The 72089-nt window shown below is 33.2% G+C and overlaps 2 protein-coding genes and 1 long non-coding RNA gene across 5 annotated transcripts; 2 read left to right on the top strand and 1 right to left on the bottom strand.

Moving 5' to 3' along the window:
- Positions 1-26773: 26773 nt before the first annotated feature.
- On the bottom strand, positions 26774-28785 carry LOC131634579 (uncharacterized). 2 transcript variants are annotated; one of them, XR_009293579.1, is made up of 3 exons: positions 28016-28785; positions 27268-27813; positions 26774-27161 (listed from the first exon to the last, which is right to left on the bottom strand). It is a non-coding gene; the product is annotated as an uncharacterized LOC131634579 (long non-coding RNA). The 2 variants fall into 2 exon arrangements; XR_009293578.1 differs by having other exon boundaries at positions 27268-28167; positions 28308-28785.
- Positions 28786-29273: 488 nt separating this feature from the next.
- On the top strand, positions 29274-30642 carry LOC131634583 (2-hydroxy-palmitic acid dioxygenase mpo1-like). Its single transcript, XM_058905249.1, has 4 exons — positions 29274-29736; positions 29870-29932; positions 30211-30282; positions 30379-30642. Exons 1-4 carry the CDS (start codon positions 29395-29397, stop codon positions 30493-30495), a joined length of 594 nt encoding a protein of 197 aa, XP_058761232.1. The 5' UTR covers positions 29274-29394; the 3' UTR covers positions 30496-30642.
- Positions 30643-35724: 5082 nt separating this feature from the next.
- Positions 35725-64055, top strand: LOC131634582 (2-hydroxy-palmitic acid dioxygenase mpo1-like). 2 transcript variants are annotated; one of them, XM_058905248.1, is made up of 4 exons: positions 35725-36240; positions 36341-36403; positions 36481-36552; positions 63794-64055. In XM_058905248.1, the coding sequence occupies exons 1-4, from the start codon at positions 35743-35745 to the stop codon at positions 63794-63796; spliced, it is 636 nt and encodes a 211-aa protein (XP_058761231.1). In that variant the 5' UTR covers positions 35725-35742; the 3' UTR covers positions 63797-64055. The 2 variants fall into 2 exon arrangements, with proteins under 2 accessions (XP_058761231.1, XP_058761230.1); XM_058905247.1 differs by lacking the exon at positions 63794-64055 and adding an exon at positions 36634-36907 and having other exon boundaries at positions 35734-36240.
- Positions 64056-72089: the final 8034 nt, after the last annotated feature.

Raw genomic sequence — 72089 nt, 5'->3', positions numbered from 1 at the left:
AGGACTCCCTAATCTGAAATTCAAATCAGATGCTCTTTGTGAAGCATGTCAGAAGGGCAAGTTCTCCAAACCTGCATTCAAGTCCAAGAATGTTGTTTCTACCTCAAGGCCATTAGAACTCTTGCACATTGATCTGTTTGGCCCAGTCAAAACAGCATCTGTCAGAGGGAAGAAATATGGATTAGTCATCGTAGATGATTATAGCCGCTGGACATGGGTAAAATTCTTGAAACACAAGGATGAGACTCATTCAGTGTTCTTTGATTTCTGCATTCAGATTCAATCTGAAAAAGAGTGTAAAATCATAAAGGTCAGAAGTGATCATGGTGGTGAATTTGAGAACAGATCCTTTGAAGAATTCTTCAAAGAAAATGGTATTGCCCATGATTTCTCTTGTCCTAGAACTCCACAGCAAAATGGAGTTGTAGAACGAAAGAATAGGACTCTACAAGAAATGGCCAGAACCATGATCAATGAAACCAATATGGCTAAGCATTTCTGGGCAGAAGCAATAAACACTGCATGCTATATTCAGAATAGAATCTCTATCAGACCTATTCTTAATAAGACTCCTTATGAATTGTGGAAGAATAAAAAGCCTAACATTTCATATTTCCATCCTTTTGGATGTGTATGCTTTATTCTGAACACTAAAGATCATCTTGGTAAGTTTGATTCCAAAGCTCAAAAGTGTTTCCTTCTTGGATATTCTGAACGCTCAAAAGGCTACAGGGTATACAATACTGAAACATTGACTGTAGAAGAATCAATCAATATCAGGTTTGATGATAAGCTTGGTTCTGAAAAACCAAAGCAGTTTGATAATTTTGCAGATTGTGATATTGATATATCAGAAGTTGTTGAGCCAAGAAGCAACGCATCAGTAGCAGAACCTCTCAGAAGCAAAGAATCGGAAGATCAAGTATCAGCTTCTCTGGAGAATCTAAGCATTTCTGAAGAACCATCTGTCAGAAGATCATCCAGACTCATCTCTGGTCATTCAGAAGATGTCATTCTTGGAAAGAAGGATGATCCAATTAGAACAAGAGCATTCCTTAAGAACAATGCAGATTGTCAATTAGGTCTTGTATCTTTAATCGAGCCAACTTCTGTTGATCATGCTCTAGAAGATCCAGACTGGATAATTGCTATGCAAGAAGAACTGAATCAGTTTACAAGGAATGATGTTTGGGATCTTGTTCCTAGACCAGATGGATTCAATATAATCGGTACAAAATGGGTCTTCAGAAACAAGCTCAGTGAGAAAGGTGAAGTGGTAAGGAACAAATCCAGACTGGTGGCTCAGGGTTATAGTCAGCAAGAAGGGATTGACTATACAGAAACCTTTGCACCAGTGGCCAGGTTAGAATCTATTCGTCTATTAATTTCATTTGCCACTCAACATAACATCACTCTCTATCAAATGGATGTTAAGAGTGCCTTCTTAAATGGTTATATAGATGAAGAAGTTTATGTCCATCAACCTCCCGGTTTTGAAGACTCTATGTCTCCTAATCATGTTTTTAAACTAAAGAAATCATTGTATGGATTGAAACAGGCTCCCAGAGCTTGGTATGAACGCTTAAGTTCTTTCCTTCTGGATAATGGTTTCACTAGAGGAAAAGTGGACACTACTCTCTTTTGTAAAACCTTTAAAAGGGATATTTTAATTTGTCAAATATATGTAGATGATATTATTTTTGGAACATCTAATGCTACACTTGGAAAGGAGTTTGCTGAGTCTATGCAGGCTGAGTTTGAAATGAGCATGATGGGAGAACTCAAGTATTTCCTTGGAATACAAATAAATCAAACATCAGAAGGAACGTATGTTCACCAAACCAAGTATGTGAAGGAACTTCTGAAGAAGTTTAATCTTCTGGACTGCAAAGAAGCCAAAACTCCTATGCATCCAACATGCATCCTAGGTAAGGATGAGGTAAGTAAGAAGGTAGATCAGAAGTTGTACAGAGGTATGATTGGATCTCTTCTATATCTGACTGCTTCTAGACCTGACATTCTGTTCAGTGTTTGTTTGTGTGCTAGATTCCAATCAGATCCTAGAGAATCTCATTTAACTGCTGTTAAGAGAATTCTAAGGTATCTGAAAGGTACTACTAATGTTGGCTTAGTTTACAGAAAATCTAAAGAATACAACTTAGTAGGATTCTGCGATGCTGACTATGCTGGAGACAGAATTGAAAGAAAGAGTACTTCAGGAAGTTGCCAATTTCTTGGAAGTCATTTGATCTCCTGGTACAGCAAGAAGCAAGCAACTATTGCTCTATCAACGACAGAAGCAGAATATGTCGCTGCTGCTGGTTGCAGTACACAGATGCTCTGGATGAAGAGTCAGTTAGAAGATTATCAGATATTTGAGAGTAACATTCCTATATTCTGTGATAATACTTCTGCTATATGTTTATCTAAGAATCCTATTCTTCACTCAAAAGCTAAACATATTGAGATTAAACATCATTTCATAAGGGACTATGTTCAGAAGGGTGTTATATCTTTAAACTTTGTTGATACAGACCATCAATGGGCTGATATCTTTACAAAACCCCTGGCTGAAGATAGGTTTAAGTTCATTCTGAAGAACATCAGTATGGATTTATGCCCAGAATGAGAAAATGAGAAGTTCTCATGTATGAGTATCTTCTGAAATAAAAATGGATCATTTTTTTTCAGAAGTTCTGTTAGAAATCTTTTAGAAATTATGATTCGGTTATTACTAACGTTTCATTATCTAAGTTGATTCAGAACCTCTTTTAAAGCAAAACAGCTGTAACGCTTTATCTCGGGATGGTAAACCTGTCGTTACTGTTCATGGATAAGCGCGCGTGCAGTTGAAGGGACGCTGACCATAGGTAACTGTGCTAGTCACCTCATTTGTCTTTATTATCTCTCCTCGCGTCACGCAACATTAAATGTTTGTTATCATTAACTCTCTTTCAGTTTTTCTTTATATTCTTCAATCATTTTTCCTTCCCTCTCATATTTTCTCTATTCACTCTATCTTTTTGCATTCATATCAAACCCTACCCGTTCATTATCTGCAAATCCATCATGAACTCCTCATCAAGCCCAGGAAACCGTGGTAAAGATCAAAACAACAAGAGGAAAGCTGTTGAAACATCTCCCTCCAAACCCAAAAAGATAAAGATCACCTATGACCCTCTCAAGGTGAATCCATTCGAAGCAATGCTTTCTGGAAACTATTCTAGACGTGTGTTTCATCCCCCTGGTGAAAGCCCTCCATCATCTCCATCTTCTTCCTCATCTTGTTTCCTTATAGACTCAACTTCCTCTTCATCTAACCTTTCCTCTCCCTCAACCCATTCCGAAGAAATCTCTTCATCTTCACCTGCTGAGAATGTTGTCTCTGATAAAGATTGTGGAAGATCTGCATCAGAACCAAGTCTCCCTGACCCCTCGCCTGGAAGTCCAAGAAGCAGTCAATGATGCGCTTCACTCCTTCATGGCATGCTGGCACAGATTTTGTCTTAGCTAGGGTCTTAGGCTTGGGTCTTAGTAGTTTTCTTTTCCTTGTTGCATCTGCTTGTTAAAAATATTCTCTTGTAATCTGTTTTGATTATCAATAAAAAGTTTTCTTGATTTACATTCCTGTGTTCTTTACTTGTCGTTTTATTCATCTGAATCTTTTGAAATATTCTTTTTGATGTTATGACAAAAAGGGGGAGAAGATAAATGATAAATGATTTGATTAATCTATCAGTTGCTGGGCAAAGCTCCCACACATTCACTAACAAGAACTGCAAGTTCTATATGGTTTAAGTGTTTTGCAGGTATAAAGAAATGAAGAGAATCTTCAAAGCAAACACAAGAAGCAAAACCATGGAAACTGAAGCAAGCTGAGTGCTGTCAAGCTTCAGGAATCAGAAGCACTGATAATAGAATTTGATCTATATTTGTCTATTTGATCTGACAAAATTCTATTTGCTCTGATACATTATTTTAGCCTATATGGCTCTGATACATATCATGTGTTCAAATATACATTTTATGTTCTAACTCGTTCATGCTGACTTTTGTCGTTTAGTTTTTGTTCTGTAACATTTCAGGATGTAGAGATGCTCAGATGATGCTCTGGTACATTCAACAATGTTCTGATACAAATCTAGCATGAAGTGATGTTGGTAGAAATTCAAAGCTCTGAAGCTATCCGAGGGAAGCAGAAATCAGTAGCTGCGAATGTTCTAAAGATCCAGAAAACTCAAGTTCTGAAGCTGTCCTAAATGGAAGCAGAAATCAGAAGCTGTGAATGTTCAGAAGATCAAAGAAATTCAAGTTCTGAAGCTGTCCTGGATGGAAGCAGAAGTCAGAAGCTGTGAATGTTCAAAAGATCAAAGAAATTCAAGTTCTGAAGCTGTCCTAGATGGAAGCAGGAATCAGAAGCTGTGAGTGTTCTAAGGATCTAAAGAAATTCTAGTTCTGAAGCTGTCCAATGGAAGCAGAAGTCAGAAGCTATGAATTCTCTAAAGACAGAAGCTTATATGATCGTCTCTACCGAAATAATCAGGGAAGTCTTTTATTAAAGTTCTTCGAGTATTTATTTCAGGGGGAGATTATTTATCTCAGGGGGAGATTGTTAATCTCAGGGGGAGACATATTCATATGCTTATGCTATAGCTGTGTAATTTGTCTTTTGCCGTCTATTCTTTCTGATCGCAAATTCATATCATTTATATATGTTTTTGTCATCATCAAAAAGGGGGAGATTGTTAGAACAAGATTTGTTCTGATCAATTATCTTAGTTTTGATGATAACAATAATATGAATTTTGCTTAAGATAATATGGTACTCTAATCCATTGCAATTTCCTTTTCAGGAAATATATAAAGAGTACGCATAATTCAGCGCTCAGAAGCTTTGTCTCAAAGGGTTCAGCATGCAACATCAGAACATGGTCTGGCAAGACATCAGAAGATGGTCGAAGCAGAATCAGAACATGAGTCTATGGAAGCATCAGAAGAACAAGAGAACAGAAGCACTGAAGTTCTGATGGTATCACGCTCAGAAGCACTTCAAGGTCAGAAGATCAGAAGATGCTATGCACCAAGCTGTTTGACTCTGATGATATTCAAACGTTGTATTCACAAACATCAGATCAGAAGGAAGTACAAGTGGCAAGCTACGCTGACTGACAAAAGGAACGTTAAAAGCTATTCTAGGCTACGTCAGTAGACACAGCGTGAACAAGGCTCGAGGTAGTTGACAAAAGCGTATAACATTAAATGCGATGCTGTACGGAACACGCAAAGCATTAAATGCATTCAACGGTCATCTTCTCCAACGCCTATAAAATATGAAGTTCTGATGAGAAGCAAGGTTAACGATTTCTGAACAAACAACTCAAAATTAACTTGTTGAAACGCTGTTCAATTCAAAGCTCAGAATCTTCATCTTCATCAAAGCTCACTACATTGCTGTTGTAATATATTAGTGAGATTAAGCTTAAACGTTAAGAGAAATATCACAGTTGTGATTATCGCTTTCAAGAAGCATTTGTAATACTCTTAGAATTGATTACATTAAGTTGTAAGTAACTAGAGTGATCGTGTGGATCAGAATACTCTAGGAAGTCTTAGAGGTTATCTAAGCAGTTGTAACTAGAGTGATCGTGTGGATCAGTAGACTCTAGAAAAGTCTTAGAGGGTATCTAAGCAGTTGTTCCTGGAGTGATCAGTGTGTGATCAGAAGACTCTGGAAGACTTAGTTGCTGACTAAGTGGAGAACCATTGTAATCCGTGCGATTAGTGGATTAAATCCTCAGTTGAGGTAAATCATCTCTGCGGGGGTGGACTGGAGTAGTTTAGTTAACAACGAACCAGGATAAAAATAACTGTGCAATTTATTTTTATCTGTCAAGTTTTTAAAGCTACACTTATTCAAACCCCCCCTTTCTAAGTGTTTTTCTATCCTTCAAAAAGTACTTCGCTTAAAGAAAAGCTCGCTAAGTTGAAAACCTGAAAGGGCAACTTAGGCAAAAATGAGCGTCTCGGTGGATTGAAAACCCGAAAGGGAGATCCAGGCAAAAATTAGAGACTAAATAATACTATCCCGGTAGGCTGAAAACCTGAAAAGGCAGCCTAGGTAAAAGTTAGGGAATAAAACGTACAACTATGTTCCGTTTATTTACCTACTCACTTTCAAGATTCAACACGTCAAAGACACCGATCAGTCCAATTACTTTCTTCCAACAAGTGAGGGATGAGATGCTCGAAGACAGATTGGCAATAGCAGAATTGAAACTCGACTGGATTGTTTTCACATAGCTATTTCTCTTTATAAATACTTTTCAAAACTTTACGACAATTTCCTACTACTAAGATTTTTGTCTCCTTGTACTAATCAGCCTATCATGGCTCTTTTTCAAAAATCAATTCATCTTATGCTCAAAATCAACATTTTCACTTTTTCTGTTTTGAATACGTAAACGTCCCAATGATAATTTTGAATGAACATGTGCATTTGAATATGATTGATGTTTACCAGGAAAAACAGGAATAGCATTCAGGTAATGTCCCAATCATTTGGACATCATCCCGAAACCAGCATCAGAAGAAAAATCTCCAACAGAGATGCATTTCTCAGCAAATTCCTCAATGAGATTTTTCTCTCCAACAAAGTGATTCGAGAAATCTTATTCCCCAGCAGGGCTGTTCCAGATTGCTATCCCCAGAAGGTGTGATCTCCACGCCAGGACTTGGTCAAATAGTGCATCGGAGGATTATGCATCTTCCTCATTCCCACTTTAAAGGGCATCAAAATCAGAACTTTCAAATTACTTTTCATCCCCGAGCGGTAATAAAAAATTCTTCAACAGAGCACCATGGTTCTCAAAAAAGGTTCCCAGCCGAGGGTACTCAAACAAAACGACAAAAGATCATCAACAATCACAATACCTTCATCTCCAGATGACTAGCTGGGATTTATTTTCCCAACCATACATCATGCATCATACATCATACATCATACATCATACATCATACATCATGCATCATACATCATACATCATACATCATACATCATACATCATACATCATACATCATACATCATACGTCATACACATATTCATACACAACATATAATGTTTCATGACAAACGCATACATAACATGCATATTTCTCCTTTAGTTAGAGAATCTCATACATTACATGCATCATGACATTGCATATCACTAACTTGATTTTGCAGGCAGACGAATGTCTTCAGCAAAGATGTTCTCAATCACATGCAGTGTTCCCCTTGAACTCTATTCAGATAAGCAGTCCTCTAAGATATAATCAAGCCGAAGATTCATTCTGAAGAGATCTCTCCTTCCAAATCACTTATCAACTCAAAAAACATACCAACACAGATCTAAAGTTGATACCTCAGACGGTTCCAGAATGATCTACCATCAAAGATCTAAAGCTGATACCTCAGACGGTTCTAGAACGATCTACCATCGAAGATCTAAAGCTGATACCTCAGACGGTTCCAGAACGATCTACCATCAAAGATCTAAAGCTGATACCTCAGACGGTTCCACAACGATCAACTTTCAAAATCCAAAGCGGAAAAACTTTGGACAGTTCCGTAACGATCATCCTCCTAGACTTAAAGTGGTAACCTGGGACGGTTCCGAAACGGTCGACGCAGAGGTTCTCAAATCCTTCATCAAGATATAATCAATGGATTCATTCTGGTGAACAAACCATCAACACAATTGCCAGATGGCATCTGAAAGCCCATCTCAGGTAATGTTTCAATCTTCCAACAACATTTCTCAGACAACATTCAAAGACAAATTCCAGCATCACTCCCGGTGGAGGTAAGTGCAAATTTTCAGGGCATCTAAAATATTCAATCATCTTCTACCTTCAGATTTCAAACAATCTCTTCAGGTTTAAGAAGATTGAATAGGGGCAACTGTTATACCCCAAAATTTGCCCGCATCTTTTTTCAAGTAAACTTCAAACTAAAAATTAAGAGTTTCATATAATCTTGGATTTTCACATCCTGATTTATGAATACTTGGTTTTTAGAATTTTTCTTATACGGTATTTTGGCTCGCTGGTGGATTTATTCTTACGCAAACGCCAACTACTGTTTATTACTTCACACACGCTATTTATTTGATATTTATTTACAGATAAGTAGTACTGACGCAATTGGTACAGAACTAAATCTTTTGCAGGCACAGAGTCCGGGGATCAGACTGTACTGGTAACAAGTAAATTATTACTAACTTTTGTTTCCCACTAACTTTTTGTACTATATTCCATTATTTTCAACATCTTTTCCTTTCTTTTCAAATCTCTTTTTCAAAAATCAAATCTTAACTTTATTCTACACATCTCTCTTTTTTCCAACACTATCATACACTTTCTTTCAAATCTTTCTTCCACTCAAATTTTCCTTTTGTACGGAATCACTTCATTCCCCAACGTCTCTATCCTTCTTTTCATTCTATAAATACCTCTCATTTTTTCCATAAAATCTCACATCAAATTCTAACTCATCTCTCAAATTTCTACTTCATATTCATTCTTTCTTCTTCCCCGGCAAAATGGCGAAGCGAATAGAAACGTGTTTTCTTATGGTCATCACCGTCGTGGTGGTAATCATGTCCTTCTTCTGTCTACATAGCCCGGAAAAATGTGGACCTGGGATGTTGACACTCCCAATCATCTACATGTTATTGTTTATAGCATGGGTTATTAATCGTCATTCTTAAAGTTTGTCGTATCTCTTATTTTCTTAAATGTACCGTTTACTCGTCGTACCGTTCATTATAGTATGTAATGTTTGTACTGTCAGTATTAAATGTTGTACTATTTGTCATACTTTTGCTTAATTATTCAGATAATATTTTGTGTGTTTTCTGCCAGTTAAATATTTATTTTTCTGTGCATTAAATGATTTTCAGGGTTATTACCGGTAATTTTGCTCGCGTACAGTACATATTAATTATTTATTATGTCTGTGTTTTTAACAAGTCATGTAAATAAACTTTCATCTTTCACATAAAACAAAAACAACAAAAATAAAATTAACTTTGACTGTTGAATTTTCACTCTAACTGTTACATGCCTGAACAGTCAGTTGGCAGTCAAACCGCTGACAATGCAATTCTCCGTGTTTTGTACCATCAATCAAATCAATCTTTTGCAATTCAAAACTCCAAGATTTTTGTTCTAGAAGTCTTCTGAATATCACATGATTAGGAGAGACTCAGCACTGCACAAAAATCAGGTACGCTCAACTGTCTCCTACACAAACAGTCCCTAATTAGGGTTTATTGTTTTTTCAGGAGAAACAAATTTTTGAGACTTCAAATGGATTTCATCGACCTCCATATATCTCAAAGTAGCATCATACAAATTTTCAAACTTCAATTCGCTCAGACGCACCGTCAGCAGCTCAAACAGTCAACAGACGACCCGTTTTACCAAAAAGTCAACAGACAGTCAAAAATGAAATTTTTTGTCAACATCCATATTTTGTCAAAGGATTAATCATTTGATCATTGGATGATCATAATTCATCAAGGAAAGATCAAAAATTAACAAAACCCTAAGATTCAAAATTAGGGTTTTCTCCTAAAAAGTCAACTGAACTTTGACTGGTCATAACTCTCTCATCCTTCATCCAAAAAATTCAAACCAAAGCTTATTGTGAAGGAAATTCAATTATATTTCAAATTCAATTGGTCCCATGATCATTTGATTCACCATTTGAAAAATATGAATCAAGACATTACAGGTCATTTTCAAAGTCAACAAAATGTAACTTTTTTGAAAAGGACACACAAGGAGCATGGAAAATCATTTTGACATGAGACCAAAGACATTGGTTAGAGGACTCTTTGAGGTTTCCAAAAAGTGCAAGATCTCCTTCATATGATAAAAATTGAGGGATTTACACCTTGTTTAAGTTGGCTAAATTTTGGGAAAATGCATAAAACCAACATTGATCAAAAATGTATTTTTTCCAAATTGGGCCAAGTTTTCATAGTTCAAACATGTCTACCATGATATAATGGGCCTCCCACGACCAAGGCAAAGCCCACATCATTTTTATTCCATTTTTGATTTAATTTTATCTCATTTAAGATTAAATTGAAAATGGAAAATGGAAGGATAATGCTTGGCTTAGTTTCTAAGCATGACTCATCAAGGAATCAATCAAAACTCTGCCCCAAGCCAAGTACAGCAGAAGGAGAGTGGAAAGTCAAGCCATGGTAGCTTAAATGCAAAGCCACATGTGTTGAAAAAGTCAAGAATTCAACAAAAGCACTTAATGCTTTTTAGCTTAGTTCTTAAGCACTTCAATGCTTATATAAGAGCTAACATACTTCAGTAATGAAGAGAGCACGAATTCAGAGCCAATAGAATGCTTATACCACTCTTGTAATCACTTGTAGTTTTGAAGAAAATTTGAAATTCGAATTTTAAATTCAAGCTCATTTCAATAGAAACTAAAAACTTAAACACGTTCCCTAACCTTCATTGAATATATCCCAATCACTTTCAACAAGCAAAGCACTCAGAATCAAGCTTCATAGCTCACGGTTTGCTCAAACAAAAACTAACCAAAATCTCATTATATGTGCATATTTAACACGATGTAATCGTATATTTGAACTAGGCGTGATGTTCTGATCGTTTCTGGACATTTAATTAAGGTTTGGTTAAGTATTCACGAAGATACCATTCTAGGGTTTGTGAACTTAAATTTAGGGCTTTCCATTAGAAGCAAAATTAGAAGAAATTAATGGCATATTCGAACTCAGTGAGCCAAGCCCAGTTGAATGGACATGTCGCGCCAAATTTCTTTTCCTGTTTACCCCTATTCGCTATTTTGCAGGTTTGGAACTCATCAATTACAGCGCTTTTCTCATAAAAGCGCTGTTAAAAGTGTGGCGAGAGGTTGAAGATGAAGTCGTGTCCCCTCCCCACTGGTAAGTCTGCGCGCGCGTGTTTTTTAAATAATCCTCAGATTCAGTGTCTGCATGTGTGTCACGTGTGGTGGTCCCTCACAATCTGAGCCATCTGATCTCATTAATTCACTCATCCAACGCATCAGAATGAAGCCCCATACCATGGACTTTATTTAATTACCACATCTGATTATTGTCTTTATATTTTCTATTTTATTTTAATTTCTTTATAAAATTAATTAAAAATAGTTTTAAATATCCAAAAAATACACAAAAAATATTTTTAGGCTTCTAAAATAATATTTTATTTTCTGATATAAAAATATTTTATTTTTCTTTATAATTTAAATATTTTGCATAATTAATTAGTTTATATTTATATATTTACTTTTTAATTATTTCAACCAATCAAAAAATCATAAAAAAATTTGTTCTTTATATAAAATATAGTTTATATATTTTAGGCTAATTTTGTACATATTTAGGATAATTTTCTCTTTAAGTTTTAATTATTTGTATAATTATGTGATTATTTAACTTAATGATTTCAAAATCAATTTCAAAAATTCCAAAAAATTAGTTTTGTTTTAAAATTAATTGACAAGTATTTTGAACCTATTTTAAAGTTTTTTTATTAGGTTTAAATTTTATTTCCATCTTTTTCTCATTTTAATTAAATTAATCATGCATTAATTATAATTAAAATCAATCATAAAAAATCCAAAAACACTTCTTTATTTTCTTGCAATTTAAATTCCTAGATAAATGTATAGGTTGTCAAATTCATGTAAATAGCGTAGTTTACATTTTCTGCACAATCGATGTAATAGCGTAGATTTACTTTCCGCATTTTACATTTCCGCATTTTTAATACCAGCACATACAAAAATTGCATGTATGCCAAAGATAAAAATTGAATCGTTACATCACTAACTTCAAAGATAAAATATCTGAATCAGAACACAATCACACTTGCACCTCTTAGGGTAATCCCTCTTTTCACTCTTTTCAAAATCAAAATCAAATTCAAATGCAAAATCGAACTTTCATTTATATCCGGTGAAAGGATAGTTTTTTAAAGGAAATAGGATAAAGACCTTATAACTTAGGGTAACCTCCTAATTTGCTTGCTCAAATCAAAACAAACAAAATCTCATATATCATTGTTTTTCAAAATAAAACTTTCAAAAAGACAATACTTTGTATATATCCAAACAAGGATCATTACGAGGTTAACGTTCTTTTTTCAAAACATCTTTTGAAAGATAAAAACACTTTGTATACATCCGCACAAGGATCATTACGAAGTCAATTTACAAAGGTATTTGAAACCACATACGAGCATTTCAAGGCAATAGAAAAGTAATTGAAAACAAGTGAGCTAAGCAAATTAAAGAGCCCATGGATAACCATGGATACAAAGGGTGCTAACACCTTCCCTTTGTATAACCTACCCCCTTACCCAGAATTTCTTAAAGGTCTTTTTTCTGTTTCTTTTATAAACCTTTCCTTAATTGGATAAAATAAAAGGTCGGTGGCGACTCTCTGATTTTCACAAAACACAAAAGCAGAAATAAAAAAGAGTCAGTTCGCGTATCTCTCCGCGAGAGGTGCGGTAAAAAACCGAGGGCGACACACATCGATAATGTTTTCATCTCCAAATCTACAGCAAATCAATGACGAAAATTAGTACAATCAATCGTAACCTAAAACAACAAACCAGCAAATCAGCATCAACAAATGACAACAACAGCAATCAAATAAATCAATTGACCAACAAAATAAGTAAACAGAAAAATAGCAGTTAGATCCCGCAGTGAGGACATTAGAAATTGAACAATTGTTAGTCGTAAACCAAAACACAAATTAAACGATGTAGTTAAATTAAAGTAACAATATATACCTCTTTCTTATAGCACGAGATGAACAATGAGAATCCAAGACAACAGGTTACGGCGGTGCGATGACCGGAGCCAGAAGCCTCGCCCTGTGAAAATCAAACAAAAGGAAAATCGTTAGATCGAACGAATAATGAAAAATCATCGATCTATTAGGAACGATGAAATTGCACGGGTAATTTCATGAATATTGGAGAATTGGGGAAACCAATTTTAATTGGTGCCAAGCTTCGCAGATCAAGATAGAGGCAATGAAACAGAGAGAGGAAAGGAAGACGTTGCTGAAATAGTGATTGTGAGAAAGGTGTAAAGATGAAGAAGTTTGGGAACAAATTGTAATGTGGTGTAACCGCAATCAACCAAAGTGGAGCAGTTGAAACAAAAGAGTCAACATGTGTAACGGGTAGAAAGTGGAAGGTTGAAGGAAGTAAATATCAGTAATTGATGGAAGGTGGAGGGAGAGAAGTTGAGAAATCAGTAGTGACATGGCGCCTCCAGGAACAAAGTTGAAGAATAGAATACTCTTCTCACAGGAAGCCACTTGGCGGCTGCAGATCGAAAGTTGAAAAATATAGGATTTTCTTATATTATAGATTTAAGAATTTCATCATTTTCCTCGTTAAATATAAATGTGAGAATGTTAAGATTTTTTTAAAAGAGTCACTCAATAAATGCAAACAATGATACTTATTACATTATTTTTTAAAGTATAACAACATTAGAAAAACAATTTCCTTCTACTATTAAAATACATCTAAGAATTATTAAATATTGTTCATAGCTCATTGTAATATTATTTTTCTGGGTTTGTTTTGCAAGCTTTAACAATGGAGTTTGTTTTGCTCATAGCTCATTTCATAACAATTGAACTGAATATGATTAGTATAAATGATTTAAAATAATAAACATCAATTGTGAAATAGTTTAGTGGTAAGTTGCTATTGCTTGCAAACCTAACTAGTAACAAACCCGTGCGTTCGCACGGGTTCTGGTACGGGACGCGCATTTGTTTCAGATATATATTTTTTAATAAAAAATGTCTGATTACTCGTGAAAAAATAATAATTGAATGTATAATTAATAAAAAATATTTTGATCAGTAACTTCATGTCCCGTTAATAATTAATATTTTGATTAATAACTTCATGTCCCGTTAATAATTAATATTTTGATCAATAACTTCATGTTCTCGTATACAAATATTAGTTTGATCAATAACTTCATGTCCTCGTGTACCTTAAAAAATATTTTGCTCAGTAACTTCAAGTCCCGTTAATAATCAATATTTTGATCAGTAACTTCATTTCCCGTAAATAATCAATATTTTGATCAATAACCTCATGTTCCCTTGAACAAAAGTTTTAGTAAAACATAATCTTATTTTTGTATCACATTTTATACACTAAAACTAACTTAAAAAATATTACAAATTGTGAAATTGATCTACGTTTTAAGTTCATTCACAAAATTATTGGCCTTAAAATCACTTACTACAAAATTCATTAAATGATTATTATGATAGTGAATGATAAAAAATTTAAAAACAATTATTAATTGTAGAAGGTAAAGTAAACCGTTTTAAGTATTAAAATCAATCTTTTAATTATTCCCCTCATAAATTGTAGAAGGTAAAGTAAAAGAAGTATTTGAGTATGGGTTTAGAGAAAGTTGTATAGGGAAGGTAAATGAAAGGTATAATATCCTTTTATATAATTTCCTTAAACTCGTGACTACGTCAGAGTATTGGTATAGTAGTTTCATTTAAACTCATAGATACCCGTGTATTCGCACGGGGTACTGATGTATTGCGCGTATTTGCTTCCAAATCTAATAAAAATGAAAAGAAAAAAAAATAAAATAGCTTAACCAAAATAATTTATTATTTAAAAAAAATACATATTTTTTACTTATAAATAATATATTATAATTTTAAAATAAAAAAAATCAAACTATATCATAGATATTATAAATTAATAAAATAGAATAAAATATAGATTATAAACTAATAACTATGATAAAAAGTTGAGACAAATGATTTTTATTTTTAAATCATGAATTTCTTATATATTATTTTCTTTTTAAAAGCAATAATTTTAGAAACTATTTGTTAAAAAAATCATAAAATCATAACTTTAAATTGTTCAAAAAATGTACACGTCTTTGAAAATAGCAGACGTACACTGTGTTGTGTAGACATCTTTGATTTGAAAATGTGAAATTGGAAAGTGATTTAGAAAAGTGATTGAGTACAAGTTAAAGGATATTGAGTAAAAGGTAGTATTAAGTATTTTAGATCAATAATAAATTTTATCCCGTATATAAATATTATTTTTATTTATGTGAGATGAAAGTTGAAGGTTGATGGGTGAGTTGAAAATTAGGTGTACTTTCAAATCAGACATGCAAAAAGATATTTGGTAGCAATATCAAGTTTATCAAGTTTTAACTAAATTCAAATCTTTATTTTAACTAAATTTTCGCAATATCAAATTTTAAAATTAAAAAAAAAAAACGGAGAGCACGTTCAAAGTAATGATTTATTACTTTTGTTACTTTTATCAATTCAATGTTATAGGGATTCACAACTAATATTAACATCTATTCACTCTTTTTTTTACTGTGTATTCACATTGTACAATATAATATCAATTATCAACATAATTTACATAGAGATTCACAAAAATCTAAGATATCACATGCCATATATTTTTTTCGTTTCACACAATTTATTCTATTAACTTATCTAACACTCATCTCCCTACAATTTGATACACTTTTCCATGAACCATAATTTATTTGTCACTTTGAATTATTCACTTTTCAATTTCACACACTTTAACATTAACAATTATTTAATTATTATTATTATATATAATAATAAGTTATCATTGAATATGTTTTGATATGTAATAATGTTTCTAAATTGTAAATGAGACCAATTTCATTGCTACAAATAATTATATCACTATTAAGAATCAACTAATATCGTTGAACCATTTTATATATCATACAATTCTGTAGACTATCATAAATAATTATAACATTCTTAATTATTGGTTAAATGCAACAATAATACAATTATAAAATATTAAATTTTAGAGTTTAATGCAATAATAAATTTTATAAATAACACTCTTAATTATTATTTATAAATAACACTTTAATTTAAGATAAGATAGAAAAAATTTGGCCATAAACAAATAAAGCGTGATAAGTTTCGTTTTTTTAATATAATTTTAATGAAGTAATTGACTTATTTTATTACTATGTAAAAATTGTGTTATTTGGACTCAGTTAACATTATTTTAATTTGATCCAAATATATTAAGCTGCTAGTATTCATATTCTCAATCACAATACAATTAATATCTCAATCACAATTTCCATCTCAGTAATCCTTGTTATGTTTGCAATTCTTGCATCCAAATTTTCTCAGTCACAAAACAATTTATATCTCAGTTACTCTTTTCATCTCGTCTTTGTTATGTTTGCAACTCCTCCTCCAATACGTGTTAAGCATCCCAAACATCAATACCTCCAAAACATGATCGATACAACAAAATTATAATAATCAAATAAATTAATCATTAGAAAAAATTTATGCTTAAATCTCTGTTTTTATTATAGCATTTATTATTGAAGACAAATTTAATGAAATTACAACCAGTAGAAGAAATCATTTATAAATAATTTAATGCAAAAATTTATAATTAAAAAATCTTAAATGTAAAGAAATAATTTTCAGTTCTATAGATAAATAAAAAGATCTATAATAAAAAATAAAACAAAAAATATAAGAAATAAAATAAAACAAAAAAATCTACAATAACAAAAATAAAAAATTTCGAATTTTGTATATATTAAATAAATCATTCATTATAATAAATAAAAGTAATGATAAAATTAATCCTTATTTTCATTTTAATTTAATGGTTATTTAATGACCAAGATTGAGTGGGAAAAAATGTCATGCTTGTTGAATATTGCAAGTAGAATTGTTACTTTTGAGGAGATGGAATGTGATGTCCTATCTTAGCATAAAAATAGAGTGGCTAAATAAAACTATTATATATTTTATAGCATAGGGAATAGAAAATGGCAAACAACCCTTAATCTAAAACTTTGATAAAATAAAATAAATATTTTAATATTAAGAAATATAATAATTTTCCAACATATAAATGATAGCAATGAAACTATCTTTTAATTAATATTCTTTCTTTTTTTATAAACATTAAGTATTTTTAATCCAACCAACGTGTCATAAAAATTTCAACCAGTAGCAAAAAAATATACATTTCACAAATATGTAAATTTTATTCAAGATCTCCATGAGTCTTATAACAACCATAACAATTAACTTAAATCAAAACAACATTAACTCACACCAATAATATAGATCAAACAATACCAAATATCAAATTCTCACCATTATTATAATTCAAGTTTTTTTTTTTTGCAAAAAATAAAAGATCAAGAACAAACAGAAGGAGGAAGCAGAAGATCTGATCCAAAACTCTTTCGTGCCGACATCGCTCACACACCTTCATCCGCACGAAACCACAGCCGCGGGTGTCCAGCTCCGAAACACAAACACGAAAAGAATCAGAAAAATGAACACATAGTAACAACTCACCTTCAATTTTATATGATATAATTTCATATCTGAAAATTTTTGTTCCATCTCAGCATAGTCCAGATCTACAAAAATTAGCACCCAAAATATTAATGAAATGCGAAAAAAAACTTTTTAAAAAAGTAATAAATATAATGGTTGAATCTTCAAAGTAAGAACACAACACAAAAAAGATAGTAACTTAAAAATCATAAAAGTGAATGGAAATATAGAGATTAGAAAGAGAAGGAGAGATATGGAGTAAAGATAAGAACATGTTTAAGATGAAACACAGCATAAAGATTGAATCTTTAAGCAAGAGGTTAGGGAAGAAAGAAGAGAGAATGTTGAGATAAAAAGAAAGATGAAGTAAACAAAGAGAGAGAAGAGAGAATAAAAAATGGATGGAAAAAAATGAGAATAAAATATTAATCTATGGTAAACATGCAAATGGTAGAAGTAACAAATGGTATTGGGAAAAGACAAGTTGTGTAAAGTTATGGAAAGAGAAAAGAAGGAAGTAGAGGGTGTCCACGTGGACAGCTTCATTGATGAGTATTGGAAAAAAGGACAAAAATGGTATTTCAAGAACATCTATCTTTCTTATATGATAGATGACTTGGGTTCAAATCCTAGTTAAACCAAAATTTTTGGAATGTTTTTTCAGAATTTTAATAACCTTGAAGATGAATGGGTGCCTAGTCGGACGTCGTTAGAGATAAATGGACGGAAAGGACTAACGTGGAATTTTTTGAACAATTAAAGGACCACTTTGACACTCTTTATATATTTAATCATAATCTTGTTCAAACCCGTGTGCGAAAAAACCCTTTTACGCAACCCAACGAAACAACCACATGACATACATCACCTCCCTCTCAATCTCGTTTTCCGGGTATCAAGCTATCACCTCTCTCGGTTCCGTTTCCATAATTCAAACTCTCTACTATAGATATAATCTCATATTCGGTTTCTACGTTTCTTATTCTCATGGTTTATAGTTATGAATCAAACAATACAAAAATAACAACAAGTAGAGCAACAATGATACAACAAGATTTCAACAAGTGAACAAAATCACAAAGCAATTAGTTTAACAACAAAGTAAAGAGAACTTGGATTTGCAGTTTGAAGAAGATAACTTCTAGAAAACCAGGGAGAAGATAATAACGTTGCTCCGTGCTGCGAAGATGCGATTTAAATGCTGTGAAATGAAGGTCCGAGCATTCTGAAACTGTGCCGGTGTTGAGCAATTAATGAAGATTGTTGCAGTCTCTCTGACGCGAGTTGATGATAGATGATGAGTGTCGAAGTTCCAATCTGTTATAGCGGTGTGATGAAGTTATGGTTGCGGATGAATTTGATGAAGGTATGAAGTGGTGATGGATCGGTTGTTGCTGTACGTTGCGCTGAAGTTGAGTATGTTGACATCGGTGTTGCGATTTGAATGGAGCTCGGTACTGATTGTTGTTGTTGCTCTGCATATCGGATTGGGGCGGATATTTCAAGTTCACTTGAATCCCGAGGAGATGTTGAAGATCAGCATGATATTGATGAACAAGAGGATGAGATGATGCGTGATGTTTGAAAGTTCTGGAACGGTGAATTGTTTCAAAGTAGGTTTATGGATCAGTGTTGTGAGGTTGATGAATTTTGTGAAGGTTTGATAAGGGTGATGAAGGTGATTCAAGCAAATTTTGGAAGAGAAATTCTAGAGTAAATTTGGCAGCATAACTGTACTTTTTTCTCCTTCACCCAATCTGTGAACAAAGGCAGCTATTTATAGGTGAAGATTGGTGAAACTTGTGTGAAAAAAGTGTGGAAAAATCGGTAACAGAATTTGAGTGAAGTGGAGGGAAAATTGGTTAGGAAACCGTGAGATTTTGGAGCTTGAAACGTGAACCCGCGTGAGTATGTGAGGAGAATTTTGAGCCTTTGAGAATTTGGAATGAATGGTGGAGATTCATTTGGATGAAAGCTCTGTTATCACTTTGTTGTGAAATTTGAATTTGACTCTTCTTGCTTTGAAACGTGAATGCACTCTCTTGGGGTCCCACTATTTTTGGCTTTATGGCTTGCATTTGGCCCAATTTTTGGCTTGGACCAACAATTGGCAATGGGCCTTGAAAACTTGAATAAACTTGGTCTAATGTAGATTATATTATGAACCTTACATGATGTGTTTACAATTTCTTCATACAAGTACTTAGGAAACTTTTTTTTATGGATCATGGTTCTGACCATTTCTTGTAAATATATGTTCTTTCTCTCTACAACTAGATTTTGTTGTGGAGTTCTAGGAGAAGAGAACTCATGGAGAATTCCATGTTTTTCACAAAAAACTTCAAATGACACACTTTCAAATTCTTCTCCATGATCACTTATGACTTTTAATTTTTTTTATTCTTTTATTCTTTTTATTCCTTGTTCTTAGTTTTAAAAGAAGTTTTGTTAACCTTCTGTGTCAGATCCACTTTTCATCACTCACTGATAGAAGGCAAAGTACCTTTTGATCAACCATTTCAGAGAAATTAATTTTATAAACATTTTCTTTTCTTCTACCTTTGAAAACTATGAACTTGTCAGACTCATTCGTGACAATACAATTATTCTTATTAAACACTACTTCATAACCATTATCACAAAGTTGACTAATGCTCAATAGGTTATATTTTAGTCCATCTACTAACCAAACATTATTAATAGAAATAAAGGAATTATCAATAGTACATGTACCAATTATCCTTCCTTTCTGGTTTCCTCCAAACCCCACAGTTCCTCCCTATTTTAGAGTTAGGGTTTGGAACATATGCTTTTCTTATGTCATATGTCGTGAGCGGCCACTGTCCAGGTACCATGACTGCTACTTTGCTTTTCCCTTGAATTATATCTTTGCAAAGATAGTTTCAGATTTAGGTACCCATAATCTTATGGGTCCTTTATGGTTAGTTTTGAAAGACTTCTTCTGACTTTGTACTTTAGCTTTTGTGAAATAAGGCTTGGGATCATTCAAGACTTTTGGTTCAAAAGTTTTGGGCCTTGAATTGATCTTAGCCTTAGTTTGTGAACCTTAGACTCTGTTGACTTAGGTTCTGGCCTGTTCAGAACCTTTGACTTCTGAGTCCTTGGTTCTGGTCTGCTTAGAACCTTTGACTTTTGAGTTCTTGGTTCTGAGTTGTTCAGAACCTTGGACTCTTCAGTTTTTGGTTCTAACTAGTTCAAAACAGTTGCCTTACCAGCAACCATACAAAATGAGAATATATCCCTTTCTCAGATTGTTTAGTATTTCATTAGATATACAATCAACTAGTTCATAACCTTAAAAAAAATTTCCTTGGTTTTGAGATTGTTTGAGTATTACGCTTGATATACAATCAGAGGTGTATAAAGAATACAACACTAAAGACTCTTAAGACTTAAGAATTTTTATAATATACAAGTGTTAAGAAATTCGAAGTTAAACTCGTGCTTTTGATTTGACAGAGTAATAACTTATTTGTCAATATCTCATTATGTTTTCTTCAAGTCTTCAGCTCCTTATATAGAGAGACATAAAAGAGTCATTGGCCAATACATCTTGCATAAGTGAGTCTTGGAGAAGCTTTGATTAGAGACGTTGGGATGTTGCTTAATACGGTTAATTCTTGGAAAAACTCATTTCCTTAGCTTCAAAAGGAATTATTTGTTCCATCCCTAATGTTTGTGCAAATTTTTACTGGGTTCTGCTCGTGATCAGAAGAAGACAAGTGACCTTTGTGTCTAATAATGACCTTTTAGAGTCTTCTTGCTCCTTGCGTTTGACCAGCTTCAGAGTCTGATTCTTCAAAGTCTGAATCTTTAGAGGTTGATCTTCTTTAGAGTCTGAGTCTTTGAAAGTTGACCTCCTTCAGAGTCTGAGTCTTCACAGTCTGATGTTAAAGTTCCAATTCTTCAAATTTATGAACAACAAACTTCTCTTCAATGTTCAATTTTTGGTGCCAAAATTTAGTTTTCATTACAAATTTTAGTCTATGTTCCTACACACTTGAACATAAAATAATATACCCAATTGTTCTTTAAATACTTTAATATCATCAAAATCTTTGGGATAAAGTAACATCAATTTTATTCCGACAAACTCCATTTCTCTTTACAAATGGAAAAGATCCTTTCATGAATCAAAATTTTCAATGACAACTTTTAAATTTTGGTACTTTTAATTAATTAATTTTATTAAAAAAAATTAAATATAATTGAAACAATCTGTTCTATGGGAAAGCCACTTGGCTTCTAGAACAAAAGCAAATAATTCAAAAAAATTGACAGAACATGATTTATATTATTATTAATTTAAAAAATATAAGAAAGTAATTTTTTTATAATTTAATTTAATTTATTGTATTCATTTATTTCATTATAAATATAATAATTATAAATTGTGTAAAATTTTAATTGTATAATCTAATCAATACTATATTATAAATTTATATGTGACATCATTTTCATAAAAAAAAGACATCAAAATCTGATTAAAAATTAAAATTTAAAAAAACTTTTTTTATTATAAATTTAATATTCTCTACGTGTAATTAGACATACTAACCTTATAATTGGAAACTAGCAAAGGACCCGTGCATTCGCACGGGTCACACAATGTCGATATACATTTTAAATAAATTTTATATAGTTATAATTAAGAAATGCATATATAAATATATATAAATATGTACGAATTAAGAGAAAAAATATTTTAAATAATGATTATCATATAAATATTAATTTAATTTATCATTTTATAGTAGTTGTTCGGATATACATAAAAACTATAGTTAAAAATATATGAGTAGATGGTATTACAAACTTCACCCAGACACATATATAAAATTGATTATCTAACCGCGCATTCACATGAGTCACGCAATATCGTTATAAATTGTAAATAAATATAGTATAATGATGATTAAGAAAATATACTTTAGTAGGAAAAAATATTTTAGTAGAAAAAATAAAAAAATATTTAAGTAGTCATCAATCTGTGCGTCCGCACGGATTGTGCAATTTTCGAAATACTAAATAAATATAGTATAGTAATGGTTAAGAAATGTATATAAAAGATATACAAATTAAGTAGTCTTGAGTCGTCGAAAATGTATATTTTAGAAGAAAAAATAAATGAAATAATTAAGTAGTCATGTACCAAAGTATTTCATAGGTTGCACAATATTGTTATAAATAGTAAATAAATATAGCATAGTGATAATTAAGAAATACATATAAAAGATATATAAATTAAGTAGTCTTGGTCAGTCTAAATTGTATATTTTAGTAGAAAAAATTAAGTAGTCATCTACCCGTGAGTTCACACAGATCGCGCAATATCATTATAAATAGTAAATAAATATAATATAGTGATGGTTAAAAAATATATACAAATTAAGTAGTCTCGACCCGTTTAAAATGTATATTTAAGTAGAAAATTTAAATAAAAAAATTAAATAATCATCTACATGTGCATTCACATGGGTCAAGTAGTATGAAGATTAATAAAGGACTCTTATGGTATTTGAAGATAAAAATTTTAATGATAATGAAATTAAAATTAAATCAATATTTTAAAAATTAAAATTTAATATTTCTATACATATTTAAAGTCATAATTTTTTTGGTTAAACATTTTTTGGAATAAAAGTCATAGTTATTTCCCTTGGTCATATAAAAAAACTTGTAAGACAGTAATAATGATGAAGTCATTTAATTTTTTTAATCCATTTTTTAAAAAAAATCATAATTTTTGCCCGGGTCATATAAAAAAATGTGTAAGACAGTAATAAGGGTGAAGTCGTTTAACTTTTCTTAAAAAATATTTGATGGACGTTAATATTCTTATTATAATAGTAGAATCCAAAGCATAAAAATAAATCAAGATTAAGGATAAAAAAAATTGATAATTTTGTTGTAATAAATAAACATGTAAAAAAAATTATTTTAAAAATTCCTAAGTTAATAATAATACTAAGTTATTATTATTATTATTATTATTATTATTATTATTATATTATTATTATTATTAAATAATAAAAAACAATAGTAATAAATATTTATTATTAACATTAATTGTTTTTTATTCAAATAAAAGATATTAATAGTATATCATTATTAGTCACTTTAATCATTTAAAATATCATAGTTGACCATAAATATATAAATAAATTTATTTTTTTGGATTTTGAATCCAGAGGTTAAATGGTAACGATAATAAAAGTTATGGATTAATGTGGACTTGAAATATGAAGAGTGGTGGTTGGAATATTGAAATACATTAATTAAAATACATATATTAAAAAATAATTTAAGTAGTCCGAGTTTGAGTGATTAATTATTTATTTATCAATTGTGTAATTGATTTCTTTTTATTCAATGAGTAACATTTTTGTGTGTGAATATAAATTAATATTAATATGTCAATTAAAGTAGAGATCACGTATAAACTACAAAAATATCTTTAAAATCTATAAATATATGTCGATTCTTTTCTCATTTAATTCACATGATTAAACTTATATATTTATTTATTTTAATGATTAACTATTCTTGTATTTCATTTTATATGTTATTTGATTATTATAGTTTAATATTTAATTATATACAAATTGAAATAAATCTTTTAAAAAATTAAAATTTCTAGTTTTCTATATAAATTTTGTATTGTGTATATGTTACTAATTTGATATCAAATTTATATCTATCATATTTTTTTCTAACATTGAATACAATAATTTTTATGTGAAATACCTTTTCAATGTTAATTGCAAGCAAAGTCGAAACAGACTACATGATACTGTCTATGCACACCTAATTAATAGTGTATATAATTAATATTATATATATATATATATATATATATATATATATATATATATATATATATATATATATATATATATATATATATATATATATATATATATATATATATATATATATATATATATATATATATATATATATATATATATATATATATATATAAGCATGCCTAATTAATAGTGAATCTATATTTCTATTCCCATAAAATAGAGTAATAGGGTAATCATGACAAATAGAGACATGAATAATGTTGTTCAATTGGTTGTTAAAAAACAAATCATAAATGATGTCTAAAAATATTCTTAAATGATATGTAAATTTTTTTTACATTATTAATGCAAATTAATTAATTTTTATAATTTTCTTTTAAAATAAAATGAACAAACTATTCTACATTTTTTATGCACCGTATATAATTAGACATTCACCCTTTATCTATTATTTTTTATTTTCAAATATTTTTTAAAAATTATAAGAATAAATAATATACCAATTTAAAACGGTTTTTTGGAATACCTTCCTAATGTTAATTTCGCAAGAAACAATTGATATTTATTTATTAATTAATTTTTTAATATGGTTTTTTATAAATAAAAGGAATAAACTATTCTCCATTTTTGTTTTTCAAGTTGTTGCAAAAGGTTTTTAGTAACAAATTTGATAGTCACCATTTATTTTATTTTTTTTTATAGTGGTTCCAAATTTGGCGGAGCTTATTCCTCCATGCCTAAGTAACAAATCCCCTTCTATATTCAATTTAATTTTTTTTTAATTAAAAAAATTTCTAAAGTGGTTAGAGTATATAATATAATGGCTCCAAACATGTAGTATGTTTTATTGATTAGATAAAAAAAGTTAATTTTTTAATGTATATATTGTGTAATAGTTACTACCACATATTTGTTTAATTGTGTGTCCAAATATTTTCACTTTGGGTTAAAAAACCTATATTTGATCGCCCCGTTAGAACATATAATCTATAATATCAGTTCGATTTAAGTAAATATTTTGTCGGCCCGTTAAAAAAAAGGTTTGGCCCGTCGGGCATGCTTATAATTTAAAAAAAAAATTGTATTGTAAATTTATGGATTTTATTGATATTATATGATTTTATAATCATATATTAAATAAATATTTAATCATATGTTTTAAAAATAATCATAAAGAATATGAGAATAAATTTAATTTAATTTCTTATTTTTTAATTAAAAAATATTTAAAAAAAGTAGTAATAATCATTGTTGCGTAAGAACCATAAATTAAAGTTAATAAATGATGATCTATTAATATTATATGATTTTATTATCTAATAGGATGATTATATAAAAGAAAAAAAAGTATTTAGAAAGGTGAATTCTTATTTACCCAACTCAAAAAGTTGGGTAATGTTACATCCTGTTTAAAATGTCTTGAAAACAACAATCAATTGTAATATTTAATAAATAATTAATTGTGTTAAAATTAGATGGCATCATATGATTGGTTGAATGTACACTACCCATCTTTTTGTGATGGGTAGAGAAGTTGTCCCCATTTAGAAAATTTAATAATAATTATATTTGATTAGAAACATTAATCCACCCGTTTGGAATAAAGGAAGAAAATATTTAAAAAACTTTAAATAATGAATATATTAGATTAGAAACATTAATGCAGTCCTAGAAAATCTTGTAAATTTATTATTTACATTAATGACAATTGATATCTTATAAATTGATGTTCTTAAAAGCAATTCCCAATTGTAATTATCTTATAAATTGATGTTCTTAAAAGCAATTCCCAATTGTAATTGGTGTTGTTTTAAAATCTTATTCTTACACTTCCTTCCTAAATCCAAACTACAAAATTACAAATAAAATTATATACCAAAAAGAAACCTGCAAACATAATTAAAATTATTGCATTAGATTACAATTCAAGTACACAACATTCTCATATTCAACCGTCTATTTAGCAAGTATGGGTAGCTAATATCAACCGGTAGAAAAAACTATCATAAAATTTTTATACAAATAAAATCTTCTATCTCCATATTTAATTCCTAAAGCATCTAGAATATGGTTTTTCCCATTTTCTCTTAATCAAAAATATTCATATAAAATATAATTTCATACAATATTTATAATGCATTTAAAATCATTAAACCTTATTTAACAAAAAAAACTCAAGATAATATAGTATAATGGAGAATTACTATCTTTTTTCTAAATATTTAAGTCATAATAAAATATATTAATGAAAGTTAAGTATAATTATAGCAAATTGGAAAAGAAATAAATAATTTGTTTACAAATAAAATAGTTATTTTAGAATATAGAATACGGTGTTAAAAATTTTGAACTCCATGGTATCAATTTTAAAGCTGATAACATGAATCTTTCTCATTTATAGGTCTTTTAACCTTAGCTAAATTCTAGGCATGGTAGACTCTAACACAACCTTGATTACAAAATTTCTTCCACAAAATGTTTAGAGAACAGGAACTTTTTATTCCGATTTTACTTGAATTGGATGCATAACTGTTTTACCAAAGTAGATACAATAACTAATTTTTCCTTCTGAAGGAAAAACCTGATAAACTACACAAATAACCCATTGATTTAATGCTAAAAAAAGGGCAAAACAAATGTTTTAAATTGATATTATAATTATGAAGGGAGAGAGTAATTATAATAGTTCAAATCACTACTCAGTCAATGGCTGAATTCATATACATCATTACTTTAATTCACATAACTCCAACCCCTAAAACTCTTGTTACTACTAAGGTTCACATCATTATAGCCTTTATGCACATCAATCCAGTCCCATTCTGATTGGTCATTTCTCTGGTTGAAGATGTCCATTTTCTGCAACAACATATAAAAACCCTAAGAATCATAAATCCCAAAATTGCAAAATAAGAAAGAAAATTCGCCTAGAATACATAAGAACACTTATTGAGATCCAAATGACCTGCAAAACCTGTTTGTAAGGATGAGTGTTTTTGACAGCTCACTGTAGTAAATGGACACATACAACATTGATATCAGAGGCATGCTGCAACTATTTTATCAAATCTGCAGCAGCAACTTCATGGTGCATATTCAAAAAAGTTATAATCTTCTAAGCTGAGATAGATAAAATGTCTAGCAAGGAATTATATATGGAAATCAAACAAACCTAAAACATTAGAAATATCAATAAGAATCTTAATAAATCAATCAAATACATAAGAATTAATAAAATTTGTAGTCTTCTTTGGCAACCGCTCAAGTTCGACATGAATGTTAAAGTATCACAAAACACTATATGTATGAATGCGATTAATAAACTTAGTATCATCATAGCATATAAAAATGATAAACTTTACCAATAAGGCGTATCTTTGTCATCAACCTAGCGGTTTGAGTAACATATGATATCCATTTCTCTAGTGGGTGCCCTCCTTTCTTCATTTCTTGGAAATTTGAAACCCCGTCACCAACACAGACATTTCATCGAACACTTAGTAGGTTAATACTGCTTGAGCAACCACAACTTGAGATAAACATCACAACACAACACCGTAATGTTTTCTATGGAAAAATTTTCATGCAATAAAATCATAGCTTTGATGTTGAGCTAAAGTAGTGCGACAGAAACAAACAGAATCAGATTGGTCAAGAATTGTAGAAGTAATTTTTGAAACAAAATAACTCACTAATCGGCAAGCTATATATACCTTTAGTGAACCCGATTTCCAAAAAATGAAAGGATCAAAATTGTTGAAGTTTCAAGAACCTCAATGTAAGGCTCTGGTATTCCAGATCTGATGAATTTTGTCAGCCTAGCGGATTTGCCTCCCTTCCCCATCTTTCCGGATCATGGAGAAACCTAATCACATAATTAAACATATAAAACTTAAAATTTAGAAACATATGCAAAAATGAAATTTAAAAGCAGAAGAAAGCCTGAATAGAATGAGTAAGAGTAGCCATAAATCGATTAATTGGAAACGGCGAAAAATCAGGTACCAACGCAACTTCTTTCATCTTTTCCGACAAAGCTTCAATAGTACTCTTTCTGCAACTAACCGATGAAGAGAAGAAACCAAACCATGTAGCGACCAACGAAAAAGATAAAATGTCTAGCAAGGAATTATATATGGAAATCAAACAAACCTAAAACATTGAAAATATCAATAAGAATCTTCAAAGCAAAAGAATAATTACAACAACAAAATCATAGAATGTAAAAGAGATTTCAAAATAGAGATGTCCATCATCGTCAAACACCACTCCTCTTTTCACTTTGGGGATGACGACGGAAGATGCAATGGTCTAGGGATTGGGTTTACGGATGAAGATGGAACATGCAATTGTCTGTAGATGACAGAATTAATATAGAGGAAGAATAAGAAAACGAAGGGGCGACGGCTAGCACGATTCATTGGAAGCTGAAAAAAATTGATTTTGGGAGGTGGAAAGAAGGAAAATACGCGCATGGGATATCTGAAAGAAGGTTGGGTATTGGAAAAGCCTATGTGATGATTGTATTAGCATTAATAATAACATAAATAATTAATTAAAATGTAATTAACCCGTAATGACTGTTTTAACCTTAAAATATCATTAATCTATGGATTATTATGAGATTAGAATGTAAATAATATAGGCATTAGTTTTCTTAGTATAGTATTGAAGACAGCGGTAAACAGTTAAAACAACGTTAAAACTTAATAAAAAATAAAAATATAATAAGGGATTAAAATTGGACAAAATGATGAATCATATTTATCTAGAAAAAGATAAAATATAAAAAAGAAAATTAATTTTTTTTAAAAAGATATTGTGTGTTAGCTGTACACTAAACATCGAACTGGTTTGCCATGTCAGGTTCAACATTTTACGCATGAAACCAAAAAAGAAATCCCATACAGTATTTACGGATCACATATATATTTAATCATAATCTTGTTCAAACCCGTGTGCGAAAAAACCCTTTACGCAACCCAACTAAACAACAACTTCTGATACGCAACCCATCGAAAACAATATAAAAAACCTTTTTGAATCAATCAAAATTCAAACTAATCTATAATTTTCATAACAAAAAAAAAATATGGGGCTGTTAGATCTGGAAAAGCACTTTGCGTTCTATGGCTCTTATCACAGCAACCCAATTAACATCATAATTCACATAATCTTTGTTTGGCCTATCCTCTTCACCACTCTTATTCTCCTTTACTTTACCCCTCCTATTTTCTCTCCTTCCCAAACACTCCTTAATCTTATTCCCCATGTCTTGATTTTCAACATCGGTTTCTTCTTTACCGTTTTCTATTCTCTCTTCTACGTTGCTTTGGATTTTAAAGCTGGTTCCTTCGTCGCTGTTCTTACTTTTCTTTGTTGGGTTTCTTCGAGTTTCGTCGCTGATTCCATCGGCTTCGAACTCGCTTGGAAGGTACTTTATTCATTCGTTTTCTTGTCTAAATTATTATAATTGTTGTTCATGAAATTAGTTTCTTGATTAGTTATTTGCAGTTAATTATTTTGAGAATTACGCAATTGATGTCTATGAATCTATGATGTTTCAGATTGTGTTGGCTGCTCAATTGTTTTGTTGGACAGGACAGTTTATTGGCCATGGTGTATTTGAGGTAAATTATTGCTTCATCTCTGAAAACCATCAATTATCAAGGTTTTAAATATTTGAGATAAAGGCTTTTATGATTTTGGTCGTCGGGATTTTGGTCAGAACAAGTGTTGCGACACATATTGTGGTTGTTGCAGTGTGAATTAACAATAATTTATTCTTTATTATTATCGGCACTTTCTGGTACCATTTTGTCGAAAGCGTTTTCGAGGAAGTGACTCTTTGTTAATCATATACATTTTTCACTATTCACTTATTGTTGTACTATCAATTCTCTGTCAGAAACGTGCACCAGCTCTATTGGACAATCTTGCTCAAGCATTTCTAATGGCTCCTTTCTTTGTTGTTCTTGAGGTAGTTTTTTTTGTTTGCTCATAGTATATTTGTTGTATATGTGTCATAGTTATTGAAAATTAAAATGAAGTTGATTGTATTAATTTGTTCTTGTAGATCCTTCAAACAACAATTGGATATGAACCATATCCTGGATTTGAGGCAAATGTGAAAGCAAGGATAGATGCTAATATCAAAGAATGGAAGGACAAGCAGCAAAAGAAAATTTCTTAGTTTAAAAAATTTGTTTACAAATGTTGTTGTTACAGATCATTCACCTCAGAAGGCTAGGTAAGATTAATGTTGTTTATGTATGTGGGCATATTGTTGGAAATTGTTGGTATATATATGTTGGAATGAGATTACCGATTTGTTGTGTTATTGTTTAAGCCATAGATATTCTTTACTTTTTTTTGAGAGAAAATGAAGGGAATGTGTATTATTTTCTCTTGTATGGTTGCATTGAGAAAATAGGAGAGAATCATAAATGGATGCGGGACCCGTGATAGAAACTTGCATCGATGAACGAACTCGTGATAAAGGCAACAACTAGTACTAGTACAATTAAAAAAAGACACGGGTGCTCAAAACAAAGACCATGAGAATACTTTCACACGCCAGGCCTGTCACTTGCTTTTCCATCGTATTCTTCCTTCAATAAATTTATTCTACTAAGTATCATCGCATTTATTATCTGGAGTCTAGAGTTTTTTAAATCCATTCACATCCTAAATTCAATAATACTAGTACTTAGACCCGAGTAGGGGTGGGAATAGGCCAGGCCGGCCTACAGGGGCCTACGGCCCAGCTTACATAGGCCTAGGACAGACTAAGCCTATTTAATAAAGAGGTCAGGTTTAGGTTTTTTTAAAAGCCTATTTTATTTAATAGGCCAGACTTAGGCTATTAAAAAAGCCTATGAAGCCTTATAAGTCGGCCTATATTTTCATATATATTAGAGATATGTTAAATAAGTTGGTTCATGTATGCATATATATTAGAAAAAAGCTAAATAGGCTACCCTATATATATATATATATATATATATATATATATATATATATATATATATATATATATATATATATATATATATATATATATATATATATATATATATATAACAAATGCTAAATAGGTTCACTTATATATGTATATATAGGGCGACCTACAAGACTTCTTAAGTTATATAGATTAATTGAAAACTTTAATGAGATACAAGCTTTTTAGATAGGCTTACAGGCCAGGCCAGACTTTTAAAAAGGCCAGGCCAGGCCAAAAAACTGAGCCTATGATAGGCCTTAGGCCAGACTTAGGCCTTTTAAGTTTATCGTAGGCCAGACTCAGGCCTTCTAAAGCCTAGCCTAGCCTAGCCTATTTCCACCTCTAGACCCGAGCGAGGCACGAGTTAAATATTTTCTAAGTAAAAAAAATATTTTAAAAAACACATATAATTTACAAATTTTATTTATAGTAAGATTACTATTGTATAGATAAAATGTTATTGTTATTAATAATATACATTAAAAAAAACTTATTTAACTAAATTTTTTGTAAATTATAAAATAATTTGGGTATTTTTAATTTATTAATCAAAAGACCAAAAGGAAAAAGGGGAGGTCAGGGTTCTAAAAAGTTTGATTATTATTTTATTATTTTGTTAAAAGAAAAACAAAAGACCAAATCCAAAGCTATTATGATTTATTTGTTAATCAATAGTTAAAATTTATTAATAAAATTAAGTTAAATGAATAACAAATAAATAAAATAAATAAAATAAAATAAAAACTATCCTACAAAAGGGGAAGGAGTGCCCATTCCTTCAAATCTTTTTTAAAAATTTTATTTAATAAAAACAACAAATAATCTAAAAAAGATTTAATTTTTATTTTATTTCAGAATTATGAAAAACAAACTTAACCAAAAAAAAAAAGTAGTAAAGAACCGTCCATGGTAAAAAAAAATTATTTTGACATTTTATTATTTAATTAATGAATATCTACAACTAAATAAAAATTAAATTAAAACCATAAAACAAGCCGTATTATTCGGACCGGTCCGAAAGCCCGTAAAAAATTCCGGGCTTAAACACAAATATTCCAACCCGTTTATTATCCGAGCTTTTAAGCCCGAGTCGTTAAAAGCCTGAGTCCGTCATGGACTAACCCGACCGGGTTGTGAGTAACCCGTTTATTTAATTTAATTTTTTAAACATAAATTCTAACATACTTAATGTCGTTATTTTTTTAAATACACTCACACCAATCTCAATCTTAGTTAAAGAATTAATTTATATAGACACAATATCCATTTGATTAATTTTAAATATTAACTCTTTTCTAGATTTTATAATTAATAAATTATAATGAAAAGAGAGTGTTCTTAACATTTCTCTTAATTTTATTGAAGTTTAATTCTTAAATCAAATAGGGTGAGTAGTTCTTTACACTTAATCTTAATTATTTGATTGAAATGGTATATTTATGTGATGGTTTAGTTTAAATATTACGCATGTAGTTAAAATATATTATTTTTAATACTCAATATTCATATATATTTTAGTTTTTATTATATAATATATTAATTTTTAATTTTAAAAATAAAAATTAAATATAATTCGGGCCGGCCCGAATAACCAAAATTTGTGAAAGACAGAGCTTAGACAATTTAATTTTAACCCATTTAAATTCTGGGCTTTTAAGTCCGGCCCACAAAAGGCCCGAGCCCATCACGAGTCGGATAGCCCGAATTGCCAGCTCTACCTGCATGACCCTTATTATATTTATGTTTAGCTATTTTTTTAATAAAAGATGACATTTTCCATTAAATATTCCTCGAACTGAAGTTCTATAAGAATAACTAGTAGGATATCTGTGCGCTCGCACGGGTACCGGTCGTATACATTCATTGGGTTAAGAAATTATTGTTTTTAAATAAAATAATAATTAAGTGTTATTTTATTAGTATGCAATAAAAATTGGGAAAATCAATTATTTGGCTTAAAATATTATTGTTTTACCAACAGTAGAACAAAATGTGACCTGCATAAAGAACACACAACACAATGTCGATTGCCCAATGCAATAAATTTAGTCTCGTTTACTTTCAACATATTAACATCGCTTCTTGTTAATATTCAATATTTTAATTAATAACTCCATGTTTCCATTAATATTCAATAGTTTGATCAATAACTTTGTGTTCACGTTAATATACAATATTTTGATATGTAACTTTATGTTCCCGTTAATATTCAATATTTTTATCAGTAACTTCATGTTCCCGTTAATATTCAATATTTTTATCAATAACTTCATGTTTCCGTTAATATTCAATATTTTGATCAGCAACTTCATGTAAAATTGCTTGATATTTGACGTATTCTCAGGTCTTTTACGCTTGAAGGTTGCAAGAATGCTTTTGGGCGGTATTAAGCTAAAAATCATGTTAGAAACACATGTCTTCTCATCCGGAAGAAGCCGACATGCAATTGGATGACCGACCAACTTTTGACATAGATCATGGTCACATATCACATTAAACTTTCATTTGTTATTTGCCAAAAGATACCACGCACCCTAAATGGGCATTCACATTTTCTTGAACCGGTGTCGTTGTGTTTCAATTTTTGGATACGACAGATATATTTCCCACTTCTTTTGCATGTCAAAGGCACAAATGTATTTCTACTAGACGTACCATTATCAGACCTTCCAAGCACAACACCAAATCCTAATTTCGTAGCCTTTGTACAAATTCAATGCAACATATCGTCACGTAATTCAAACTCTTCTCCATTTTGAAAATGCTCGCGAATATCCACCACCTTTGTTACGACAGGAGATACAAGTGGTGAAACAACTTAAGATACATTAGGTTTGAGAAAGTTATCCAGATGCACTATACCTAATGTAATAGAAAACATAATTATCAATTTTACTGGAAAAATAAACACAGACAGAAACCGTCAATACCTCTAGTTTAGTTCAACTGCAAATCGGAAATATACCTCCGATTATTGCGTGACTTATTTTTGGATTAAAAAACGTCATAATCTATGGAATGAAGATTGAATAGAATAAACTTTACCTTAAATTCCACTTCCTTGAGCTCCTTTTGATATGATGATCCACAAAAATGAAGATTTATAGTGAAAAAATAGATTGAGTATGAAAGGGTTTTTAAGAGGTTTAATGGAAAGTTGAAGAAATGGTATAATCAAAAGATGACCATGCTGGTTACTGTTTTAAGCTATATATACTTGCCATAATACCACAAGTATACTTCCGATTATATATAAATTGGCAAGGTGACAGAAATTTCCGCTCTACTAATTGGGGGTTATATTTTCAGTTTCTAACCGTAGATATACCTCTGGTATGGTTTTTTACAATTTGAGAGCCTAAACCATATTTAGCCTATTTGTAACAGATGTGGTACGTACTAAAAATATATTTCCAATTTTTAGAAAGAGAAAAACGGAATTGGATAGAGTCTTTCTTAAGACCATGGGGTAGAATAAGAATCCCTCAATATGCTGACTCTATATGAATAGACATTTAAGGTTGAAAAAAGACTATTTTAAATTGGACTCAAAATACATTACCACCTAAATCCGACCCTATACTAGTTGTGGCGAAGGATGTGGCTATTGAACGATCCCATAAAATTATCCTCTCTATGTTTAATTGTCATGGATGGGCAACATAAAAAGTTTTACTTTGTTAACCTATCATAATTATTCATTACCATAATTTATAAAAGATTTTTTTTTATGCATTCTAAAAAATTTGTATTCTAGAAAATAAAATTGAATTCTTTAATTGATTTTTATATTCTTAACTATATATAGGGTTTGTTTGGTAAGACTAAAAAAAAACTTTTAAATTTTAGCTTTTAATTTTTCAGCTCACATTAATGAAAAAGCTCTGTTTGATAACGCTTTTTTAGCTTTTAACCTGTAATTTTTTTTACTAACTGTTAGCTTTTTTTCAAAAGCTATTTGAAGTAACCCTTTTTCCATTTATACTCTTATTATTTTAACAAAATATTATTACTCTTACTAATTAAAATAATATTTTATGTCATTTTATATCTATTAGCTAATGAAACATCTAATTTACCAAACATTCATGTTATCTTATGAACTATCAGTCACCAGCTATAAGCTACCAACTACCACCTATAAGCTACTAGCTATCAGCTAGTTTTACCAAACAGAACCATAGTATCTAATATCTAATTTAGATGAATTATCAACAATAAAATTAAATTGCAAGTAATTCTCTGCGTCTCAAATTATATTAAAAAAACTCAGTTTTAACAATTTAAATCCATTTTTTTGAAAAATATTCTTTATTGAATTATATTTTCAAAAACACTTCAATTTCTAAAAAATTGAATTGTGCAATAAGTCCACATATATTGAAAATTAACATCCATTTCACTCTTGGAAAACCATAAGGATAATCTTATTGGATAATGCAAGAACGCAAACTTTGGTTTTCTTTCAATGAGTCCAACTCAGCACAAATCTCTGAGAACCAAACAATATTTAAATCGTTTGAAATCTATCCAAATAATCACGTTTTCCCGAAAAGCCATTCTTGCTTGACCAGAAAAAAAACAAGAAAAAAAATGAGTCTGTTAGATCTGGAAAAGCACTTCGCCTTCTATGGTTCTTATCACAGCAACCCAATCAATATCATAATTCACGTATTCCTTGTTTGGCCTATCCTCTTCACCGCTCTTCTTTTACTCTACTTTACTCCTCCTATTTTCACTCCTTCCCAAACACTCATTAACTTTATTCCTTCTGTCTTGGTTTTCAACTTCGGTTTCTTCTATGCTGTTTTCTATGCTCTTTTCTACGTTGCTTTGGATGTTAAAGCTGGTTCCCTCGTTGGTTTACTTACTTTAATTTGTTGGGCTGCTTCGAGTTTCGTCGCGAGCTCCATCGGCTTCGAACTTGCTTGGAAGGTACTTTTTTTTCATTCATCTGAAACTAACTTGAATCTGTAACAAAAATGCCATGTTTTATTTATTTTTTTGTTTTTTTAGAATTACTATGATGTTTTAGGTTGTGTTGGGTGCTCAATTGATTTGTTGGTTGGGACAGATTTTTGGACATCTTGTGTTTGAGGTAAATCACTGTTCTAGCACTGTCAAACCTCATGCGTATATTTTCACAATTCATTAATCTTCTGTAGTTTTTTTCAGAAACGTGCACCAGCTTTTTTGGATAACCTTTCCCAGGCTTTTCTAATGGCTCCTTTCTTTGTTATTCTTGAGGTAGTTTCTTGTTTATCATAGTACTTTGAACTGGTTTTTTTCAAACAAAAATAAAGTTTACAGTATTGATATGTTTTGTAGATTCTCCAAACTACGATTGGATATGAACCATATCCTGGATTTGAGAAAGAGGTGAAGGCAAGGATAGAGGTTAACATCAAAGAATGGAAGGATAAGCAGCAAAAGAAACTTACTTAACTTGAAAAAGCTGTTTATACAGATTATTTGAAAAATAATAATTTGCCGGTGATAAGATAAGATTAATGTTGTTGATGTATTTGGGAATGAGATTATTGAATTTGTTGTGATAGTGTTGGATTTTTGTTGATTTATATTTGGGATTGAGATTATTGAATTTATTGTGTTATCCCTTACCCTTTGTTTTTCTTTCTGAGAGAAAATTAATGAAGGGAATATATTATCTTCTTTTACTCCTGTGTTGCAGTGAGAGAATAAGGAAGGAGAGAAATTAATTGACGCGCGGCGGGACATTAAGAGCATCCACATCCATACCACCCAATTTGGTGGTATAAATGGACCCCACTTAATATAATATATTATTTCACACTTCTCAATTATTTAAACCACTGATTAAAATTTGTAAATATTCATACTACCCATCTAAAAACTTAAAATGGGTCCCACTAATCACACAATATACACTAAAAAATTGAAAAGCACCGTAGCATTATTTGGATATGGTGGTTATGTAATACTACACCATTTGCATTCAATTATCCATACTATTATGACACAAGTGGTACATGTGGCAAATACCATCCCCTATATTTATGCTCTAAAGGTTTGTGATACCATCATTCATTGAAAAGCATGAAAAGAGGGACAATTAATATGGTGTCCGACATTTGCATTCAAGGTCTCTCCATTTTCTTTTAAATTTATTAAAGATGGCAAGGCTTTCAAAATTTCATCTTTTAATTTGCTGATCTCGTGTTTCCATATTTCTTGATTTATCTCAATTTCATCCTTAATTTTAGTATGAATGTGATAAATAGTGTTAAACAAACTTAAGCAATAGAATACGATTAATGTTGGTGTATTACTTGGGAATAGTCTTGGAAATTGTTAGAATTATGTTTGGGAATGATATTATCAATTTCTTGTGTTATCTTTAAAGCACTGATATCTCTTAGTTATATTTAAATTGATAGAAAGGGATGAAATAAAATGGCCTTGGCATCATGACACAGAATGATGTTAGGTTTTATGAAAAATGAGTGGAATGAAATGGAATGTGATAAAATCTATTCCATCAAATACTATTATTTTAGTCCTTTTTGTCGTTTCACTTTAATTGGGAGTATATTTAAAGAATGAAATAAATTAATATTTAATCTGTTCATTTTTAAGTGTCGTAAATTTTTTGTTTCCATTTAAGTGTTATTTTTGTTTTTATAGTTTAATGTTATAATTTGTTAATTATACTCTTATTTTATCAATAACTCTACTTCACATTTTTCATAAAATTAATTATTTTTTCAATTAGTTATTGGAAAAAGAGTGAGTGTATTACTGAATTTATTTGAAAAGAGAAAATAAACGAGGATATAATAGGAAAAATAATTATAACAATTCACTATCTTGGTTGAAAAGCTTTTTACTAAAACGATACTTAAAAAGGAACGGAGGGAGTAATATAATTTCAATTTTGTCCTCTAAAGTTTCACATTAACCATATTAATGTTTGAAAATTTCTTTAGCCACCTCCTATCCTTCTTGGCCACCTCTGGCGAATTTACGAAAATACCCCTTGTTTCGGAAGTTCATTTCCGAAAACGTACTTTTATTGGAAAAAAAGGTGTTTTCGGAAATGAATCTCCGAAAAGTTGAATATTTTAATGAAAAATATTGACTTCGGAGATGCATCTCCGAAATAAGGTTAATTTTCAGAAAATTGGTGAATTCGGAAGTTCATCTCTGAATTCACCCCCCTTGGAGGAATTCGGAAATGAACTTCCGAAATAAGGTCTGGATAGAAGAAAAATAACAAACAAGAACATTTTGCTTTATTTAATCGGATGAAGATTACATCGATCACATTACATAAGATTAAAGTTACATATTGTTAAACACGGGTAGGTGAGGATGAGACAACATTTTGATAACGTTGGCCCCCGATCTTTGAAGTTTCGCGTCCAACTCGATCGGACCCTTCGAAGAAAATCGGTCGAACGTTGTCCACAAAACCGCTAAATCTTCGTCGTTCTTGATCTCAAAAGGTGTGAACTCAATGCCTCCCTCGTCGTTAAGCGATGGCGAGCGGTACTCGAGCTTGACAACCTTTCGATTTTCGGGATATTGCAATAGCGTGTGGAGCGACGTTATCAACTCCGTAAACGGCGTGTCACGCGAGAAGCGAAATTGGAACGGCATCGGGTAGCCGGTGGTGAAGTAGACGAATGCTAGGTGGGGGTAGGTTTGTGTCATTTGTGTTTCTAGGTGTGAAGAGGATGAAGAAGAATGTGTTGTATTTATAGACTTATTGGAGCAATAATGGCCCAACAAACCTTATCTTGCACTCAGTGGATGTTTCGGAAATGAACTTCTGAAAATTGGAGGCAGACTAGTATATTTCGGAAGTTCATTTCCGAATTATGCAGAAACAGACATAAATTTTGCATTTTATTGATTGCTTAGTGTTTTATGTATAAATTGCAAAAGGAATCAAAATAGACATAAATTAGACAATGATGACATAAAACATACTTATATTATATATGTATTGAATCGGTTCGATTTTACATGATAAACAATAATACATATAAAAATGGTCATTACAAACAAAAAACGATCCGGAACAAACTAAAATTCACCGAACCAATCGGTGGATCCTAAGTACAAAATAGGTACGTTCTTCGACCGCTCTCTATTTTGCTCGCGCTCTTGGCTCATCATTTCTTCAAACTCCGCCATTCTCGAAACGAACGGATCCGGCCAAGTCTCCGCCTCATTTGAACGATGTGCCGTCCATTAACAAGAAGTGGCCGGTATAGAACACCCCGGTTTCAAAAACTTGGACGAAGTGCCGCGAACGTAGATACCCGATGCATATGATGCGGCTCGACGCGTCCAATGGCGGTCGACTATGAAGTGGAAAGAAAGTCTCACTTAGTCCAAACCTCGTCAAATCGACACACACCATATCATATGCACTTGCTATTAGATGACCCATCTCGGGGAATGACATCCACTTCGAAACCGGAGCGATACCGGTAAGTGATGGAACAAGTGAATCATGAATCTTCGCAAACTTTTCATGATTTTCATATAGTCGGTCGTAGATGTCCCGATACGAAGTCAACTCCGCAATGAGTTCCCGTCAGACTAAAGTGTGATTATTTTCCCCTTTACCGAGCAAACCCGCAACGGCCCGATATCCACAATTGTCGTCGCCTCCAACATCAACGATGTTATCGATATATTTGTGCATAAAAAGTGGCATCTCATCAATGTAGACAATCGGTGATTTTTTGATCGGCGGTGTGCGAGGTGGCTTCGAAATACGGGCTCCTTTGTTACCACTACACTTGGACTTCGGTGTCGGTGAATCCGGGAATGATGCATCAACATGTTCAAAGTAGGAAGGAGATCGTTTTGTTGATGTGTCTTCTTGTGTAACTTTGGACTTTTTCGGTGCATCTTTCGTTTTAACCGGTTGAGATGACAGTTTCAAATCGGTGGTCTCCAAAAATGCATTTTTTCGCAATTGTTCTTTTATGTGTATTTTTGTGGTGTCATCCGCTTTAGCAAACTTCTCCATTATCACTTCCAACTCGTCGGAGATGGTGATCTTGGAGTCATTTTTCTTCGGCGGGTCAAAATCATCAAAACGAAGTTTCTTCCAATGGTCGGTGTCATACCCCAAAATTTGCCTCATATATTTTCAAATGTTATTTTACTTGGAATAACTGACATAGCACAGTTGGTAAGAATTTGAGGTGAAAAGGTACAAGAGCGAGGTCCCGGGTTCGAATCCCACTTCTGACATTTTTTTCCTTTTTTTATTTTTTATTATTGTTGTTTCTAACTTTAGTTTTAATTTTATTTCCACTTATAATTAAAAATCACAAAAATAAGTTTTTTTATATTTAAATGTTATTTTCATATTTATTAATTATGTACTTTAAAAAATAGTTATTTTTTACTTTTCTTCATTTTTATACACTTTTTAGTCATAAAAATAAAAAATAAAAATAGTAGTTTTTAATTCAAGATTAAATATCATTGAAATTTGAGTTGATTGTGTATCTATTCTTAGAAGGAATCATAACAAATATTTTGGTGTTAATTTTATCTTTATTATCTTTGATCTAATGTCAATTATTTCTTTTTTTGTTAACCTAAGTTTTTGATATAAATAAAGAGACCAAAAACTAACAATGGGTCACGAATCCTAACCTATTTTTCACTCCCCCACTTTGCTTTCACGAAAACGGTGTTACCATAAAAACCTGCAAATATTCTCTCGTTTCCTCCCCAAACACAGATACATGTACAAAAAGCCACTTTTCATTCACTAACAATTCCATTCATGAAAGCTCTGTACACGTACAATTTTTTTTATATAGATTTTTTCTAACCCTTTTCTCATGATAGCAACAAAAATAAATAAAAAACAAGGTTTATTCACCAAGCTTCAGCCACGAGCCGCTGCACTATCGGGACCGTACAGCCTCCCTCAACCGCTCAAACCTCCTTCAACCGACGGACCACACGACCACCGCCGCGAATCTCCCTCCGTGCAGCCGCGAACAACCGCACCGGTAATCCCTCCGACGAGCTCCAAGCTGCATCCCTCCAATCGGACGGCCACCAACTGCCGCCGTCGTCGACATGGATTAATCCAACACTTCAGAGTCTGCAGTTTCATGGTGGTCCTTCAGGACTCAACCACACCTAACCAGAGCTGAGTTTTTTTTTAAATTCTTTTTAATTATAATTCATCTCTCTATTTTATTTTCTTTTTATTTTTCCTATTAATTATTTTTCTAAAAAAGGATATATTTACTAAATAATGTTAACTTTTATAAGTATTGATTTTAATCATAAACTCTACTTTTTATTTATTCTATTAATAACTGTTTTTATTTAAAATTCAATTCTATTTTCATATATACTTTTAATCAATTAATTAATAAGGTTAAAAACCAATATTTAATTATTAGGTTTGTTAACCTCTATTCATTTATAAACCCTAATAGCCTTAGGTTTACTGGTAGCTGTTGCCCATTAACCCTGGGTAACTTGGGGAATTATTATTATTTTAATTTTTGATCTGTCATGGGTCACGTTATAATTGTTGAGGTCTTTAATGCACTAACATTTCTCTTCTTTTGTGCAAATTTTCAGGGTTAATCAAAAATCCTCCGACCGCGCACCTTCAACAAACCTCGAAGGGTTAACCCTAAAGGCGCCCTAGCAACCATATCAGATCAAATCAAAGCTAAGTACCCTCGCCTATATAATTATTGTTTTTTTTATTTTTATTTATTCTTTATTTTAGGGTTAACCCCTTTGCCCTCGAATTTGATAATGCACTCACTATATGTTTTCTGTCTTGTCTCTTTCCTTTTCAGGGTTTATCAATTGCCAAAACTATGTTGTTGGTAACCCTAAACCTCATTTTATTTTATGTTTTTTTATTATTATTATTACTTGTGTCAACCCTAATAAGGGATCCGCTGGTTACAATTTCCCTCCCCCATATTATTGTTTCTTGCCTTATATTATCTGCGTGGTTAGTAAAATAGGGAGTGACAACTATTAAATTGAATTAGCCTCATTAATTTACAAGATAATATAATTGAATATAATCACGTGATTGGTGCACACACGCACGCTTTTGGGTACCCTCTCTGTTGCCTTGTTGCCTGCTGCCTGTTGCCTTTGTGTTTTTGCAGAATAAGCCATGTCCCTCGAATACGAGGATACCTCAGCCATGCTGCCTCGATAAATAAAGGTCATACGACCCTAATGATGCTGCCTTCGATACACTATATGACCTTGACCCTCGGAAGTTGCCTACGGAAAAAGGCTGAGGTATCTTCTGGTTGCCTAACGAAAAATGGCTTATTCTGATCCTTGCTTTAGACTACCTGCCCTCCTATGGCATGGGACAGTCTTATGGCAAAGGATGCTTCGATGACCCTTCAACCTCCAAACGAAAGGCTTCCTGCCCTCTTATGGCAAGGATAGACCCTTTCATTCTGAAAGGCTAAAAAAGAGACCTATCATCTGAGTTTAAGGTAATTGCCCCTAATTGCCTTGCAATGCTCAAACCTTTTTATTATATTCTTTCTCATAATTTTTCAAAAGGGCAACGCTTATTCACAAGCTAAAGTCCCTATCTCTTTCATCTACATTTTCTAAACAAACGAGCAAGCAAAGCAATTAAGAGCCCATGGAAAACCATGGATGCAAAGGGTGCCTTACACCTTCCCTTTGCATAAATTACCCCCCGAACTTAGATTTTCTTTAAAGGTTTTTTTCTGTTTCTTTTTGCCTTTCCGAATATTGTTTGGATAAAATAAAAGTCGGTGGCGACTCTTGCTTACCGCGACATTCCAATTAATAAAAAGTCAGTTCACCGTATTACAGAACTGGCGACTCTGCTGGGGATGCTTTCGAATAAAAGAGGGGTTACCTTAAAGTTTAGGATCACTTTAATTGTTTGATTTGTTTGCTTTATATTTCAAAGGCTGTTTTGGGTATTTACTTGTGTGAAAGATCCTAACCCGGATCTGAGAACCTTAGGTAAATGGCATGAGACCAAGGAGACTGCACAGCGTATACTGATGTGGTTGGTATGGTGGCCATCGTTAGTGTGACACATTTGTTTGTCCTGGTGTTCCTTGGGATCCGACTTGAGGAAACACTTGGCTGCTGCGTGGTGTCATTAAGCACTAATTTGCCCTAGAACCCTAGTTGAACTTGACTTTGGCCTATTAGCAAGTAGCGAGATAGCTGGCTTTGGTTCCGACCGGAGTTGGTTGATACTCGAAGCTACACTCATATGGACTGGACTTTCAGGACCTTCTTGGTTGGTGATTCGATTGCCGAACTGAGATAAGCGCCTTCGAGAAAGGTCAATGATATGAGCTCCCTAGAACCCGATCTTTATATAGGACAGGTTGAACCAACTTAACTTCAGTGGGGGGTACTTACCTACCAACTTCATGCAAGCCTTTAAACCTAAGGACTCTTGTGTGACCTGTTTGTTATCTAACTTTCTATTTCCTTGCAGGATTGCTTGTAGGACATTTCGTTCTCATTACCTTATGCTCTAACTTTCTATTTCCTTGCAGGATTGCTTGTAGGACATTTCGTCCTCATTGCCTTACGCTTTAACTTTCTACTTTCTTGCAGGATTTGCCTGTAGGACAATTTGACCTTATGCTTTACTTAATGCATTGCATCTGCATGACATCATGACACCATGAGCATAACATGATTTAACTAACCCTTTTAAGGATCTTAGGAATTTAGGGCGCACAATTTTAAGTGCTCTTATCAAGGACGAATTTCCTAATCAAGGGGCAAGAGGATTTACTTTCCTCCGGCCGCATACTTTCCTATCCAAAGACTCGATACCTAGCAAGGGGCAAGAGGATTTATTTTCCTTTGGCCACATACCTTCCAATAACAGAAGTATCCTGAATCAGAGGCGATGATCCACTCGATATGGTGAGCTTGATTCTCAAAGAAGGATGTTCAAAGACAAGAGTCAGAATTCTTCAAACAAATATGCGACCAAATCACTTTCCAATGTTGCTGACTAAATTCCTTAAAGATCCTTGAAAAACATTTCATTTGCATTCATGACATCGCATATTTCTAACTTTGTTTTCAGGTTCCGCCTCGACAATCATTCCTCTCAGATATAATCGAGCGGGAGATTCATTCTGACAAGCCCTTTTACATTCCAAAACTTCGTCAAATAACTCATCGACTCTAACAAGCAAGCATTCTCTATCAGATATGGTCTAACGTGCGACCCGTTCCGGTATTCCCTATCAGATATGGTCCAATGTGTGACCCGTTCCGGTATCTTCAGTCAGATATGGTCTAATGTATGACTCGTTCTGGCATTATTCATCAGATATGGTCTAATGTATGACTCATTCTGACATTCCCCTTCAGATATGGTTTAATGAATAACTCGTTCTGGTATCCTTCAACAGATATAGTCCAATGTATGACTCGTTCTGACATTCCAACAGATATAGTCCAATGTATGACTCATTCTGACATTCCAACAGATATGGTCTAACGTACGACTCGTTCTGCTATTCCTCAACAGATATGGTCTAACGTACGACTCGTTCTGCTATTCCTTAACAGATATAGTCTAATGTATGGCTCGTTCTGATATTCCTCCTCAGATATGGTCTAATGTATGACTCGTTCTGATACTCCTCTACAGATATGGTCTAAAGCATGACCCGTTCTGGTCTTCTCAATCAGATACACATTCCAGAAGCTCGAACCCCGGATACTCTGAATCTCTACACCAAGTCCCACAACAACGAAGAAAGCCAGACGTGCCTAAGCGTCAATTCACCGAGATCAATATGTCATTGGCTCAAGCATTACAACATCCATTGAAGATCGAATTGATTACTCTAAGGGACCCTCCTAAGAATGCTAACACCTCCACTCTTGACTATAAACTCAATACGAGGTGCGCGTACCGTTTCAACAGTCTTGGACATTACACAAACAATTGCTGGACATTAAGGAATAAAGATTCAAGATCTGATCAATGACGGAGGAATCAAATCCAACTCTCCTGAAACTCCTGTGGTAATCACCGCTCCTACGCCTAGTCATGACAAGACTGATTGACGTCTAGACGGACGGACTTTGGATCATTAGATCTACTTGCATTTGCATGTTTCTTTTCTGTGTGTTTAAACAGTCGTCTTATGATAGACATTATCTGTTTTAATAATCATCATCAGTGCATTGCATATGTTTGTCTTGAATAAATTACTTCGCTATCACTCATCTAAACTGCATCTTTACTTTGCATATGTTTTATGATACTCAATTCCTGCTAAAGCTGTATGCCTTTTGAGGGAGGATGACGAAAACGATACCATAACCTCATACAGTATGCTTTTGAACGGACTATGCTGACGATGTACAGGCATTATTTCAATTCCTAAACAGTGGAGATATAAGGATGTTAATCCCTCGTTAACCCCTTTGAGCCTAAGAAGTAGAAGTCTTCTTTCTTGTACTAATTAAAACCTTTGATTATAACCTGGGGCAGGGTAGTTCTCAGTTAATTTGGCTATGCATTCTATTTTAAGAGAATCATTTAGTACACCTTTCAACAAAGGTTTCAATCACAAGCGTTCATCCGCACACATCAAAGAAGTGTTGGAGATGTCAACCAAAAGACAATGACGGTTCATCAATCATCAAACAAGGCAGTCAGTATCTTTCAAAAAGAAAAATGATGGAAAAAACATATATACAAAGAAAAGCCTGCTAAGTCAAAAATCAAAAGATGACTTAGGCAAAAATCAAGGCATCCCGCTGACTGCAATCTCAAAATAGACAGTTCAGGCAAAAGTTAGGGATATCAAAAAAATGAAAAAAGAGAAGTGAACAAATTCCTGAACAACACAATGTTGTGACTACCGAAAGGAAGAAGTGACTGCCATCTCAAAAGTTCTCATTGCTTGTGAACCATCGTCATTATCAAAGGTGCAAATCCAAAAGTCTCTTGGAACCTGAATGCATAAGTTGAATTAACTGAGCTTAGGACAGAAGAACATCACGAAGAAGGGGATGGGTATAAATAAATTTTGAACCATTATCCATTGTTTCTTAAACCGTGAACCAAGCCACGTTACAACCCTTGAAAGTCCTAATTGAAGCATGGTTAGTTCGAAAGCACACTGTCACCAAAAGGGTATCCTGACTCCTTAAGGTTTACCACAAATGCCGAGTTGATATCACGTTTTTACAAACATCACATTGTTACAAATATCATGTTTTTACAAATATCACGCTTTTTACATCTCCTGTTTTAAATATTTTCAAAAAACTCAAGACAGACGTATGCATTGCATCTCATGAATTCATTATTAAACAAATTCTGCTACATAATTTCAAATGTTGTCATCAGAAAGAACTTGTACATGGAACAACTAATGACTGAAAGTTATCCCGACAGACAATGTTACTCCAAGAAGCCATGTCTCTTACGAATACAAGGGGCATGACACGTTTTGCTCAATCAATCTGGGGCAATCCAGTCAAGATTCCGAGAATCTCTCAAATGCCATACAGTCAAAGGCATATATCTCAAGAAATCAAGTCAAGATTCCGATGCCAAAAAAAAATAAAAATCAGGGGCATGCATCCAAGCAAATCTTAATCTATTTCCAATCAACATGGGACTTTATCCTGGACCAATGATTACTAGGGGCATGTCGCCCATAGTTCATATTTCGTAAAGTCCTCGCGAGGCAAATCTTTCCACAGTTTCTACTAACTGGGGCAAATCTATGCAAGTACAGTTTGACATCTTGATCAACACTCAGTGGTGTGCCCTAAATCAAATGGTAGTTACTATAATACTGGGGGCAACTTTCAAGACACCCACATCTCCCCACAGAGTCGGGTTCACAAAATCACATCCCCTCGGAGCAATCACTAAGAAGACGTCTTCCAACAACAAAGGCATGGCTCCCCAACATGGTTTACATCCCTATTTTCTCTTTATCCCCAATCAGGAAATATCAAGCTACTGATCATCCCAAAGCAGAAATCACAAATCCCCAGCTGAGCATCTTTCAAGACGAAATCAAACATCAAAATCACAGAGACCTGGAGATTTATTCTCTCGACTAAGACAACATAAATCATGTTTGCATACCATAAATCATAAACATAGTCATACATCACATACATACTGAACTCACGCATAACATACAAAGCTTCTCATTCATTACATAAACACATGCATCATGACATAAGAAAACTAACCTCTACTTTTCAGGATACTACTATCTCTATTTACAAGAGTTAAGTCGACACCTTTGACGGTTCCTTAACAATCTATTCTCAAGTATTAAGTCGACACCTTTGACGGTTCCTTAATACATCAGGAGTTAAGTCGACACCTTTGACGGTTCCTTAACGACACACTTCAGATATAAGTCGACACCTTTGACGGTTCCTTATACAATCTATCTACATATCTGAGTCGATACCTTTGACGGTGCCTCAATGATATGCTTCAGATATAAGTCGACACCTTTGACGGTTCCTTATACAATCTATCTACATATCTGAGTCGATACCTTTGACGGTGCCTCAATGATATGCTTCAGAGTTAAGTCGATACCTTTGACGGTTCCTTAACAACCCACATCAAGAGTTAAGTCGACACCTTTGACGGTTCCTTAACAACCTTCCAGAATTAAGTCGATACCTTTGACGGTTCCTTAATAATCCAATGTAGAGTTAAGTCGACACCTTTGACGGTTCCTTAACGATCTACTTCAAATGTAAGTCGACACCTTTGACGGTTCCTTATACCACCTACCTGCATATCTGAGTCGATACCTTTGACGGTGCCTCAGTGATATGCTTCGAATTTAAGTCGATACCTTTGACGGTTCCTTTAAATAATCCAATTCAGACTTGAGTCAATACCTCAGACGGTTCCTCAACATTCAAAGACTAAAAAACAGAAACCTCGCAACAATCAATACTCCAACAACTACCAGATGGCATCTACAAGCCCATCTCCGACAAAAGTCCCTCCTTCAGCTAGGGCAAATTTCTTAGTATTCTAGTGTTCAATCACCTTCTACCTTCAGATACCGACTGGCATACAAACCACTCTACATCTTCAGGTCTAAGATAATTGAACAGGGGCAGCTGTCATACCCCAAAATTTGCCTCATATATTTTCAAATGTTATTTTACTTGGAATAACTGACATAGCACAGTTGGTAAGAATTTGAGGTGAAAAGGTACAAGAGCGAGGTCCCGGGTTCGAATCCCACTTCTGACATTTTTTTCCTTTTTTTATTTTTTATTATTGTTGTTTCTAACTTTAGTTTTAATTTTATTTCCACTTATAATTAAAAATCACAAAAATAAGTTTTTTTATATTTAAATGTTATTTTCATATTTATTAATTATGTACTTTAAAAAATAGTTATTTTTTACTTTTCTTCATTTTTATACACTTTTTAGTCATAAAAATAAAAAATAAAAATAGTAGTTTTTAATTCAAGATTAAATATCATTGAAATTTGAGTTGATTGTGTATCTATTCTTAGAAGGAATCATAACAAATATTTTGGTGTTAATTTTATCTTTATTATCTTTGATCTAATGTCAATTATTTCTTTTTTTGTTAACCTAAGTTTTTGATATAAATAAAGAGACCAAAAACTAACAATGGGTCACGAATCCTAACCTATTTTTCACTCCCCCACTTTGCTTTCACGAAAACGGTGTTACCATAAAAACCTGCAAATATTCTCTCGTTTCCTCCCCAAACACAGATACATGTACAAAAAGCCACTTTTCATTCACTAACAATTCCATTCATGAAAGCTCTGTACACGTACAATTTTTTTTATATAGATTTTTTCTAACCCTTTTCTCATGATAGCAACAAAAATAAATAAAAAACAAGGTTTATTCACCAAGCTTCAGCCACGAGCCGCTGCACTATCGGGACCGTACAGCCTCCCTCAACCGCTCAAACCTCCTTCAACCGACGGACCACACGACCACCGCCGCGAATCTCCCTCCGTGCAGCCGCGAACAACCGCACCGGTAATCCCTCCGACGAGCTCCAAGCTGCATCCCTCCAATCGGACGGCCACCAACTGCCGCCGTCGTCGACATGGATTAATCCAACACTTCAGAGTCTGCAGTTTCATGGTGGTCCTTCAGGACTCAACCACACCTAACCAGAGCTGAGTTTTTTTTTAAATTCTTTTTAATTATAATTCATCTCTCTATTTTATTTTCTTTTTATTTTTCCTATTAATTATTTTTCTAAAAAAGGATATATTTACTAAATAATGTTAACTTTTATAAGTATTGATTTTAATCATAAACTCTACTTTTTATTTATTCTATTAATAACTGTTTTTATTTAAAATTCAATTCTATTTTCATATATACTTTTAATCAATTAATTAATAAGGTTAAAAACCAATATTTAATTATTAGGTTTGTTAACCTCTATTCATTTATAAACCCTAATAGCCTTAGGTTTACTGGTAGCTGTTGCCCATTAACCCTGGGTAACTTGGGGAATTATTATTATTTTAATTTTTGATCTGTCATGGGTCACGTTATAATTGTTGAGGTCTTTAATGCACTAACATTTCTCTTCTTTTGTGCAAATTTTCAGGGTTAATCAAAAATCCTCCGACCGCGCACCTTCAACAAACCTCGAAGGGTTAACCCTAAAGGCGCCCTAGCAACCATATCAGATCAAATCAAAGCTAAGTACCCTCGCCTATTTAATTATTGTTTTTTTTATTTTTATTTATTCTTTATTTTAGGGTTAACCCCTTTGCCCTCGAATTTGATAATGCACTCACTATATGTTTTCTGTCTTGTCTCTTTCCTTTTCAGGGTTTATCAATTGCCAAAACTATGTTGTTGGTAACCCTAAACCTCATTTTATTTTATGTTTTTTTATTATTATTACTTGTGTCAACCCTGATAAGGGATCCGCTGGTTACAATTTCCCTCCCCCATATTATTGTTTCTTGCCTTATATTATCTGCGTGGTTAGTAAAATAGGGAGTGACAACTATTAAATTGAATTAGCCTCATTAATTTACAAGATAATATAATTGAATATAATCACGTGATTGGTGCACACACGCACGCTTTTGGGTACCCTCTCTGTTGCCTTGTTGCCTGCTGCCTGTTGCCTTTGTGTTTTTGCAGAATAAGCCATGTCCCTCGAATACGAGGATACCTCAGCCATGCTGCCTCGATAAATAAAGGTCATACGACCCTAATGATGCTGCCTTCGATACACTATATGACCTTGACCCTCGGAAGTTGCCTACGGAAAAAGGCTGAGGTATCTTCTGGTTGCCTAACGAAAAATGGCTTATTCTGATCCTTGCTTTAGACTACCTGCCCTCCTATGGCATGGGACAGTCTTATGGCAAAGGATGCTTCGATGACCCTTCAACCTCCAAACGAAAGGCTTCCTGCCCTCTTATGGCAAGGATAGACCCTTTCATTCTGAAAGGCTAAAAAAGAGACCTATCATCTGAGTTTAAGGTAATTGCCCCTAATTGCCTTGCAATGCTCAAACCTTTTTATTATATTCTTTCTCATAATTTTTCAAAAGGGCAACGCTTATTCACAAGCTAAAGTCCCTATCTCTTTCATCTACATTTTCTAAACAAACGAGCAAGCAAAGCAATTAAGAGCCCATGGAAAACCATGGATGCAAAGGGTGCCTTACACCTTCCCTTTGCATAAATTACCCCCCGAACTTAGATTTTCTTTAAAGGTTTTTTTCTGTTTCTTTTTGCCTTTCCGAATATTGTTTGGATAAAATAAAAGTCGGTGGCGACTCTTGCTTACCGCAACATTCCAATTAATAAAAAGTCAGTTCACCGTATTACAGTCGGCTACCTCATCCATGCGTATTGGTGAATTCAACTTCTTCTTTTTTGAAAGTATACAAGCACATGGAAGGATGTATGTATTTCTAATGGTACACCCACATAAAGAACTATCCGGCCCCGTGGTCTCCGACCGCTTCGCTTCATGAAACAAAAAATTCAAACCCGTTCGGGATATGTTGTAAATCAATTGGGAGAATAAAATTTGGCCCTTATACCGGTGTTCCATAACCGTCTTGCTCCGACCGAACGATGTTTGAATTTCATTGTGTTGATTTTCAAGCATTTGGTTCACGGTGTCCCATCCCCGACACAAATCTCCCTTGCTATCACCCAACCACCTCTTGAAGACCGCATGTGCGTATTCAACTCGGTTAGTCGTGGTGCAACCAAGATGTCTTACTCGATTTGTCCAAGCGCACACGACTTTTTCTCTTACTTTGTCAAGAATGGTGGATTCGACGTAATGACAAAAAGTCTTAATGGAACCACACAAAGACCTAAAGTGTACCAATTTCTCGGTATACACCTCTTCGGAGTATGCATCCAAAATTTCCCTCCATGCCGCCATTATCCTCTCAACCACAACACCGACTTTGATAACTTTACCGTTTTCATCCGGCCGATCTTTTGTCCCAACGGCGGGTTTCAACTTACTTCTCACGTTGCAAGTTATATGATACCGACAAAGTAACACGGTCGATGTTAGGAAGACGATATCAACCGCATTCATCAAAGCATTGTCCCGTTCGGTCACAATGACTTTTGGCATAACATTTTGATCAACCAACAAAGACTTGCATATTCCCAAAGCCCATGTAAAGTTTTCTTCTTTTTCACACTCCAAAAAAGCAAACCCGACCGAATAAGTCTTGTCCTTCGAGGTCACACCGACGATCTCTAGAAGAGGAAGCCTATACTTGTTTGTCTTGTACGTCGAATCCATGACAAGAACGGTTGGAAATGTGTTGAACATTTTGACACTTTCGGGATGAGTCCAAAAAATATCACGAACGGTAACTTTGTCCTCGGACGTTCGGAAGCTTGACACATATTTGTTATCACCTAATAGTTTCAAAAGTTGTTGCATTTCCGACCGAGGACCCATTTTCAAAACTTTGAGGTTGTGTCGTTCATTGTAAACTTGCTTGATATTTGAAACGCTGTCCGGTTTTTTACGCTTCAAATCAGCAAGTATGTTGCGAGGCGCCACTTTGACTATCGTTAAAACCAAAATCACATTCTTCTCTTCGCAGGACAAACGACACGCCATTGGATGTCCGTGTAACTTGGAATCCAATGCATGATTATGAATTCCACAAATCACGGTTAAACGCCATAAATCATCAACCCTCCGAGTCGCCCGCAACTTAAACGGACACCCGCACTTTCTCGATCCCGTGTCTTCGTGTTTTAGCACCCGGTTTGATTGTGCATAACTCCCACCCCGTTCGCAATTCAAAACAACGAAAGCTTTCCGCCTACTATTTCCATTATCGGACCTTAAAATTACAATTCCAAATCCAACTTTACTAGCTTCGTTCCGAACCCAATCAATCAAATGCTCGCGACTACCGAAGCTCCGATCATTGGTAAATTGTTGCCGAACATCAACCGCATTGATCATAGCTCGATCATCGATAACCGAATCGTTTTTAACATTGACAACTTCCGGAACTACTGCGCCATCGGCTTGCACAATGTTGTCCGAATGTGTAACACCCCAATTCTACCCAAAGCATTTAGGCAAGAAAATATCAGAGTATTAAAATTTCATACAACACAATTAGGATGTTACACCAAGTAACCAAGAAACACCTAGAAAACAAACGGCCATCAACGATGCCAAAAGCATACAACACCTGCCTATAAAACGATACATAACACACGGAAGATATGAACATAAAAATGTACGTATAGCTCTCACTCTCAAAGAGGAGTTTTCCAAAATAAAGTGTTTACAATACACATCAGCACATCATCACATATACATGTTCAAAAGAGTCATATACAAATAAATAACAACAGACTCCTGACTCCCCGATGTTACGTATCAGAGCAACCGACAAGACCAACTGGAGAACTACCTCTTCCAAAAGACTCCCAAAGCGGCTAATATGCAGGATGCCACTCAAGCATCAAATCAACAGAAGGGTGAGAATATAATTTATAATGAAGAAGCATGATAAATATAGTAATGCCAACAAGTATCATCAAGAATCATACAACAAAGTAATCCACTAAGTTAACCACAATCAATATATAAGTAATGCGACACATGAATGATAGCATAAATTATAAAGACAGACAATGATGAATGAGACTCAACTATGCATATGCAAGTGGTACCAAATCCGGAGTAAACTCCTCCTTGTCATTATGACAAATACACCTTGCCGAGCATCATGCTGGGACTTCTTTCCCTCAGGAAAATACACCTTTGTCGAGCAGTAAGCTACGACTAACCGTCATCGAGCATTTCTTCCCCACGGATGACCTCTTGCCACTCGGGCAAATACACCTTTTTACCGAGCATTAAGCTCCCACTGGTAATAATTGCCAATTCAGGCCACCTGTTAATAGCATTCCGCCATTAACGTATTGAAATGTTATGCTGTGCAAATATATGACTCTATTACATGACAATAACATCATCAACAATATAACACGGTCACATACTCACGTTACACCGTTTATATTCTATCCAAAAGGATACATCACCAATTAATAACATCGTTATCAATTATATCACACCATAATTACCACACATGCATTAATAAGCACACAACACACATTCACCGTCAAAACATACTGGCCACATTGGCATAAATGATCGCATAATTACATCACATCAAATTAATATTGGCCATCGGCCCACAACTTCATCAATACATCATCACGAAGTTGTAATAACAACAACAATGATAATACATCATTCTCATAACAACAATTACTTGCCATAAGGCCACACATCATGTTAACAACAAACAACCAAACACCGTCACATATCAATAATGAACATTCATTAATACATAACACATACGAACATGATTTCATGTTATCGACAATTAATCACATACCTCGTATCAATACGATAACATTCACACAACACATCATCATGATTTATCATGCACTAGTTCACAAAACCATTTATGAAAATCAACCAACCACTACTGCATCCTACATCATCATATAGATCATGGAAATAGCTTCCAAACGTTTCAAACGACATAAAAAACGAACACCCGAGTCAAAAGATACGACTTTTCAAAGTTTGGAAAACATAAACATACTTCATATGTTAACCCTACTTAGTTCTACCACTAAATCCTAATAAAAATAATAGGAGACTATATCCTATGAATAATTTCATTAAATATTAGTGTAGATTATTGTGTTAGCTTTCCAACGCTTCGAACGGCGACAAAATCGGAGTTACGGTTCAAAAGTTATGATCGTTACAAAATCTGTCAAAAATTGGAAAAAGCAGTAGGTCAATGCATGGAAATCATAGGTCGACGCATTGAACTCCTGTCACCCTCGGGTATGCGCACGCTGACCCAATTGGTCGACGCATTCATCAGAAAACCCAGATTTTTTCCTTTTAGGCTGCACAGGTCGACGCAAACCCTTGTGTAGGTCGACCTAAGCTTCGTAGAAACCCTAAAATCACCATTTCCACCACCCAAACTCTTATAAAAATTTCTCTAACACCTATACATCATTATAACATCAATACAACACATACATACCATAAAAACAACCTAACATCAAACTTTTCATGGTTGATTCATCAATCTTTCTCAAAACCTAATATTTTCTTCAAACTCAATTAAGCCATGGAAATGGAACAAGAAGAACAAGAACAAGAACAAAAACAAGATTATAAGAGTCATACATTCAAGATAAATTAGATTCACCCCCTTACCCGACTATAGCGATGATCGAAACTCGATTCGGATGAAAAACCACCAATCTCCACTTTTCTTCTTTTCCTCTTCTTCTTTCTCTCTTCCCTTTCTTTCTCTCTTCTTTCCTTTTCCGTTTTTCTTTCTTTTATTTCTATCTCTCTTATCTCTTTTCTTATAAAGAAAATATCTATTTTACGGTCTAAACTCAATTGCTCAGAAAAACCCCAAAATGCAGAATATTACCTTAATAATATTTCCAGTACCAAAAATATGAAAACCTTCAATTAAATATTAGTCCGCCATCCCGAACTAATACCGACTGAAGTGACTCCAAAAACGGTAAAATTCCAATAAATGTCACAAACGTCCAAATTAAGCATTTACTTATTTTTCCGGGCGTTACAACTCTCCCCCACTTAGAACATTTCCGTCCTCGGAAGTATCCCAAACACAAAAAAACTTGGATACGCTCTCGCCTCCGACTAACCAACTAACAAGCCACGAAAGCAACGACACAATCAACACCAACAACGAATCACTCTAGCTAAAAGAAAAACAACCAAAACACAACAACGACAACGAGATGCAATGCCCATACAATGCACTCATCGACTAACACCAAAACACAAGAAATAACCAAGACACAACCAACAAGAACAAGATGCAATGCCCATACAATGCACTTGTCAACCAAACCGCAACCAGATTGTTACCATCAACAAAAGAAACACACCCCGAATCCCCCATCAAAGGAATTAGCTACATGCACTCGAACCATCACCATGGAAACGAGACACCATCCTAGATAAGGACATAAAGTTCCACGACATATACAACTTCTGAACAGCCTCAACAAAACTAGAATACCAACATCCCGGTCGCACAACATCCAAACAACCATGCCAAGACATAGCAGTCAAACATGTAACCAAAACATCTGGTGGTCTTATCATTCCTACCACGTCCACTGTCCAAAATTTGAACCCTAACAATTCACACACACACATACGAACCGCGTCGTTTCACGCTTCTGATGCGCACTCTGATTTCCCACAACAAACAGATTTACCAATTTCATATCCAACTCCCAGCTCTGTCTAGTTTTCACCAGAAACTCATTGTTCTCTCTTAACATACTCAACCTCTTAATCTGCTGTGTCAGCTCGCACACCAGACAAAAGTCTTTGTATTATCCAATCAAAGGCAAAAAGCTAATCCAAACATATCCTTGTTTCACAACACAAGCCCTCATAGATCTTTAAGTGACCAAATCGTCCTCTCAGTCTGACCATCCGTTTGACGATTAGACGCCAAACTCAATGAAACTTCATACCCAAAGTACTTTGCGAACCTTCTCAAAATTTCATAAATAAACCTCGGATCTCAATATGAACATTACCTTACGAAACGTCATGCAAACAAACAACCTGACTAATATACAACTCGCAAGTACTTCCATCGGTTAATCCATTCTTATCTGAATAAAGTGAGCATATTTCGTCAATATATCCACAATAACCCAAATCACCACACAATTACTCGAGGTCCTCGGCAAACCAGAAACAAAATCCATAGAAATGTTATTCCGCTTCCACTCAGGAATGGATAACAGTTACATCAAACCAGACGACTTCTGACAAGTCAAACACAAATAAACAAATCCCTTCATATCCTTCTTCATTACCTTTCCACTAAAAATGACCTTCTCAAATCTTGATACCTCTTAGTAGCATCAGGATGAATACTCAAATCACTACGACGCTCTTCATCCAAAGTCCTCTTTTCAAATCCGAACATTAGGAATACAAACTTGATCGTGACATCCCATGACATTGTTCTTATCAATCAGAAGATCACTATCTTTATTTTTGACTAATCAATGTCATCTTATTAACCCATTCAAATCTGATTTCTGACCTTTTCTAATCTCATTAAGAATACCATAAGTAAGCTTTCACATATAAAGCTCAACACCTGAAGAAGTCGCTTCACAAACCAAACTCAAATCTCACAACTGTTTCCACAGTCACAAAACTCGAATCATCGACATAGACATATGCAATGGTTTCTCATATTCAACTTGTTCTGATCAAACGAATACTTCAAACTCTTGTAGTCACTTACACACACAAATCTCGATCCGAATAATTAGTGCCTTCAAATTTCCCAAACAGAAATAATAACTGCCAACTCTAAATCTTGTGACAGATAAATCCTTTCAAAAATCTTAACTTGCATAAAAGCATAAACCACCACTTACCCCTTTCTGCATTAGAACTTCTTGCAAACCCAACAAAGAAACATTCCAAAACACCACAAACAGTTCTAACAGATCCAGCAAAATCAAAATAGGAGTGATAGTCAACCTCCTCTTAAACCTTGAACATACACTTCACTCAACCAAAAACTCACATAAGGAAACTTAGAAAATAACTTCTTCTTCCCAACACGGACAAAACAATTCTCAAATACTTAGCATGATCATCTTTACACTGATGATACCTATACCTCAAATCAAACTTGCAAAACAAACAAGCTCAAACCAACTTGATCCATCAAAATATCAATCCTCGAAAGTGGATACTTTTCCTTAATTGTCACTTTTCTCAATTGTCTAAAATCGACACAAAGCCTCATAAAACCTTCCTTCTTAACCAACAAAACACGTGCACTCTATAGCAACACACTCGAATGAACAAACCTCTTTTTAATCAAATCCTTAAGTTGACTCCTTAACTCCTTCAACTCAGAAGTTGGCATCCGATACGGAACCCTCGACACAATAATAGTTCTAGGAACTAAATCCGTCAAAACAAAACTCCAAGACGGAATTCCCCTTTTCGACGATGAATCACTTAAACCTTCAAGAAACACTTATACAAATGCGCAACTATCCGCAATTCCCATAATCGCTCTTTCTCAAGAACATCCAAAGTCGTCGACAACATAAACAACGTCGTACCACCTTGCACCAACTCATTCACTTCCAATATTATCAAACTAGCCAGATAAGCCTATCACGTCCAATACGATCCCATCTACTATCAACAAGAGATTAAGGGTGATCAAGTCCTCAATTTGTCAATAGGTAGCCGACAATCATAATAGAGTATAAACTATCAGTACCAACATTAATAATATTCTTTTCCAACTTTTTCTCATAGCACAGAAGCACTATGATTCCATAATTCACAAATCTCTCAAGATCATCTGAACCAGCTAACACCGACGTCTGGTAGCTACGTACCAAAACACTTCTAACAACATCTCAAAACAAAATTCCTGAGATCCTACTCATCTCTTCATACTCCTAATTCTTACTCGAGTTCCAAAACGTTTCCAACAACGCTAATAACTCCTACAACAAAGTCTACCACAATACTTTCCTTAATCACTGATCCAACAATGACACCTCACACAAGGCTACTCAAACAACAACTTCACAGTCCATCAGTAGCGTTAGAGCATCACAACTCTCTAAATTCCATTCTTTAGAAATAACCAAAATCTACTTCGTGACACTCCAACTTGATTAACAACCAGAGTCTTAAGTCCAAGTCACCTTCACTTCAGAAAACAACAAATTCCAACAACACTAGTACTGTTGCCCTCAGTAGCATACTAACATCTTGCAACCAAAACATATCCGAGAAGCATATCTTCTCCCCCACTAAGCTTCAAACCACTCCTGCATACAACCGACTAGAGGCACAACAAGTACTGACAGTGCTCCACACACTTATCACGTACTGAGGAATTAAACAACATTACACAACACTGGCCGGACAGACCGACCTGCTCTGATACCACTAATGTAACACCCCAATTCTACCCAAAGCATTTAGGCAAGAAAATATCAGAGTATTAAAATTTCATACAACACAATTAGGATGTTACACCAAGTAACCAAGAAACACCTAGAAAACAAACGGCCATCAACGATGCCAAAAGCATACAACACCTGCCTATAAAACGATACATAACACACGGAAGATATGAACATAAAAATGTACGTGTAGCTCTCACTCTCAAAGAGGAGTTTTCCAAAATAAAGTGTTTACAATACACATCAACACGTCATCACATATACATGTTCAAAAGAGTCATATACAAATAAATAACAACAGACTCCCGACTCCCCGGTGTTACGTATCAGAGCAACTGACAAGACCAACTGGAGAACTACCTCTTCCAAAAGACTCCCAAAGCGGCTAATATGCAGGATGCCACTCAAGCATCAAATCAGCAGAAGGGTGAGAATATAATTTATAATGAAGAAGCATGATAAATATAGTAATGCCAACAAGTATCATCAAGAATCATACAACAAAGTAATCCACTAAGTCAACCACAATCAATATATAAGTAATGCGACACATGAATGATAACATAAATTATAAAGACAGACAATGATGAATGAGACTCAACTATGCATATGCATGTGGTACCAAATCCGAAGTAAACTCCTCCTTGTCATTATGACAAATACACCTTGCCGAGCATTATGCTGGGACTTCTTTCCCTCAGGAAAATACACCTTTGTCGAGCAGTAAGCTACGACTAACTGTCATCTATCATTTCGCCCCCACTGATGACCTCTTGCCACTCGGGCAAATACACCTTTTTACCGAGCATTAAGCTCCCACTGGTAATAATTGCCAATTCAGGCCACCTGTTAATAGCATTCCGCCATTAACGTATTGAAATGTTATGCTGTGCAAATATATGACTCTATTACATGACAATAACATCATCAACAATATAACACGGTCATATACTCATGTTACACCGTTTATATTCTATCCAAAAGGATACATCACCAATTAATAACATCGTTATCAATTATATCACACCATAATTACCACACATGCATTAATAAGCACACAACACACATTCACCGTCAAAACATACTGGCCACATTGACATAATGATCACATAATTGCATCACATCAAATTAATATTGGCCATCGGCCCACAACTTCATCAATACATCATCACGAAGTTGTAATAACAACAATTCAACAATGATAATACATCATTCTCATAACAACAATTACTTGCCATAAGGCCACACATCATGTTAACAACAAACAACCAAACACCGTCACATATCAAGAATGAACATTCATTAATACATAACACATATGAACATGATCTCATGTTATCGACAATTAATCACATACCTCGTATCAATACGATAACATTCACACAACACATCATCATGATTTATCATGCACTAGTTCACAAAACCATTTATGAAAATCAACCAACCACTACTACATCCTACATCATCATATAGAGCATGGAAATAGCTTCCAAACGTTTCAAACGACACATGAAACGAACACCCGAGTCAAAAGATACGACTTTTCAAAGTTTGGAAAACATAAACATACTTCATATGTTAACCCTACTTAGTTCTACCACTAAATCCTAATAAAAATAATAGGAGACTACATTCTATGAATCATTTCATTAAATATTAGTGTAGATTATTGTGTTAGCTTTCCAACGCTTCGAACGGCGACAAAATCGGAGTTACGGATCAAAAGTTATGATCGTTACAAAATCTGTCAAAAATTGGAAAAAGCAGTAGGTCAACGCATGGAAATCATAGGTCGACGCATTGAACTCCTGCCACCCTCGGGTATGCGCACGCTGACCCAATAGGTCGACGCATTCATCAGAAAACCCAGATTTTTGCCTTTTAGGCTGCACAGGTCGACGCAAACCCCTGTGTAGGTCGACCTAAGCTTCGTAGAAACCCTAAAATCACCATTTCCACCACCCAAACTCTTATAAAAATTTCTCTAACACCTATACATCATTATAACATCAATACAACACATACATACCATAAAAACAACCTAACATCAAACTTTTCATGGTTGATTCATCAATCTTTCTCAAAACCTAATATTTTCTTCAAACTCAATTAAGCCATGGAAATGGAACAAGAAGAACAAGAACAAGAACAAAAACAAGACTATAAGAGTCATACATTCAAGATAAATTAGATTCACTCCCTTACCCGACTATAGCGACGATCGGAACTCGATTCGGATGAAAAACCACCAATCTCCACTTTTCTTCTTTTCCTCTTCTTCTTTCTCTCTTCCCTTTCTTTCTCTCTTCTTTCCTTTTCTGTTTTTCTTTCGTTTCTTTCTATCTCTCTTATCTCTTTTCTTATAAAGAAAATATCTATTTTACGGTCTAAACTCAATTGCTCAGAAAAACCCCAAAATGCAGAATATTACCTTAATAATATTTCCAGTACCGAAAATATGGAAACCTTCAATTAAATATTAGTCTGCCATCCCGAACTAATACCGACTGAAATGACTCCAAAAACGGTAAAATTCCAATAAATGTCACAAACGTCCAAATTAAGCATTTACTTATTTTTCCGGGCGTTACAGGATGCACCATACCTAACATATGCGAAAATTAGCAAAATTGGCCAAAACTGTTTTTTTAACTGCCAGGGCATATTTCGGAAGTTCATTTCCGAAATTTGTTAGGTAATATATTTCGGAAATGAACTTCCGAACCATCGCAGGTTTCAGCATAAATTTGTTGAATCAATATAGTGAAATAGGGGATGAAATGGGAGATGTTTACCTCAAATTGTAGCTTTTTATGCTCCCTTTAACGTGATCAACGGTTTGAAACTTGATTTTGAGACAAAAAATGGATGGAGATTGATTGAGTTTTGGAGAGGGTTTGGAGAAGTTTTGGAGAAAAAATGATGAAATAGTGAAGGAGGGAAAATTGTATATGCAGAACTATTTTCGGAAATGAACTTCTGAAATATTCACGGTTTTTGAATTTTTCCTGAATTCGGAAATGCATCTCCGAAAACACCACTTTTTTGGTGTTTTTCGGAGATTCATTTCCGAAAAGTATGAAAATTCAGAAAAAATAATAACTTCGGAGATGCATCTCCAAAGTAGGGGCAATTGGGGGATTTCGCTGGGGGTGACCCCCATAGGGAGGTGGGTAAAGAAAAATTCTTAATGTTTTTGAAATAAAGGGTAAATATGGAATAAAAAAATTATAATGTTTTCTGTTCTGTTTAATTTCCAAACAGTGGAATTGAATATTAGTTCCGCTTCGTCATAAAATATCCAAAAAGCGAAATGAAGTCTATGTTTCGTTACATTCCATTTCATTCAATTTTGCTTCGCTCCATTATATTAGTTTTAAATTATTCAAAGAGACCTTTAAGCTATGTTTAGATTTATAGAACAGAGTGGAATGGAACATAACAGGAGAGAATGAAGCGGTGCAAAATAATAGTATATCGTAATCCGTTGTTTAGTTAATTTATTTATTCCCATCAAATACACTCTAAATTAGATTAAAAAAAATAAAAAATTAGATGGAATATGATGAAATGTATTTCATCATATTCTATTCTATATCATTATTATTTTCAAATCCAAACAATAAAATTTTATTAATTACCATTAGGGGTGTTCGTGGTGCGGTTTGCGCGGTTTTTACGTAAAAAATATCTGAACCGCAAGAGAAAAAGTGTGCGGTTCGATTTAGTTTGGTTGGCTTTTAGAAATAAAACCGAACCAACCCAAATCAAACTAATGCGGTTTGGGTTGGTTCGATTTTTTTTACAAAAATTTATTGAGTCATACATACACTTATAGTTGACAACATAACTTTGTATTTAGTCATTTATGCGTTATCAAATAACAATAAAATCCATCATATTTGGATAACCATTTTTTATTTAATATACAAAAACAAAATTAGATAAAAGTAGAATAAAAAACATAAAATAGTAGCATAAAACAATATCAAAAACCTACATAAAAACCTGGTTAGCTTACATAAAAACCTATTTGTTGTAGACATATGTAAATAAGCAATTCAAATAATGTTTAAATAGACTAACTAAAAGACCAAGAGACTGAAAATTTGTTTACATTGACTTATTTTAACTTACCCATTAACATAAGTTATGAAAGACTATTTGTTTAAAAGAAATTATGAAAACAATGTTCATCAGGTGTTTTCATCTTATTTTCACAAGTTCTTCGAGATAACAAAGTTTTATTTATGTATTTTAATTCAAAGTATAGCACATAACATAATGATAATAAAAAATTCATATTTATTTAAGTAGGCCGACCTGTTAGGCTTAAAAAGCTTTTTTTTTTGTCTGAGGCCTAGTCTTTTTAACTAAATAGGCTTATAAAAAAGCCTAGACCTTTTCTGTTTATAAAAATTGTGCGGCCTGGCCTGAGCCTATATAGGCTAGCCTGTAGGCCCTTGTTATCAGTCTGGCCTATTTCTACCCCTAGGCATAATATGTTTAAATTTGGGTTGGATATAAGTTAGTTAAAGAATGTAGCATAATGCGGTTTGGTTCGGATTGATTCAGTTTGTAAAATACAAACCGCAAACCGAACCGTGCGGTTTGTTAAAAAATGGCCCAAACACATCCGAATCAAATGCAGTTTTTTGCAGTTTCGGTTTGGTTTGATTTTGCGGTTTTCTATTAGATCGATTTGGTTTTGAACACTCCTAATTACCATTTCATTCTATTTTATCCCATACCACAAATTCAAACATAGTCCTCCTTTTTGTTTTTCTTTCTTAGAGAAAATTAATGAAGGGAATATATTATCTTCTCTTGTATGGTTGCAGTGAAAAAGTTGGAAAGGAGAGAAATTAATTGGTGTGGGATGATATGGGATCCACATCAGAGGTTTTTCCTCTCCTTCAAAGAGAAAATATATTTTGTGGAAAGGACTCACATTTTCAATTTTGCACATTTATTTGTCTCATCTATTTTAGGTTTTAGTTGGTTTATCTCAAATTTATTACGAGAAAAAATGTATTATTAAGGCTGGAGTTGGCGGTTGTGTGGAGTTTGTCAGGTACATGATTTGTGGTACCATTAAAGGAACGATGAAAAGAAGGATAATTAACATGTTGTGGTTAAGAAATGGTAATATGGTGCTCAATATTAGCAGCTGAGGTCTCTTAATTTTCTCTTCATCTTACTTTTAATGGTTTCAAAATCTCATTCATTTTTGCTGTCAAAAAAAAAAAAAATCTCATTCATTTTACTATTTTTTTATTTGTTCAACTCATGTTTCTATTTTTTTTATTTAGATTAATTTTGTCAACAAGAGAGTGAGTTCATAACAAACGAGAAAAGAAGATTTTTTTTACTAAATAAAATATTCATTCATTCAAATTGATAGAGTACATTGTTGCAATACAAATTAAGAATCGCCAAAAATAAAAAGGATGAATCTGCAAACAAACTCACAGCATCCATGTTAATAGCATAAAACGGCAAATTGCATATGCGTACGAATATAGCTATGACTATAGCTATATTGAAATGTTTGAAATATTCATGTCTCCAGATCTGTAGTGTTAATGGCACCAAAGTCATAGATAGGATTTGCACTAGATCGAAACTCATCTTTCAACCTAAAACAAATGAACACTGCGCACAAAGACAGAAAAACAAAATACACCGCACAAAGACGGGAAATCAAAACAAACAACGACACAATAAAATGACGAAATCACAACAAAAAAACACTAAATATATGTGAAAATCACTTATTTAACTAATAGAGAAACAAGAACGATTTGGAGGGGTGATTTTGAATCAAAATCGATCCTAAATCACCCCTCTTTAGGGGATACAGAAGAAGAAGAAAAGTGACGACGGCTAGGGTTGGGGAGGAACCACTACTCACGAGAAAAGAATATTTACATGTATTTTTATGTGAATGATAAATTTAGTATACATTAAATATGAATATGATGGATAGTGTTGGAAACGACTAATGATAGAATTGGTGTTAAAACAAAACTAAAATGTAATTATGTTTATATAAAATTGAAAGAAGATCTTATGCTAATATAAAACATGTGTGAAGTTTTTAAATGTGTGTGTGATTTAATGGTGAATATGATCTAAATGAACTTTTTATGTTGGTGGATTTTGCTAGCGCTTTCTATTTAGTGAACTTGTCAAAATGTGCAGGACGATATAAGATGTCACATCCAAAATTATATTTCTCACCTCCCTAATTTTTCTTAATACTAAAAACACTCTTTAAAAAAAACAACATTTTCAAACAAAATTTATGATACAAAGATGAAAATTTTCGGTATCAATTTTTTTTCAGTAGTTCATTTAAATTTTTTGATAAGTTATAAATATTTTTGAAAATTTCAAAATTTATCTTTCTATGTCAAAAATTTAGTTTATTTAAAATTTTTGAAAATTTTTACTTTGAATCACCGGAAATTTCAGAATTTACAGTAAAATTTATCGTATTTTTGTGAAATTCTCCCTGAAATTTTGAAATTTTTAAAAAAATTTATCGAAAATTCTAAAATTTTTGGTATTCCATTAAATTTTTTCAAACAATTTTCGGTATTCTACTCAGGGTGAAGTCTAAGGTGAGGGTTCAACTAAAACCCTCGCTGATGTACTATTATAAAAATATCATTAGATTCAATTAACGGTTTAGATTTATTAAAAATTAAAATGAGCATATTCATTAAATTCCACACAATGAACCCTTATATCATCCTTATTCTGTTTGTCTCAAAATCCTTAAAAAGCTGCAGATAAATTAAACATACACAAATGTACAAATGTTTGTGGTAATTATTGTTAAAAAAAGGAGTAGTAACATGGACTCATTATTACGGCGTCGGTGCGGAGGAGAGATTGAACACCTTAAATGTTGGATTGAACATTAAAAGATGGCGGTTATGACATATGAAGGAAGATACTAGTAGGGTGTTAAGCAAAATAATCTCAGATCTTTGGGGAATACATGATATAATGAGAGATGCGTTAAGAATACTAAATACAGAGAGATAGAAGAGACTGGTAGTATATTGTTTTTCTTAGAAACTTTGCTGCGTACTTTACATATACCACGTGGTATTTATAGTGTCAAGTTTTTAGCATTTACTGTGCATGGCTATTGTGCAAAGTTGAAAACTTTATATGCATGATGGACATGTACTGTTCATTACTATTTCAAAATAATAATAATAATTGTTTATTATTATAACACTCCCCCTTTTGAAATATTTGCCGCAGTGCTCCGTTGAAGTCTTGTTGAGACGAATCCTATGGGAACATAAGTTGCCTCGTTAAAAACCTTATTAGGAAAAACCCATTGGGATAAAAACCTTAATAAGGGAAAAAGAGTACAACATTATGCTCCCCCTCAACAGAACACATATAGCTCTTCTTTAAAGATCTCGAAGGTGACGCATTCCAATACTTTGTACATGCTTCTTGAAAATTGATGTAGGAAGTGCCTTTGTAAAAAGATCTGCCACGTTATCACTTGAACGAATATACTGAATATCAACCTCTTTGTTTCTTTTCAGTTCTTGTGTGAATGAGAAAAACTTTGGAGGGATATGCTTGGTTCTGTCACTTTTTATGTAACCTTCTTTCATCTGGGTAACACATGCCGCATTGTCTTCATACAAAAATTGTTGGATTATTATCAATTGGTAAACCAGACGCTCCCTAGATATGTCGAATTACCGATCATAACCATCTACACTCTTTGCTCTCTTCATGAAGGGCAATTACTTCTGCATGATTTGAAGAAGTTGCTACAAGAGTTTGCTTTTGAGATCTCCATGATATTGCAGTGTTGCCATATGTGAATATATATCCAGTTTGTGATTTAGCATTATGTGGATCTGACAAATATCTGCATCTGCATAACCAAGCAAAACTGGTTTTGTATTGTTAGAATAAAATAAACCAAGATCAGATGTACCTCGAAGATATCGAAATATATGCTTTATTCCTTTCCAATGTCTTTTAGTAGCGCATGAACTAAATCTTGCTAGTAAATTCACTGCAAAAGCTATATCGGGTCTTGTACAGTTAGCAAGGTACACGAGTGCCCCAATGGCACTGAGGTATGGAACTTCTGCGCCAAGATCCTCTTCGTTACTTTCCTTAGGCCTAAACAGATCATTTTCAATATTAAGGGTTCTACCCATCATTGGACTACTCAAAGGATTTGCCTTGTCCATGTTGAACATTCTCAATACCCTTTCTGTATAATTTGATTGGTGTACTAATATACCATTTTTAGTGTACTCAATTTGTAAACCAAGGCAGAATCTGGTTTTTCCCAAATCTTTCATTTCAAATTCTTTCTTCAAATAATTTCTTGCTTCTTTGATTTCTTTATTAGTCCCAATGATATTTAAATCATCAACATAAACAACAATTATTACAAATCAAAATATTGTTTTTCTTATAAAAACACAAGGACAAATAGGATTATTCTCATAGCCTTCTTTAAGTAAATATTCACTTAGTCTATTGTACCACATGCGTCCAGATTGTTTTAACCCATACAATGACCTCTGCAACTTAATTGCATACATTTCTCTAGGTTTTGATGTCTCAGGCATTTTAAATCCTTCTGGTATTTTCATGTATATATCAGTATCAAGTGATCCATATAAATAAGCAGTAACAACATCCATAAGATACATATCAAGATTGTTAAATACTGATAAACCAATTAAATAACGAAAAGTAATGGCATCCATAACAGGAGAATATGTTACCTCATAATCAATTCATGGTCTTTGGTAAAAACCTTGTGCAACGAGACGAGCTTTGTATTTGACAATCTCATTTTTCTCATTTCGTTTTCTTACAAAAACCCAATTGTACCCAACAGGTTTTACACCTTTAGGTATAGCCACAATAGAGCCAAATACTTTTCGATTATTAAGAGAATTTAACTCAGTATCTATAGCATCTTTCCAATTTTTCCAGTCATTTCTATTTTGACATTCATTCATAGTTCGTGGTTCTGGATCATCATTAATAATTTCACATGCAATGGAAAATGAAAATATTTCATCTATATTCATACCTTTTCGGTTCCACAAATTTCCCGTATCAACATCATTAATTGAAATCTCAAGATCATTCTTATTTCTAGTTTCACTATCAATGATCTCATTTTCATCATCTCGTGCTTCTTCGAGAGCACGCTTTTCAATTTTGGACTTATCATTATCTAGTGTCTTTTCAAGATCACTTTCAATCATATTCACCTTTTCTATTCCCTTTCTTTTTCGGGGATTTTTGTCTTTGGATCCCATGGGTCGGCCACGTTTCAAGTGTGCCTTAAATGTACTTGCTTTATTATTTTGATTTGAAATCTCAAACCTAGCTGGGACATTTATAGCCGATACATGTGACTTTGTTACTCTTTTCAAATCAGTAAATGAATCTGGCAATTCATTTGCCAAATCTTGTAAGTGAACTATTTTCTTTACATTTTCTTCCCACGATCTATTATATGGGTCCAAATATAATAAATGAGGTACATGCCATGTTATATCATTTTCTGACTTTTTATTCTCTCCCCCTAGAGTTGGAAATATTGTTTCGTCAAAATGACAATCAGCAAATCTTGCCTGAAAAACATCACATGTTAAAGGTTCAAGATATCTAATAATAGATGGTGATTCATACCCCACATATATACCTAATCTCCTTTGAGGACCCATCTTTGTTCTTTGTGGTGGTGATATTGGGACATATACTGCACATCCAAAAATCTTTAAATGAGAAATATTTGGTTCCTTACCAATTGCAAGTTGATAAGGGGTATGTTTATGATCAGCACTTGGCCTTAGACGGATGAGTGCTGCAGCATGTAAAATTGCATGACCCCAAACAGTAACTGGTAGCTTAGTTCTCATTATTAATGGTCTAGCAATGTGTTGAAGAAGTTTGATTAATGACTCAGCTAAACCATTTTGTGTATGTACATGAGGAACATGATGTTCAACAGTAATACCAATTGACATGCAATAATTATTAAATGATTCAGATGTAAATTCACCAGCATTGTCAAGTCTAATTTTCTTTATAGTATAATCAGGAAATTGAGCTCTAAGTTTAATTATTTGTGCAAGAAATTTTGCAAATGCCATATCACGACTTGACAACAAGCATACATATGACCATCTACTAGAAGCATCAATTAATACCATAAAATAAGCATACATATGACCATCTACTAGAAGCATCAATTAATACCATAAAATACCTGAATGGTCCTGACGGTGGATGAATAGGTCCACATATGTCTCCTTGAATTTTTTCAAGAAATGCAGGCGATTCTGTCTGAATCTTTCCTGGTGAATGCTTTGTTATTAGTTTGCCCAGTGAGCAAGCTTCACATGGTTTATCATCATGTGTAAGTTTTAAACTTTTCAATGGATGACCATGTGTACTTTCAACTATTTTACGCATCATTGTTGAACCAGGGTGACGTAAACGGTCATGCCATAAAATCACAATTTTGGGATCTTCTTTTACTACTAAATTGCATTCAATTTCATGTATATATGTGTAATGTAAACTAGAAGGCAATTTTGGTAGTTTTTCTAAAATTTTCTTCTTTCCCAAAACATTAGAAGTAATATTAATGTATTTCATATTACCTTCAGTTGCAGTTTCAGTATCGTATCCTTGACGATATATGTCATTAAAACTCAACAAATTTCTCTTTGATTTTGGAGAGTATAAAGCATTGTTAATGACAAATTTTGTCCCATTTGGTAATATGAACATAGCATTACCTGTTCCTTCAATCAAATCTGCAGGACCTGAGATTGTATTTATTATACCTTTAGTTGGATTTATTTCAGTAAAATATTTCTTACTTTTGAGGATTGTGTGTTGTTGCACCCCAAAATTTGCCCACCTTAATTTATTTCTAACTGGCTTTTTGTTTTAACATAATCTCATCCATTAGGTCATCTAACTCACCATGCATCATTAATAAATAAATCTGACATTGGGATTAAGGATCTAAAAAATTGGGACTTCAACTTCATTCAAGCTTGATTTAGTTAGTTCTTCTGTGAGTATTGGACAGTGAAATTATGGTTTTGAAGTATGGGCATTATGTATCTATTCTCTATCAAGCTACGTGGGTATTCTTCATCCAATCTCATCAGGAACAAGAATTAGGGTTTATTTCCCCACACAAGGTCAAAAGTTGGGTTCCTTGTTATTAAGTCATCATAAGAGAAGAATTAAAAATGTTCATGAGTTGACTTTTGGTCAACAGATCAACTTTGGGAGGTTGACCTTTTGACCAATTATTATTATTTTTGTTCATCTTTGGTGATTGGCTTATTATATAGTTCTCATTCAAAAGGAAAGAAAAAGAATACTTTGAAGTTCAAATTTCATTTAAAAGCCAACATTCAAATCAAAAGTCCACACTTTATTATTCAAAGGTTAAATTACACTTCCAAAGTTCATGAAACAATACAAAAAGAAGGATCATTATGTTTTCTCAAAGTCACTACAAGGGATGTCCAAAGTCCTATACATTCAAGGAGCATTCAATTACAAAGTGGCATTACAAGTCCAAGAGCATACTATACAAAATGGAATTCCAAAAGAAAAATTACAAAGCTTTATCAGAATCCACATGTCTTATCAAAGTTGAACCCTGGGCTTCTCCCCCTAAATCACACTGCTGACTATATGGCTTCAGTTTCCGTTTCATGATCATTCATCTTCACTATGACACGCCTTTGTTTTGTCTCCGAACTGCCCACAAATACAAACCAACTACAACGGTCCCTGTTAAAACAGAATTGTAAACTATTTTCAAACCATAACAGTCCCAACATGGCTTTACAAAAGAGAACGGTTTTCTGCATAATCAGGAAAAGTCTAAGCATGCCATTGATCCACATCGAAGAGGTGTCGACAAATCATCAGGCTCTGACAGAAATCAATTTGAACCATAACTGATCAGCCCTGCAAAACCAGCACATTATCAAACACGTTCAGACAGGATCACACTTGCACTCACACCTGAACATAATCATTTAGGTATGAAATGTGTTCACTGGGAATCTAATTGATAACATATAGAATATGATGTGATTTCGGAGAAAAAAATAACAATACACTCATCCAAGGAAATTATGAGAGTAGCTTAATCCATTCTGGTTTTGAGACTGCGTTTTGTTATCTATAAAAAAGGGAAGAAAAATAAACAGTTCAACATATGCACAAACATGTCTAACACCTTCGCATCAGTTCAAAAAAAAGAGAAGGAAATCACAAGTTCAGCAGCCTATGATGCGTCAATATCAGAACCGGCATTATGTAATGAATTCCTAATAGGGCCATCTGTACCTGCCAAGTATGTGACATCATTCAGCATCCATATAACAGTCCCTGCGCATATCTACAACATACTAAACCTGCTTCACAAGGAAAAAACCTACATAAGCCAATTATTACAAACAGAATTTTAACCTATAACAGATTTTCAACCATCCTCCTAACTATTTCTAACCTCCAATCTATTTCTAAACCAGTCCATAACAGTTCCTAGCCTTCTAACAGAATTACTAACCTTCTAACTGCATGTAACAAACTTTTATAACCAACTCATAACCACCTAACAGTTTTAACCAAGTAACTTCACTAACTGAATCCAAACAATCTATAACCAACTAACATCCCTAACAGAACCATCTAACTAACCCTCTAACCACTTTCCAAACCTAACCGATTCAGTTATAATTCACTAACAGAATTTCAAAACCAATTTCTAACCATATTATAACTAACCTTCAAAAACAGTTACAAAACTCTAACAACCTATAACTGAATTTTAACAGAAATTGTAACTAACCTTCTCAGCTTCAATCTCTATATAACAGAACCATTCTTCATTTCTCAGCTTCCTCCACCATTTTCCACAATTCACTTCATCACTTCTCTCCATTCTTCATCAAACTTCATCATCATTTCTGATTCACCTCCACGCTTTCACTCTCCCATCTTCATCTTTCACTTCTCAATCTCTCCACCATTTTCATCAACTTCACCAATCCTTCACTTCACATTCCCCAATCT

Source organism: Vicia villosa, unplaced genomic scaffold (assembly GCF_029867415.1).
Source record: "Vicia villosa cultivar HV-30 ecotype Madison, WI unplaced genomic scaffold, Vvil1.0 ctg.001316F_1_1, whole genome shotgun sequence".
Taxonomy (NCBI): Eukaryota; Viridiplantae; Streptophyta; class Magnoliopsida; order Fabales; family Fabaceae; genus Vicia; species Vicia villosa.
This window is presented reverse-complemented; position numbering and strand designations above follow the sequence as displayed.

Bases quoted from the DNA above. Each gene is read 5' to 3' on its own strand.
- LOC131634583 (XM_058905249.1), top strand. From the start codon at position 29,395: ATGGGGCTGTTAGATCTGGAAAAGCACTTTGCGTTCTATGGCTCTTAT. The intron at 29,933-30,210 runs GTAAATTATTGC...ATTCTCTGTCAG, and splicing joins TTGGCCATGGTGTATTTGAG to AAACGTGCACCAGCTCTATT. The intron at 30,283-30,378 runs GTAGTTTTTTTT...TTGTTCTTGTAG, and splicing joins CTTTCTTTGTTGTTCTTGAG to ATCCTTCAAACAACAATTGG.
- LOC131634582 (XM_058905247.1), top strand. From the start codon at position 35,743: ATGCAAGAACGCAAACTTTGGTTTTCTTTCAATGAGTCCAACTCAGCA. The intron at 36,404-36,480 runs GTAAATCACTGT...AGTTTTTTTCAG, and splicing joins TTGGACATCTTGTGTTTGAG to AAACGTGCACCAGCTTTTTT. The intron at 36,553-36,633 runs GTAGTTTCTTGT...TATGTTTTGTAG, and splicing joins CTTTCTTTGTTATTCTTGAG to ATTCTCCAAACTACGATTGG.